The 71,480-nt window shown below is 37.9% G+C and overlaps 5 protein-coding genes across 7 annotated transcripts; 3 read left to right on the plus strand and 2 right to left on the minus strand.

Moving 5' to 3' along the window:
- Window positions 1-4,965: 4,965 nt before the first annotated feature.
- Window positions 4,966-9,142, minus strand: LOC131968597 (EEF1A lysine methyltransferase 3-like). Its single transcript, XM_059329549.1, has 3 exons — window positions 8,595-9,142; window positions 8,392-8,503; window positions 4,966-6,924 (listed from the first exon to the last, which is right to left on the minus strand). Exons 1-3 carry the CDS (start codon window positions 8,757-8,759, stop codon window positions 6,530-6,532), a joined length of 672 nt encoding a protein of 223 aa, XP_059185532.1. The 5' UTR covers window positions 8,760-9,142; the 3' UTR covers window positions 4,966-6,529.
- A 1,488-nt stretch (window positions 9,143-10,630) lies between these two features.
- stx16 (syntaxin 16) lies at window positions 10,631-17,736 on the minus strand. Of its 3 annotated transcripts, none has more exons than XM_059329994.1 (8): window positions 17,343-17,736; window positions 14,575-14,682; window positions 14,281-14,421; window positions 13,601-13,763; window positions 13,356-13,444; window positions 12,712-12,855; window positions 12,465-12,545; window positions 10,631-12,235 (listed from the first exon to the last, which is right to left on the minus strand). In XM_059329994.1, the coding sequence occupies exons 1-8, from the start codon at window positions 17,421-17,423 to the stop codon at window positions 12,134-12,136; spliced, it is 909 nt and encodes a 302-aa protein (XP_059185977.1). In that variant the 5' UTR covers window positions 17,424-17,736; the 3' UTR covers window positions 10,631-12,133. The 3 variants fall into 3 exon arrangements, with proteins under 3 accessions (XP_059185977.1, XP_059185976.1, XP_059185978.1); XM_059329993.1 differs by having other exon boundaries at window positions 17,298-17,736; XM_059329995.1 differs by lacking the exon at window positions 17,343-17,736 and adding an exon at window positions 14,790-16,662.
- Window positions 17,737-22,050: 4,314 nt separating this feature from the next.
- dgkab (diacylglycerol kinase, alpha b) lies at window positions 22,051-41,285 on the plus strand. Its single transcript, XM_059329255.1, has 24 exons — window positions 22,051-22,179; window positions 24,375-24,460; window positions 27,137-27,213; window positions 28,139-28,283; window positions 28,697-28,771; window positions 28,920-28,969; window positions 29,825-29,899; window positions 30,121-30,237; window positions 30,399-30,516; window positions 30,726-30,814; window positions 33,686-33,796; window positions 33,924-34,022; window positions 34,135-34,185; window positions 35,277-35,350; window positions 35,480-35,554; window positions 35,630-35,715; window positions 36,490-36,579; window positions 36,687-36,847; window positions 36,986-37,050; window positions 37,165-37,255; window positions 37,578-37,758; window positions 37,898-38,018; window positions 38,448-38,508; window positions 39,733-41,285. Exons 2-24 carry the CDS (start codon window positions 24,388-24,390, stop codon window positions 39,811-39,813), a joined length of 2,166 nt encoding a protein of 721 aa, XP_059185238.1. The 5' UTR covers window positions 22,051-22,179; window positions 24,375-24,387; the 3' UTR covers window positions 39,814-41,285.
- A 4,178-nt stretch (window positions 41,286-45,463) lies between these two features.
- On the plus strand, window positions 45,464-51,914 carry LOC131968485 (probable nuclear hormone receptor HR38). The gene is made up of 7 exons (XM_059329391.1): window positions 45,464-45,587; window positions 47,339-48,177; window positions 48,697-48,826; window positions 49,082-49,245; window positions 49,378-49,580; window positions 49,671-49,849; window positions 50,020-51,914. Exons 2-7 carry the CDS (start codon window positions 47,341-47,343, stop codon window positions 50,280-50,282), a joined length of 1,776 nt encoding a protein of 591 aa, XP_059185374.1. The 5' UTR covers window positions 45,464-45,587; window positions 47,339-47,340; the 3' UTR covers window positions 50,283-51,914.
- An 11,068-nt stretch (window positions 51,915-62,982) lies between these two features.
- Window positions 62,983-69,112, plus strand: zgc:113184 (uncharacterized protein LOC553745 homolog). The gene is made up of 5 exons (XM_059327817.1): window positions 62,983-63,114; window positions 65,219-65,302; window positions 66,698-66,832; window positions 66,919-67,283; window positions 67,379-69,112. Exons 3-5 carry the CDS (start codon window positions 66,721-66,723, stop codon window positions 67,553-67,555), a joined length of 654 nt encoding a protein of 217 aa, XP_059183800.1. The 5' UTR covers window positions 62,983-63,114; window positions 65,219-65,302; window positions 66,698-66,720; the 3' UTR covers window positions 67,556-69,112.
- Window positions 69,113-71,480: the final 2,368 nt, after the last annotated feature.

A 71,480-nucleotide genomic window follows, 5' to 3' on the forward strand; every position in this document is an offset into this window, starting at 1 on the left:
AGATTATCCTCAAGCATTTCACTTTCTACGCAGGTTGGCGCTTCCTTCTGTTTGTCATTTCTTTCATCAGAAATGTTTGACTGCTCTGTGAGTGTTGGTGCTCTGAAGTCTACCTCATCTGCAAGTTTGAGGGTTTTATTAATGCCACTGCTTTCCCTTAGACTTGTAGAAACATCTCCTAACTCTGTGTTTTGAATGTTTGTTTGCAGGGTACAAAGTGGCAAAGATTCGGTTTCTGTGGTCCCTGCTATTCGAGACACCAGGCAGAATATGGTCAACCCACCTCTCTTTTTGTTTAATCTAAACTTCCTTCCTTCAATGACTTTAGAGGATGGTTCCTCGTTTATCTTTTTATTCTCCACTGCTTGTAGCACTTGTGGCTGCTGCAGAGACAGCACACCTTCAGGCTGTGTGTGTGTTTGCTGGTTACTAAAAGAACTGCTTGCCTGTAAAGCATCTGTTTCCTGTCGTTGGTGCTTAAGTCCTTCAAACTCTTGGAAGCTTTTTTGAATTCCATCTTGTTTTGTAAACTCCTGTTTCTCTTCTTTATTGTGATCCTGCAGATCTACAGAGACATCCTGCTTTCTGAGTGTGGGCTGGGGCCAGTAGGTTTGTCTCTTACCTTCCTGCTCCCAACTGGCATCAGAGTGGTGCAATACAGGTGGACCTTTATGTGGGCTATCGTAGGGAGGAGGTGCAATATAGCCAGGAGGTTGGCTGAACACTCTCCGTTGGTAGCCAGTCTTTTCTTTTATGTCCAACATGTGGCTTGTGTCGATGGCAGGAGCTTGTAATGGATAAAAGGTCTGAGCTTGCTGTCGGCTGCCTCGGTCCCACAGTCCTGATTCTCTGATATTTGCAGATTGCCTGACTTGTTGCAGCGCTGCCAGTCGAGGATCCGTCCCACTCCTGCTGTCCCTTTCTGGAGCCCTGCTGCTCTCCAGCAGCCCCTGAGAGGCGCCCCTCAGCTCTGCCTCTATACGTCTCCTCCTGGGAAGTGAATGGCTGTATCGAGCTGCCCAGGCCTCCAGCTCTCGATAGCTGCTGTCGCTCCTCTTAGCAGAAACTTCCCTGTTGTAGCGGACAGGACCACAGGGCTCCCACCTCCTCTGCCACCCCTCCCTCAGAAACCCTCGCTCGTATTCCCTCGCTGCCCGTTGAGCCGCTGTCCACTCTCTGTCTCTGGTGTCATGCGGCTGATAGTCTCCCAGGTCCTGGTGCTGCTGGATGTGACAATCCAGCATGAAGGGGAAGTGAGAGGAAGCAGCGGTGGTCAGATCTTGGTCCGTCCAGTTAGTGTACTCCTGTGGAGCCCCTCCTGTTCTGGATCCTGGTACGGTCCAGTAACTGGACTCCCTGCCTTGATCCTGCTGCTCACCATAGTACAGTGGAAAATGGGGTGCCTGGTGTCTGTCATGGTAGCTGTGGGTAATGTTGGATGTGTAAGTAAATTCAGATCATTTCAACATAGCCATCTTCCACATAACATTTAATTTCTTCATGTGTTTCAGAAAGTCTCCCCATGGCAAGTGCCTACTTTAATATCACTTTACTGTGTATATATATATATATGATCCAATAAGATAAGATCAACTTTATGGATCCCACATTGAGGAAATTTACTTGTTACAGCAGTTTAAGAGTCAAAAAAGCAAAGGGAAATATGGGCTGAGTGATAGATAAAAACGAAACAAGATAAAGACAAAAATACAAATAAAATTAAGATTTTAAAAAATTGCCATATAGTACACTATAAGATAAAAAAAAAACAAGAATAATATAAATATGAATGAATAAAAAGTTATCTACACTTTACACCTTTCACTTATACATATATTGCTCAAACTTGTGCAGGTTTTCATGATTATAACAGCAGTCTATAGATATCAATAATATAGTGAAGTGACTCATCAGTGTTTAAGTTAGTCAACTAAAGTTGAAATCCAGTTTGAGCCAACTGGATTTTTTTTATTTTTAAAAAAGGTAATTATAGCACTGAACTCACTTGTGTGAACAATTTCTCCCAGGAACGGTACCAAATTTGGAGTATAGAGGCGACTGCCCCTGATTCTCAGGCCAGAACTCCATCTTTTGGGCTGATACACAGGTCTGAAACATGGAAGAACAGGTTCATATAATGAACTGTTTAAGTATATATTTTTTAAATACATAAAATCTAAAGATATATAAAAACAGACTCAGATTGATATTTACATTTTTTAAAAGCCTTGCCTGTAATTTAGATAATGATAGGTACACAGAGAGAACACGTACCTTTAATTACTGTTTTCCAATGATTGTCCTCGCTGCTCATGGGGTGATCTGAGGTCTAATGAAGTCCAAACAGGACAACTTGTTTTAAAAGGATGGTGGTTTCCAGTTCCCCTCCCACTCTTTACACACACACACACACACACACACACACACACACACACACTCCCTTGTCACCGCAGCCCGTCCTCCTCTCATCCAGCCAACACAACCAGTTCAAAAAGCACTGAGGATTTTTTAAAATTAGGTTTTTAGAATGACCATCTTTAGCGCCATAATTTCTCTTTAATGTCCTGCAAAACTACTGTTTCGGAGTCTGAATGGACAACATGTATAAAACTAACATGGGTTTAGTTGAGAAAGAGACACAAAAATGCAGATTAAAAACAACTTTCATGTGGCTACCACTAGAGTTTTATGCCTACAACAGCTTCAGGTGAAAAGGTATTTTTGACACTGAATTGGGATTAATGGTAACTTTGCAGTCAGGCTGATTATTAGAATATTACACATCATAATTACATGTCACTGCTCATACAGCTACACACCTTTCATAAAAAAAATTTGAATTTAAACACAAAAACTCTTTCAGAGGTTATTTTTATGTTTCATGTAGCATATTCTGATTGGATGGTTTCCTCTCGGCTCAAATGGCACTCTGGTCACGTTAATCACTTCCTTAATGCACAGTTTTCATTAACTCAAATAATCATGAATGACAACAGAATCGGTAATCTGCACTTTGCATGACACTCGTGTGGGAGGTGCTCGGCGTGATGGCAGCAGACTCTGCATGGAGATAGGGATCTGTTGTTTTGTCGGCTGAATTGTAGCGGAGGGAGAGACGGGCAGCGGACGTGTTGTCTCCCTTTCTTTGAAACTCTCCAGCGTAACAAACAGGCTTTCCTTCTCTGAACAGAAAGTCTGTACATCAGCAGAGAGCAGGAGAGAGGGGATGAAGTACGTACAGACAGCAGGCTGCAGCCGGGGCAATCTGTTGATGTTGACAGAATAGCTGGGGATCGGATGAACTTTGTTTTGGCATTTATATACACATATCTCATTAAAACAATATTGTGTGAGATATTTATAATCCATACACCAAAAGGTAGATGTTTCCATACCTTGTATATAAGTCCTGCTTTAATATTACTGGGATTTCAGGTGTGAAGAACATACAGGTTTTTTTAAAACTACCCATGATCTGTAATTATCACAAATAAATTGCCATAATGGAAACATCTCTATACTTGTACATGATGAAATTCAATACAACCAAAAAATAAATAAAAAGTAAAAAAAAAAAATCAAATATATTTAAGTGTTTTATCAAAAAACAAACCAAATTTAGTTTGAGAGTTATGAGTGTAAAAGCTTACATTTCAAAATAATTCATTATATGGCATTCAATTTGACATTAAAAAAGGAATTTGTCATTTGACACTGAAATGTGTAAAATGATTGACTCACTTTGCTTAAAATGTTTTATGCAATTAAAGTAAATTTTAAGAAATATCTAAGAATTTATTTTCACAGGCTGGTTGCATTTTTTTTTGTAATTTAAGTTTTTATTCATAAACATGGTACATAGTTCATTGGGTACAGTTTACATAACAAAGGTCAGACTACAAAATAACAAATTGGTTAGGTGTTCCTGGTTAAAAGACAATAAACAAATAAACAAATACAGACGTACAGGGTCACAAACAAACAGCCTTTTAGTTAGTTCCTAGAACCACAGGGCCCCTGCTCCTTATTCTTGACAACATAATCTCACATGGTGCTGTTGCACTCATCAAAGCTTTCCATTCATTAAATGTTGGGATAGTGGGTGCTTCCAAATGTCTCAGAATAATTCTCGCAGCTGAGGTTGCCCCAACCATCAAAATCGAATGAGCGTTTTTGGTCAATTTTGAAATTTCTGTCCCATAAGGCATAAACGTGGGGAGAGTGGCAAAGATATTCCTACCCACTCCTCTAGGAATTTCAATACACATCGCCAAAATGGGTTGACTGTAAAACATCCCCATATGAGATGTATGAATGCACCCATCTCTGTCTTGCAATTCCAGCACGTGTTGGTACTTTGGCTGCATTTTCAAAAGCTAATCTTCAATTAAAAATGTCTAGTCCATAGTCCATGGAGAGGAACTGCAAACATCATGCAACAAAATCACACGTAGATTGTTTTTATTTATTTATTTTTCACCATAAACATTGTGGTGTTTTATAATGCTTTTATCCAAAGCGACTTACAGGAAGAATAAAAGCAAACAATCAAGGTATAGTGCAATAAGAGCTATTAGTGCATCAATAAGTGCTAGTGACAATTCTTTAAGGAGTAGAATTATCGTGTGGTGCTAGGAGAGAAGATGCTCTCTGAAGAGCTGGGTCTTCGGGAGTTTTTTGAAGGTAGAGAGGGACGCCCTGCTCTGGTTGGAACTGGTAGTGTGTTCCACCAGCGGAGAACAAGAGATGCAAAGAGTCTGGATTGCCTTGGACCAACGGGGGGCAGAGCCAGGCGCCGCTCATTGGAAGAGCGCAACGGTCGTGAGGTAGCATATGTCTGAATCAGGGCGTTCCGGTAGGTAGGAGCAGTACCGGAGACAACTTTGTAGGCCAGCATTAGAGATTTGAATTTGATGCGGGCTGCAACATGTAGCCAGTGGAGCTCAGTGAGCAGCGGTGTGACATGTGACCTTTTTGGCTGGTTATAGACCAGACGCGCCGCCGCGTTCTGGATCATCTGAAGCGGTTTTATTGTGCAGGCCTGTCAGGAGGGCGTTACAGTAGTCAAGTTTTGAGATGACGACAGCTTGTGTCAAGAGTTGAGTGGCATGTTGAGTTAGGTAAGGTCTGATTTTTCTGATGTTGTAAAGTGCAAAGCGGCATGACCGGGTAACTGAGGCGACATGACTGGAAAAGGTGGGTTGGTCATCAATCATCACCCCTATGTTTCTCACCACCCTGGTGGAGGCAAGACACAGGGAGTCAAGTTTGATGTCGATATTGTGGTGTATTGTGGGTTTAGCAGGGAGGGCTAGCAGTTCAGTTTTTGAAAGGTTCAGCTGGAGGTGATGTGCCTTCATCCAAGTGGCTATGTCTGAGAGGCAGTCAGAGACCCGTGCAGAGACCGATGGGTCATCAGGAGGAAATGACAGATAGAGCTGAGTGTCATCTGCATAGCAAGTTGCCTGAGAAGAACAGTTGATCCTTTTCAAGCCTCTGAAACTACATGTACAGGAACAAAAAATGAAGACATTTGGTGAGGAAAAAAAAAGGTGAACTCTCCTTTCAGGTCCCAAAACTGTATTCAACGTGTGCTCACAACAAATGCTTCCATACAAGTTGGAAATAACAAAAAAAAAGGTACCATAGCTAATCCCTTCCTTTCAAATTCTATTTTTCCCCAAAGTATTTATTTATTTGGAGAAGAGTAAGGTTACTAGCTACTAAAGGTGGCAGCCATGAAACAAACTAGTTGGTAAGAGGACACATGAAGCGCAAAAATACACAAAATAAGATAGAAAATAGGTTTAGTTCGGATGGACAAATATCACACAGACACATTTTAAAGAGAAAACTGTCAAATCATCACAATACTTAATTGAGGATTACTTATATCAACCCCGGAAAGATTAGTTTCTACCTTCATAATGGCTAATGGGCAGCCAAATAAACAAATAAACTTAACTGAGGAAAAATAACATATTGTTTTATTTCCAATTGTAACATGTAATGTAAAAACATAATCTCACAAGTGAAATATTAAAGGATATAACGGATTTCACAAGTGACTGAAGTCAATAAAATAGCCATGTAAATATACAAATAAATGTACTGCTGTTTTTGGACCGAACCAATAGTCAACTAAGTAAACATGGGGTAGTTATTCAACAATATTCCAAAACTTGGTGCATCTTAAAGGACCAAATTAATCTGACCTCACTTCTGGGATTTAACCTACACAACAAACATTATGATTTTGGACTTTATATTGATTGACTGAAACATTTTTCAATACAGGGGAAACTCACTAAGAGCAGGGTAATTGTAACAAGTTGTCCTTGTATTATAAAACACAAAATTACAGCTTAATGTAAAAGCTTAATTGTTAATTAAAGAATGAAATTAACAGCTATGTATTTTGTATAATAAAGGTTTCACATTTGTTTTTTTATTTTGTTTTTTAAAAGGCACCAAAAAACAGAGTCATAACTGGTCTCAGTGCAGTAACTGGTCCATGTCCATGCTGTCACTAATCCTTCCTCAGAGACGCCCTGTAGATATTAATGTTTTGATTGTCATCACGATGCACAAGCTCCACGTTAAATCTGCTCAGCAGACATTCTTCATAGAAACGTGGAGTCTGGTGCTCTTTTCGTATTTTGGACGACAGATACACCACAGCTCCACTCTTACACAGGTGAGCCAGTGTCTCCACGAGCAGTGGGTAAGTCTCTGGGAGGTAAATGATATCTGCACAGAGCACCAGATCCCAGTCAGAGGGGAAGTTCATGTGGTCCTCACCCCAGGACAGAGGGAGGACGCTGGGAGGAGAGCTGGGCCAACCACTGGACGGCATGTTAGCAGAGACGTTGGCCTGAAGTTGTGGGAGAGCCAGAGGAAGGTCTGTGAGGGTCACAACTGCACCTGGAAAGATGAGAAAACCCGATTCCAATGTGTTGTTGATGAAACTCAACTCAAGATAGACAAGTGTGCATGCAGCCCGCTGCAGTTACTCCTCCTTGTTTCTGTATTTTCTAACTATTTAGATTATATCCTTTGTCTTTTCTTTCAATAGTTCTGTAGTAACTTGTTGAACCTGTGCCCTCACTAAAGTTGTTGGTGGAGAGTTTTATTCATTATTTACTGAATTTACATTTGGGGATCAATAAAGTATTTCTGATTCTGAAGATGCTTAACACACTGCACTTATATCTTATTTACAGGCGGATGCACAATATAAACACATTCAGGGGCTGTAAACACTCAACGATGTTTCGACAATGTGACCAGGGGTCGGTAGTAACAGATTATATGTAATCGATATTATGTAATGAAATCACAAATGACAAGTAATTAATCAGGCCAGATTATATTTGGAAGAAAAAAAAACAGTAAGATTATACAGTCATGGAAAAATGATTAGACCACCATTTAAGCTTGATAATAACCATGATCGTTATCAAGAAAACCATGGAAAATAGCTTAACATCAGCTCTTAAATTAAACTCTTATGAGCTATCTTTGTTATTATCATTATATTTGTCCAAACAAATGTACCTTTAGTTGTACCAGGCATTAAAATGAACAAGAAATTGAAGAAAACAATTTTTTCCATGACTGTAGATCTACTTTTGTACTTTTACTTAAGTTTTGCCTGCAGGACTTTTACTTGTAGTGGAGTAATTTCAGTGTGCTATTAGTACTTTTACTTGAGTAAGGGATCTGAATACTTTTTCCACCACTGGTCAAGTTACAGGAGCAACAGCTGGTGTGGCAGCTGCTGCATGTTAGCAGTGTGTAGTGGAGTAACTATGAGCTGCATATCTTCAGACTGAAGTGTGGCTGAACCATAGGGCTGAAGACGACTGAGCCTAATGAAGACGCTCACTAATGCACAATCAAAGAGCTGGAAATAAAACAAACAAACATACAGGTGCATTTCAATGAATTAGAATATCATAGAAAAGTTTATTTATGTCAGTAATTCAATTCAAAAAGTGGAAATAACGTATTATATAGGCCCATTACACACAGAATGAAACTTTTAATGTCTTCATTTATTTAATTTATTCTAATTATAATGATTATGGCTTATATTTAATGAAGTCCTAAAAGCCAGTGTCTCAAAAATGTTATATTACAAAAGACCAATTTTAAAAAGTATGTTTAATATGGAAATGTTGGCCTCATCTGAAAAGTATGTCCATCTATCTGCACTCAATACTTGATGGTTGGGGCTATTTGACTTGAACTACTTGAAATGGACTTTTCCATCATATTCTAATTTATTGAGACGCACCTGTATACATTCCGTATAATGTCACTCATAATCATGGGCGTGGAAATATTCCTCCTTTTACATAACTAAAGGGTACAACAACAACAACATACCGAGGCGTGCAGCCAAGATACCGACCAGTCCGGTCCCTGCTCCCAGCTCGATGACGCGCTGCCCCCTCACCTCCACCGACTGCTGCTCCAAGTAACCACACAGCTGTAACGCCTGTGCAGACACAAAATTACACACCCCTCATAGTAGACAAAGCTCACACTGGTTAAAATGGTATATGTTGTGACACAAACCAGACTCTTACAGCTTCCCAGACCGGAGCAGCCACGCCGAGGTTCGCACCAAACACCTGCCTGATCTTCAGCTCCTGACCCATCAAAGAGTACACGGTGTCCTGAGAAAATGTGTCCGCAAACAGGCCGTCGTCAACGGGGAATGGGTCGTCTTCATCTCCCGCTGCACAAGTCATGCTTGGTAAATAAAACCGGTTCACTTAACATAAAGTCATTAAACAACACGAGCACTGACAGCAGCCACACGGTTTCTCGCTTCTCAGGCCTTGTAACATTAGCGTTAGCTGGGTAATAGTAGTTGAGTTACTAATGCTGCTAATGCTAGTGTTTATTAGCTAAGTGACGTTAAGTTATATGAGGGGTGTTAAAAGCCTATTTACAAGTTTATTCGCATTTCCGCCACTGTTAGTGTTACCAATCCCGGTGGTTAGCTTTAAAACTGCCTTTAAGTTAGCTTGTTAGCTAACACGCTTAGAGATTAGAGATTTATTTGGGCCCTTTTTTTAGCCTGAACAACCACAGAGACAAATGAAGTTGTTAATACTGCCTATGACTTTAATCTTAATGCATTATAAACTCTCTAAACTGGGTGTTTAGTCACGGCTGGTTATTCAAGGCTTTTATTTTGAAATACAACATAAGCATACGTAGGTTCCGGGTCAGAGGAAATTATTCAGTAAAATACTTTAATTAATAAAATCTATGGTAAAATATAATATAATATAGTATAATATAATATAATATAATATAATATAATATAGTATAGTATCAGTACAATTACTTGTAAGGAAGCACTTCCTCACAAAGCTATAAATTATATATTTGATATATATAGCAAACCACTTTATAAAACATATATATACTAATTACTAAGTCCTTGGTGTTCTGTAATACTGACAAAAAAACAATTATTTATTTTTATGAACGCATTTATGTTAAATTCTTCTCGATTGATTTGTTGTGGTACTTAGAAAAGACTAGAAAACTAAGATGTTTTTTCATGGGAAAAATGTTTGGGCAGAAATGATGTCTTCATTTGAAATCTTCTTGTTATGTAAGAAGTAAGTTTGAAGAAGACTGACAAATCAGAAAGCCATCAGAACTTTGATTATCTACAATGCCTTAAAACCACTTAAAATGAGTATTTACCCATATGTATGTATGTATATATATATATATATATATATATATATACACACACACACACACATCTGTATATATATATATTATGTGTATATATATATATCATATATATATATATATGATATATATATTGATATTTATATATGTATATCATATATAAAAACATACATACATGTGTACATATTATAGATTGCAGTTATGTATATGCACACCTTGCTCAGGCTAAATATGACACTTTTCTATGTGTATATTATTATTATTATATACTGTCACTACCATTACTATTGTTACTGCACCTTATTTACCTATTTATTTATCTTGTGTTTTTTAAGTGTCCTTGTCTTATTCTTATTTTTGTTTTTTTGTACCTCAAGTATTTTATTTCATTGTATTTGTTTTATTATTCAGATACCGGGTTGCTATGACAACCCAATTTCCTTTCAGGGAAGAATAAAGTAATCTTCAACCAATCAATCAATCTTTATCAGTCGGCAATGCAGTTTTTAATTTATAACCTTTAAATTCTTTTATATGGTGGAGAGTAATATAATACTCACGCTGTGAACGTCAAAACAGTGAGTCAGTTTAACAGTAAGACCTCTTGATCTTTATTTTCATAACCAGCATTTTAATGAGACAAGGGTCTGCTCTCAAAAGAATAAATTATTTGATGTTTACTCACTGATGAGTAGACCTGCAACTGCCAATCATTTTTTTGATTGTTTGGCGGTTGTTTTATTGTCCAACCAAAATATTTAACAATATTTAAGTTACAATGCTAATAAACAGGGACAAGCTGCAAATCCTCACATTTGAGATGCAGAAACAAACACTCCATTATTTGATAAATTGTTTCAGCTGTATCTATGCATCTGTGCTGCAATTTAAGACACACAAAACACCATCATGTTCCAGGTTTATTTAAAAAAACAAACAAACAAAAAAAAACAACAAGTTGCTGTCTCCTCACCCGTTTTGTTTGGATAACAAAACTTAAGTAGAGTACCACTAAGACATAACCATTTTTCACACATAACTTCACATCAATGACAAAGATGATTTAACGTGTATAAAGTGTAGAGTCGAGTACAGATATGTTGAATAAAGCTCTTCATCATTTTCGCTCATCAGTCTTTAAAGAACACAAGAACATGAAAAGAAATTCCAACACAGCCAACTAAAGCAACGTGTTCAATCTGAAATGAAAAAAAATTAAATTAAATCATAAATCTGTCTTCATTCATCTGCTTGTGTTGGACTACATCACAGTTTTCTCAGTGGAGTGGACAATAACTGTTGGGTTTAGACTACAGATACACTTTACTCAATATATAGTCATTCTGCCAGGGACAGAACACTTTCTGAACGTCTTGATTATTTAGAAGTTATTAAAAAATAAATAATTATTTTCATCATACAGATGACAGTAGTATTACATCCATAACACAACCACCCTCCCCATCAGGCCTCAATATGTGCAAACTGCAAGAGTTTAAAAAAGGTAGCACTTTAAGCAAGGACCATAAAACATAAACAATAAAGTATTTTAAAATGAGCACTTGATGAAAAGTGCAGCAGGTGTAACGCAGGTATGATTTTTAAATTACAGGATGAATTGGAGGAAGTTGTCTGCACCCTCCTCAGGGCTGACAGTGGACTAACAATGATCTCAGTATTATTTTTAAATTGCAGCATAAATGGGTAAATAAAAAAAATAGGTGGTCCTGAAACCAAAGGAATATTTTTGGTACTGAACGACTATTCTAATCATATCTGGTACTGTCCTAAAACAAAACATTTTCTTTTAGTCTTTCAAGGTTAAATACTGAGCCAGGACATAAGTGTAATGTTGGAATGAAGATGAATTTGCAGTGAAATAAGATTTACTGCACAAGCTTCTTTCACAAAAAGTCATTCTTGTCAAGTCTTCCTCAACAAAGCGAAATGTTTGCGATGACACTGGACAGACATAATGCATTGTCACACAACAAACGTCACAATTCGTGCTTTGAGTTCAAGCAGAAAATGCTCTGCTTTAGCATTTAAACATTTGTAGTCCATTTCTATACACCACAAAGTGTTTTACTTTTTTTTTTTAAGACACATATGTCAACATAGTTGGGTTTGACGAACCTCCGTTGCGAGTCTTGGTGATTTGGGTGCGAGTCACTTGATAATGAAGCCACGGCTCAGACAGATTGCTGATTGTTTCTTTCATTAAAAATCAACCACAAAACATCTCCATACAGCCAAAAGTGCACCTGCAAAAGGGACGAGGAATTCTTCTTGACGTTTCCTGGTGAAAGGCAGTCAGCTTTGTTTTGAGTAGAACTGAGACCAAGTCCAAGTCCACACAGATGCACAACAAACACCCACACAGAAAACAAAAGCCAGAGGAATGCATTAATTAAAACTTTGTTCCAAAAAGAATAATAATTAGAACGATGACTATGACAAAGAGGATCAAAATGATCAGCATCTTTCTGTTTTTCTTCTGATACTGTTCCGCCTGCAAAGAAAATGAAAAGAAATGTCAAAAACTTTAAGTCACTTGCTTTGAATTCAATGAATAAAAGCATTCAGTGTCTCTTAAATATTTCAAACAGATTTGATTACTGTATAACGGTTTGTGGATCCTGTGTGTATGGTTATAAATTATATAATAAACGTGTCTTCAGCCTGCTGAAAGTCGTTAAAAGCTGGTGATAGTCAAGTAGACAAAGATATTTTCCATTTACCTTTTGTAACTGTTTCAGTCCATCTTCTGTTTTCACACAAGCCTGCTCCACATTGAAGTCAATTCTGTCAAGAACGGTACCCTGAAGAGAGAAGAGGAAAAAAAAATTTTTAGTTGTAGAATCTTTATTTTAAACCGTGTGGAGGCGATCTCAGCTCGGACTGAATTTCGTTCTGAAAGTCATGTACAGCTCTTTTAAGTCTGTTAATTAAATCTGTGTTTAAGTGTGTCAGGACTGCTTCAAATACCTGTTCCACCACCATTCCAGCCAAGTCCCGGAAGATCTCATTCAGATCTGAGATGGACTGCACTATTTGTCGTATCTCCCGCTCTCGTTCTTCAACCATTACTGTGTTCTGTTCAACCAGCATCAGCTGGTCGTCTGTGAACCCCTGAAACAGAAGAAATTAAAAAAGGTGACTTTATAGTTACACAATAATTACTCCAAACACAAAAACACAGGCAGCTACCACCTCAGTAGACATACAAAATTTAAAATATATAAGTTATAAAAGTTTAATAGCATTTAAAATGGCTTCAATATATTTGGAAAAATTGGTCAGCTAATTTAGTCTTTCTTTTCAGTTATACTGAGTTGGACAGTAGAGAGTAGAGTTTTATTCCACCAGACATATACTGTATTTGTGCCATTTGTTGTTGTCGTCTTCAAGTAGGGATTAATTTAAAAACTAATTAAAAAAAAAATAGAAAAACTGATGGGAAAAATGTGATGTATATAAATAACACATTTTAATTTGAATCCGTAACTGAGTTTAGACTTTTAATGGATGTTTTTCCCAACTTGTAAGTTAAGCATCTGTTTTTTTTTTTTTTACATAAGCAGGACACCTGAGTTTAAGAAAATGGTGGTGACGTTTAAAAAGCAGCTCACCTTGTCATAAACAGCTAAATCTTCATCCTCTTCCATTAAAGGTCCAGAGTCAAAAAAGTGCTTTGATCTCTCCTCACGATTCTTCATGCCTGGAATATAAACCAATGATTGCATGAAAATACAACTATAAGATAAAAGAGATACAGCATGAGATATAACTTTGTTAAAGGTTACAAATACATAAGAAGCAACAGTGGGGAGTGAGAATTCAGGAAGACCAATCCCAGCTCTCCTGCAGTCCTTACGTTTTAGGTAGCCTGACTGTGTGTGCCTGAAATTGGTGGAAAGCTCCTGCAGGCTCTGCGCCAGAGACGAGACCACGTTTCTCAATAGCCTCTCCTCCTGCTCGGTACAGTGGCCACAGCGAGACTGCAGACCTGTCACGGCTCGCTGGCACCGATGAAACATCTGCAAAAAACACAAAAACAGTGAATAAGCAGAAACAAACTAAAATATGAACATATATAAAATATTGACAAATTAGTTCATATCTCTTCCCTCAAACACTCGGGATAAACAGCCAATAAATTATCGTAAATGTACTAACAAATGGATTGCAAAACATAGTGTAAGATTTATTTTCCTTCAGCAAACTACTCTTTTTAATTCAATTCATGTCCACCAATCAGTGTTTAAATTATGTTAAATTTCTGCTGTTCACATCTGGATGAAATAAGTATGTTATATAGTTATTAAGCCGACAAACAACTGCATAGTATCTTAATTACTCAAAATGTAAAGTAAGGCCTTACTATGGTTACAATTTTTAGCATCCAGAAGCTGGTAAGTGGCTGGCAACAACTTTTAAAAGTTGCTTTTGAGTAATTCTTTACATCTCTGCATATGGATTTGGCCTGGTCCAGCTGTTCCGTTTACATGCTAAATAAAAACAGCTGAAATAAAACACACTGGCAAGAAATGGTACCTGTGTAATCTCCTGAGTAGTGATTTCTATGGCGTGCTCTTCCTCACTACTGTCGTCAAGTGTGGGTCGGTTCATGTGCTTGTCATGAAGTAAGGCCAGATCCTTCATCTTCTGCCGAACCCGTGTGATTTCATACTGGATCTGAAAGGAAATATGTGATGGTTAAAACCCACAGAACTTTACCTTTTAGACACATTATTGGGCTCATACTGAAGAATTCACCAGTCCACTAAGAATAGAGGATTCCAAACAGATGCATTTGTAAGTCTTTTTTATTTCTGTGGTTTGTTTCACCTCATCGACCCCCTCTATCCATTTGGGGGGCAGTTTCTTGGTGACTCCAATGGCCGCTTCAGGATCCAGACTAATTCCTGACACCAGGGCCATCCGATCATCAGCCAACTTGAAAACACAAAACAAATTAATCTGTTAAAATATTTCATATAATGATTCATCATGATGATGGTGTGCCATTTCATAAGACTTTAGTAATTCTACCACGACAGTACCTCATCAAGCTCCTAATGTGATTGCAGATTGGTCCCATCCAATAGAGAACAAGGAAAAGGAGAGAAAGACAGAAGTAACAGAAAGTGAGCCCCAGAAAAATCAGCAGTGACAAAGTGATTTTGCATCCACTCCCCCTCAACAATTATTTAATTTGAAATGAGAATGATGATTATTGTACAGCAGAGGTACAAAAGGTCTGACTGTTGAAATAAAGTCTCATCATATGTCTTGAGTTTATGTGGAAAAATGTAAAATTGGAGTGTGAATGCAAAATGAAATCATATGTATCCAGAAACTAGTTGCATAATATATCTGCTTTAAACAAATCGTTAGATGTAAGAAACAGTGAGAATGAAGAGAAAAAATGGTTAAGCCTCAATATCAAAATATTCTGAAATTTCTGAGATTCTAACAAAAAGAAATTACATTGCTAAAACACTTTTAAATAAGTGGGAAGTTAATATCTAATAGGAAATGCAAAAGACACAATCTTGTTTTTAATATATGCCTCTCATGTGTCGTGCCTTGTTTGATCTGACAAATGCCCTGCTGCCTTCTGGCAAAGTCGGTTATTTTAAAACAGCTTTCGTGAGCTGAATGTGTGTCATCTAATGGCAAACAAAGCAATTTTAGTTAAGTCACTGACTTTTAATCAGGGTAAATATTTTTCAGGATATGTGTGCATATCATAATTGCACCACTGTAAAATGAAATGAAAGTGGCATAATACTTGATAACCAAAAAAAACATGTTGTTCAAAGTAGTAATTATTTTCCATTTCAGACACCAATTAATGTACCAACATCTTTGTGACAATGTGAGTGCAGATACATTTAAATCAACACATTTTTACAACATATGTGGATGAAGTGTGACTCAGGGACAACGGGAACAAAACAAACACTGAACAGACAGTACAAGACATGTAAGATATAAGACTATACACATAGATTTTCATATAAACTATACTACTTTCCATTTGAGCTACATGAAACTCAATGTAATGTGTCTAGTAAGGAGTCGAAGGAGGTCAAGTTAAAGAGTGTGAGCAGATCTTGGAAAGAAGATTGCAGGAGATAGTCTGTAAATACAAATGCTGATAAAAATGACAGCTCTGTTTCAGGATCTGTAGAGATCTTTCTCCATTTACTCTTAATAATTTATTTCTAAGCAGGCCACTGACAGCTAAGGAGCTACTCAGCAAAATAATGGAGACCTGCTAGGCAAAAAACAATGAAGCCACTCATAACAAAGTTGCTGGGCTGTTCCATGATAACTGCATCACCTATTGATGAAGCTCTAGTAAAGAGGCAAGTGACTGACTGATTAATGACTAAGTAATGTATTTTTGTTCCTAGCAGGAGAAATGGATCTGCTGAACACGGCAGCTGCATGGTCAGGCATGAATCACAAGGCCACAGCACCACTGTTGGTTCTCCCTACACTGAGCCTACTTGCTGATGGTCCTGAGGTAAACCTCAGCACACCACTCTACACTGAGTCACACACAGACAGTGTCCATTTAAACATCTCCACTCTCAAGGTTTGGTTGTGCTGATAAGTGTGTGTCATTGAAAGATTCGCCTCTCCAAGCCATCAGGAGCAGTAGATAAAAGACACTTTATCACAGCAGCAAATATTGAAGGTTAGGAGTGTGCACCCTGTTAATTTGTCAAAATTCAGCAGCAAATTTAAGGAACTCAACTGATGGAATATCCTTGTCAATCAGGGCCTCTGGGGCTGGCAAATATAAGACTATCTCAGCAGTTAACTGGTTAAAATGATCGCAAGTGAGTGTAAATAGTCACACACACACCCTAAACCTGCATGCTGTGCTGCTGTGTACCTGCACCTGGCCTCCTCTACTGGGGACAATGGGTGAAGTCAAATATAATGATAACAAAAAAAGCTCATAAGAGTTTAAGAGCTGATACCTAGACATGGTTTTCTTGATAATAACCAAAATCATTATCAAGAAAACCATGGAAAATGGCTAGATATCAACTCTTAAATCAAACTCTTATGAGCTATTTTTGTTATTATCATTATATTTGTCCAAACAAATGTACATTTAGTTGTACCAGGCATTAAAATTAACAAGAAATTGAAGAAAACAAGGATGGTCTAATAATTGTTTCCATGACTGTAGAGTAACAGTATGTGGACATAAAAAACATGCTTTAACTTTCACAAAAAAACACCGAATTTACAATAATTGTACCTTAACATGAATAAATGGTAACTGATATTTAGCTATTCTATCCCCATCGATTGTGTTTACTCTTGACATTTAGCTATTAGGAGCTGAAAAACATGCCTGCAGTGCCCCTCTTCATCCTCCTCCTCCTCACATAAAACAATCAGTCCTGAGGCTAAATGCTTCTCAAATCTTCCTCATGTAATGACTAGCAGCTACTAACACACACTTGTATCTAGCTAACACAGCTCAGTGACTGGCTATATGCAAACACACACAGTAAAATGTCAAAACGATGCAGACCACTCACCGCAGCATTGCTACGTGTACTCAGACGGGGGTCGTATGTACTCACTTGCTCAGCCAATATCTGCCGGTTTTGGATCGCATTGTTCCGCATTAACAAGAAGGCATCGGTCAGACGCCTAGTGGCCATGACTGCCTTGTTAGCTATCTAAATTAATTTACTGGACAAAATGCGGGTCAGGTTTATTAAATTGTGTCCACTGCCGCTGACCCGCTGCTAACTCACCGCTAGCTTTAGCTTTAGCTTCGACTGCGATGGAAGAAGAGGAAAACTCGCGATACAACGGCTGTAGCGGACAGCAAACGAACTTAATTATATTTATCTGTCAGGCATCTCAAATACTTGAGGTAAAGACGGGGAACATGACCGAGGGTTTCTTCTGTAGTTTTTGGAGTAAACGTTAGATTAGTTACGTTATCCCACTCAGGCAGCTACGGAAGTAGGAAAACGTAAACACCTGCGTAAAAACTGCTTCTTCTTCTTCTTTGGTGTTTATTGGCAGTTGGCATCCTTTTCGTTGCATTTACCGCCATCTGCTGGATTTAACTTCTTTCATACTTTCCTTCTGTTATATTCTTTGAATTAGTCCAGTTGTGGCAAGAAGTCTCAGAAAGATTTTCCTCCCTTCTCTAGATTTCCCACCTTCTATTATATTTTTCAAATTTTTTTCCTCTTATACCTGCTTTCTGCACCTCTACCTTCATCCTTTCCATCTCCCTCTAATACTCAGGATATGCCGTTACCACATGTTCTCCTGTCTCCCTCTCCCCACAGTTACACTGACCAGTTGCATGTTTTCCTATTTTATGAAGTGTGTTATTAGGAAGCCCCGAGCACTATTTTTATACTGTGGATTTTTTCTTCTTCCTCTTCCGGACACAATTTCATCCTGCTACTTTTTGCGACGTAAATTGCGAAAAACTGCGCAAAATTTTGCATTGAAGTGAATAGGACAGCCGAAAAAAATGAGCAAAAAAGAACAATAATTGAAGATTTTTAAACGTCTACTTCTCCGGCATAATTTCACCTAGAGACTCTATTTAAACTTTAAACAGTGGACACAAGTCTTGTGTATTGGTGTATTAATCCACCTTTCGATAGGTCGTATAGTTTTTTATCAATCCCTGTTCAATGACCATGATAATTTTTGGAGAAATTCTGAGATTATAATGGGTGTGTATTGCATAGAATGTTCGTGTCACAGTGTGTGACATCATCGCGCAGTGATGAGGGTAGAGGTGTAGAGGGAGAGAAAAAAATGTCAAAAAATACATTTGAAAACTGCTCCAGGCTGCAAATTCCACTCTACAGAAATAATTTATACATAGAAACGTAGGAAAATTTGTCTTCTCACTCACAATCCTCTGGTAAAGCTGTCAGAGTTATAGTTTGGGCGTAGGATGCACAGATGCGCTACCAACACGCACCAACAGCCCCATTGACTCCCATATTAAAACGCAGGAAGATTTCTGTAGCAAAGCATATTTAGCAGTTTTTCAGATCGCTCTTACAAAGCCATTTCTTCATTTTTCTTCACAAAAATCACATGTAGCTGTTCAGGAAGAACTCAGGACGCTCAAAGTGAAGTCGGATCAATGATAGGTATTATGGTTTTGCCAAAAATGCTTTCTGTTCGAGGCCAGAAATTCCAGTCTGTCCACCTCTGGCTGCTGTCACTGTGCCGGGACATTCTACAGCCGCAGTTAATTCCGTTGATTGCTCTGCTCTGATTGGTTGACCCCAAAATTTACTGGAGTCTGTTATTGCCTCCAACTGCCTCAGCAGAGATTTCTTTATTTTTTATTTTATTTTATTAAACATCTTCAAATAACAAACAGCATTATCATTGTTCAACACACCTTACAAAAATTCAAAAGATATATATAAGATAAAAATAAATGCAATCTTAATGCAATCTTAATGCAATCGTGGGTTTAAAAATAGTTTTTCAAGTTATTTTTAATGGCACAAAATTGGGAGTAACTTAAAAAAAAACATTTGTGTATTGGGGCTGTACAATTAATAATGTTTTGGAAAAATTGCATTATGGACTAGCGCAATATCAAAATCACAGAAGTTGTGATATTATAGCAGCCATGTAAGTATTTATGTCAGGTGAGTATTTTATGTATATAATGTATTTCCGTTTCTGTATGTAAATAATATCTAATTTTTAATCTTATGTTTATGTATTTGTAACCTATATCTTAAGCAAACCTATTCTAAAAAGTTTTTAAAAAAATACGACCCAAGTGCGGTTAAGCGGTTTAGGAGAATGAATGAATAGATATATTTTTTCCAAATTGCACAGCCTTAAATGTGTATATAAAATGTACCCATAATCAAAATATTATGACACAAATGTCTTACATCGTTGTTTTACATGAAAAACAACAAAATGCATTATGCACCATTTGGAGCATACCTACAGTATCACTACCACCAGGGCAGGAATTTCATGAGAGCCACGAGGCCACGCTGGCCTTGATGCCCCGCCCGCACTGCCCCAGTTTGTTTTGCGGTTTTCTAGTCTGCCCCTTTCCTGTCAACACAGCTTTGACACCTGCAACTTTTGAGAAAAAAAGCATCTTTTGATGACATTCATCATCAGTGGTGGGTTTGATTCGAGCCTGACATGAACCGCTCGGACAGGCTATAATAAGAGTTCGACACAAATCTATCACCGGCTAAGCAAGGAGACCTCATGTGCTGCGCTAATGTCACACTTCAAGCTACTCAAAGTTTTTTTTACATGATCTATAATATAAAGTTATTTTGCGTTGTGTTGCCATCGTTTAGCAGAGTGTCTGTCACCCCGTCAGTCAGTCAAACCTGACATGCGAGCATTCACATACTGCTTGCTGTTCGGTAGCCGCAAGCTAACGTTAGCTAACAGTTAAAGTTGTTTTAATCACGCTAAACTGTGACTTACTGTTTTGAATAACTTCCTGTTGCTAAACGCATGCAGCTTGCAAAATAAGAGCGCAGTGTGTTAACAGAATCGACCACAGAATTTACAAGAAGACTGTCAAAGTAAGATGCCTTAAATAAAATATACAAGAACCTTTATTCTACTTTAAAATAATTCTGAAAATATGCAAATGATTAAGATGAGTGTATATGATGGAATAGTTGCATTACAATATGTGAGAGGCACCAAATTTTGGGATTTTATGGAAAAAAATTCTAGCCCACTATTTTTTCCACACTGGCTGGCTACTCCATGTCCTAGTGAAAAGCATGTTGACAGCAATTAAAAATGACACAGTAGGATAACAAAGATTCTATAATACGTTATCTCCCGACTGTGAAAAATTTTATGTGAGGTGTTTGCATTCATTTATATCTCAAAGAGCATGAGACTGATGCATTTTACTTTACAAGGAGATGTTTCTTTATTTGCTTGACAGTTTCAACCGAGACTCCAATCTTCCTCAGAAGCGCCATTACTAGACCTTAAATTAGTTTCAATTGGCCTTGCCCCCTAAAATGAAGAAATTCCAGGCCTGACTACCACACTAAGAAACCTTTGACCTGCCAACCAGTCCTCCGCTTTCAGTTTGTAGTATTTTATCTTCAGTACATTTACACTTACTGCCTCAGCTAATCTTATCTGTGATTCATGGACTCCCTTAAGAATGAAGTCATGGTTTGATTGTATGCCTCTTTCTACACTGTAAAAAAAAACAGTAAAAAGTCTGGCAGAAAAATTTGCCATCTGTATCCATATTTAAAAATAAATACATATCTGTAGAATAATTATTTATATGTATTCTTTTTTTTAACTTTAATGTCATAAGTGTTTGTTTATCTCTATTCTTACATTTTTGTTTACTTTAAATTTTATGTTTTACTTTAGGAAAACAGAAACTTGCCCTAATTTTATATTCAGCAATATGATGTGTATTTTCGTAAGAGTACAAAGTCAAAGTCAAATGTATTTCTATAGCGCATTTACAGACAGCTGAGCCGCACCAAAGTGATTCACATAAAAGTGCATAAAGTGAAACAAAAAACAAAACAAAAAGGGTTATAAGACATTGCCTGCAAGGGTTAAAATAAATTAAAATAAGAAGGGATCATTTTAAAGGCACTGAGGGATTACAAGGGGACACTATTCCCTAGTACTTGCTGGAGGAAAACTTTAATTGAAGGTAAGAGAAAAGAAGTTTAAGTGAGACTTAAAAACATTTAGGGATTGCGCTGTACAGATGTAATTTAACGTTCAATACAGTAAAAAATAATGTCCCATTGTATTAATTTACAGATTTAAATGCCCATTGTATGGTTAATATTGGTAATCAAAGTAATTTTTCTTTTCTTTTTCTTTTTTCTTTTCATTTTTAGTGTAGGGTTGTTCCGGTAGCTTCTAGTGTGTCAGACATGTCCTCAAATAACTTCTGGACAAATTGATAAATACTGTCTCTTGTAGTTCAAAATTAAATAATGGCTTTTGGCAAAAATACACTTTATTTTAAGTTTTTCTGCAAAGACAACATCATGATGCATGTGAGTTGACTTTAATTCATCCACATCTGCTCATTCACCCCCTCGCTCCTCGCTGGGACCCAGAGGGACTGAACCTCTCTGGTTTTGAGGCTTAAAGCTGCTGAATTTAGAAAATCTGTTGTTGACTTGTTGGCAGAGTACAAACAAGTGCGCGAGCCCGTGCGCGCGGCTGTTGCGTTCGTGCGAGGTGGTGCAACTAACTGTAATTATGTCGCTAAAAGCTCCACCCCCGCCCATTTCTTAATCCCTTATATCCGCTAATACCGCGACGGACATTTACCCACAAGCACCAGCTGCCTCACAGTTCCGTGTCGTGGAGCTCCGAGTCCGGGACACTTTTTTGTTTACGTCTGCTGAAGTGTGAGGAGAGAGAAAGGTAAGAAGTCCTCTTCCTGTGTGGATGACTGAACACCTGTGCTGCACTAAAGTAAAAAAAACAACAACTGTCCTTTCACTCCATCTGGGAGTCTGACTTCAGGTTATAATCTTGTTTTAGATTTTTAAAAGCTTGTTTTTATGTTGCTTCACTAGTTATACAGTATGCACTGCTGATTAAATAGATGGGATATTATCAGTGGTGGAATGTCACAAAGTACATTTACTGAAGTTTACATTTAACATTTAAGGTACACTTTACTTGAGTATTTCAATTTTCTGCATTTTATACTTCTACTACAACTCTATATCTGTACTATATATGTCTGACAGCTTCATTCATTCCTGTCCAGTGAAACTATTTATCTCCAGATGTGTTGATTCTGAATGTGATGAACTGAAGGGTGAAGTCTCCCTTTAGGTGTTAAGCTTAATAAACTTTTTTTTAAAAACGTTCTTTGAATAGAACATCTCAAAGCTGAAAACAGGGCTGTGAAAAGGTGACTTCTTAGAGATGTGAGGTTTTCACAGGACAGTGATGCTTCTAACAAATGATCATCTTATTTAATATGATTCTTGCTGTAGGTTTTATCGTGTTAAGGGCCCCTGAATTGATACCAGTGGTGGAATGTAACTTAGTGCATTTACTAATGCAAATATTGTACTTTTTACTCCACTACATTGGAGCTATCAACGTGGAGAGTCAAGTTGATAGCTTTAGTTACTTTCCAGATCAATACTTAACATAAAAAACATGATCAATGTAAAGTGATTAGACATTAAAAAACAAACAAACCTAATAACAGTATGTAAAGATGAGCCCTTTCTTGAGAAAATGAAAATGCTGCTTCCACAAATGCATGAATACAAATAATCTAATAATATATTTAGAATATATAAAACAATCTGAGTGGGCCCATTCTGCATAATGAGTATTTTACTTTTGATACTTTAAGTACATTTTGATGCTGATCAATACTTTTGTACTTTTACTTCAGTAAGTTTTGAATGCAGGACTTTTGCTTGTAGTGGACTCATTTCACAGTGTGGTATTTGTGCTTTTACTGAAGAAAAGGATCTGAATGTTTCTTCCACCACTGACTGATACACATTAGGTCACAGGCACCGATTTGATATGGTTTCGCTTCAGAGACTTAATACTCAGACTGAACTAATGTCTCAAGTGAATTAAGTAGTGGAAATAAACCCCCCCTCTATCCTGAATCTCCATCAAAAACCCTGGTTGAGCGCCACTGGAATGACTACCCAACAGCAAATGAGGGAGTTAAAAATGGCACTATCAACATCTACAACTGTAAAAATGCAACATTTACACATTAATGTAGCTGTACCTTTAATCCAAAAACAACACATATAATAGCAAAACATTTTACTGCACAATCAATACTTTTACTTTGAAAAGCTTTAAGTACAATCTACTTACATACTACTACTACTACTACTACTACTACTACTTACATACTCTTTAGTGAGTTTTTTAATTCAGGACCTTTACTTGTATTGTAGTTCTTTCACATAGTGGTATTAATAGTTTAAATCAAGTAAATTATCTGAATACTTCCTCCACCTTTGGATACTTAACACTTTATGAGATAGGAGACTTGTGCAGAGAATATAGATGCATGCAAACATGAACAGTAAACATCCTTGCAGGCCGCTGTTAAACCTATTTTTCTTTTCAGCAAAGTACACATCACTGGAGCCTCCCACAGGGAGTCACATATGTTGTAACTAATAACTCCTTGTGGGCAAATCCTCATCCTGTCAGATCTTGTAATAAAGATTTGAGTCCACTTTATGTTTTCAAAAGTTCCAGCTGCACAATATCAATTTATAGAATGTGGTAGAGTGGATGTAATTCTGAATGTCTGTGATTCCTGGGATTCCTCAGCGAGTCAGAAGCTTCTGTCTGTATGCATACAGTATCTGAAACCAGACACCATGGTTGATCCGTGTCAGTAGGCTAGGGAGTGTTTCCCACCGCTGTTATTTGCAAAAATGGGAATGAAGGCAAACCTGTTTATGTGAGTCACTGCAAGAACAGTGCATGGCCTTAGACATACTGTGTCACAGGAGAGACTGTCTCCTTGTTTCTGCAGCCTCTCTTGAGGTTAAAATGTGGGTCTCCTCCCTGTTAACTCTGTGACGCCCGCTCATTGTTCTCTCTTTGCTCAGTCAGCTGTTTGACATGGCCTCGCCTGACGATACAGAAGGCTCTCTGACTCCTGTGGACTTTATCCAGCTGCAGCATTACATGGAATGTAAGTTTCACCTTCTCACTTCACATTATTTCAACAACTATATATTTTACCATCATGCAAATAAGTCACCATAACAGACTGACTGAATTTGTATGTAAAGTAAGTAGTGGTTAGCACTCACTGCAAGAGGTTCACAGGTTCGAATCTGGCCTGCAGCTCTTCTGTGTGGAGTTTGCATGTTCTCACCGGGTCCTCCGGCTTCCTCCCGCAGGCCAAAAACATGCACTTAGGTTTAATTGGTGACTCTAAATTGCCCCTAGGAGTGAATGAGAGCGTGATTGTCTGTCTCTATGTGTCAGCCCTGTGATAGTCCTGTCCAGGGTGCACCACACCTCTCGCCCAATGTCAGTGAATGAATGAATGAATCAATCAATCAATCAATCAATGCAGGCTAAAAACTAAAGTCGATCGATCTTTTGCAGTGGCTGCCCCTAAGCTGTGGAACAGTTTATCGCAGCTTATCAAGTCGTCAGAGACTTTGGACATTTTTAAATCTTCTCTTAAAACTATTTTTTTCTCCCAGGCTTTAGAACCTGTGTGAGAAGAAAGTTGTTTCTGTGTGTTGTATTGTACATCTCATATCATATATTACTAGATGAAATTGTATTTTTTAATTTTATCATTGAGTTTATTGTTATTCATTTATGTATCTTTTGGATTTTTTGTAGTTATTCATCTATGTAAAGGTGCTCTAGAAATAAACGTGACCTTGACCTTGACCTTGATTGAATGAACAAATGAATGATTGAATGATTTGCATTGGTTGAATCTAACTAAGTGTTTCCATTTTTACTGCACTACATTTACCTGACAGCCAAAAGTTACTTTGCTGATTAAGTTTTTAAATGCAAAACATGTGATAAGCTCATAAAATGTGACACATTGTTACAGATTAAACCGACCGACTGTGTATAATGTAATTGAAATGAGTTCCAGCTGGACCAGCTACAACGTAACAAGACTAGTAGAGCCCGATCGATACTGGATTTTTGCGGCCGATATATTAGGAAATTAAAAAATTCTGATAGCAATATTTGGGACATGTATACGGAAGACGTATACATGGGGTCAGGTAGGAGAAAAAAATAATGAGAGGAGGATTTTTTTTTTCATTATGCAGTTTGAGAAAAAAGTTGAAATAACAAGAAAAAAGTGACAGGTGTATTCAGTGAAGTTAGAAAAGATATTCACAGATTCGTGTCAATAAGTGATCAAAGTAACATTTTTTTCAGAGAAATGGCACATCTATCCAAACAGTTAGGTAGACTGCAAGCTACAACTGGATTTTTATAAATTTTATAAAATTAGCAATAACTGCAATATTGAAAGGTGTAGTAGAACTAAAATACCCCTACACATAAATTAGCTATTTTTGGTAGTAGGCTAGTGTAATGATTGTTTTGGGCAAAATCTGCTTTTATGTAATTTATGAGAATGTTTTAGACATATATTGTATTATATTATATACATATTTTCTCAACATTGTCTTTGTCAATCATTATTAATTTTGACTATTTTCTCGAAATTAATAATGATTTATTTTTTTCCTCCTACCTGGCCCTAATCCTCTTCCATACATGTAACATTGCAATTATACTCCTATTTATTTTATAACGTTCAGGCAGATGGACTTCTTATTTGATTAAGTTTGCTGTTTCATATTCCAGAATGCAAATATTACATTTCTTGATGCCTGCTGTGTTTTGCGAACACGTAGTTAACAGTAAGTATATCCAGGCATTCTGATTGACTCTGTTGTGCAGACTTTTTGTAATACCTGATGGACTTATTTTATTGTGTTTCCAGCTCCTTGCAAACTTGAGCATCTCTCCTTCGGGAGATCAATCTGTGTTCACAGAAAGTGAATGCAGCTTTAATCACTTAGTATCAAACCTTATAAATGCAACAACAACAACAACAACTCCAAACTGTAAGTCTGCGCTTCTGCATCAGATTGTGGGGGAATACATAATTAGATAAACCTGTTGACAGGAAACAAAAAGTGGTACAGGGCTAAAAATATTTCCTCTGTACACTCAGAGGCTTTGAAAGAAATGAAATGGGTGTGTAGGCTTTTAGTGTCGGGGGGGGGGGGGGGGGTATTTGCATCGTTGGATAATGGATGAAAGGATAATTACACCCGCTCCTCTCTGGACCTGAGAAAAGAACATCTGACAGCACGACCCAGATGTAACGGAGGGTACACACAGTGCGTCCACGTCCATCGATGAGATCACATTTAGAACTGACGTGCTGTGTAATTAATTAATTGTGTGGGACAAATGAGAAATAGACAAAAAACTGCATTCTCTGCTTCTATCCTTCTCTATTTTCAGTTTTTGTATAATAGTTTGGAACAGACTTTTCCATCTTATTTTATTTTATTATTTTCTTGTGTCCTGTTTGCAATTTGTTAATTCACTTCGTTTCAAATAATTTTATTGTGATGACTCAGATATCATTGAACATGGCGTCCAGATAAGCATGCTTTATTTTATTTATTTATTTTTAAGCAAACAAACATGTGACAAGGAACGAAACATTACAGTATACGATATGAATGAAGTACACTTTATATCAGATTAGAGATCGATTCAGATCATATTTGAATAGTGTGATTTATACAAGGCCTGAAACTCACTCATTTTGTGACCTGTCTGATGTGTGTTCTGGCAGACAGCACTTTGAGGGTGAAAGATGTGATTAAGGAGTTTCACCCCGGGGGTCGTCTGGCCCAGCACAGCGTCGGAGAGGTAAGTCATGCAGCAGATCCATGGGGAGTCTTTATTTTACAAGCTAGTCATTTCCGATTTGTTCTTATACATTTTGCAGGAAGGTTTCTGAAAATACGTATTTAATTTGGTATTAACTATAGAGAAAAACATATATATAATTATTTATTATTTATTAAATATCAGAACTTTATTCTGCATCTATGTTGAATTATATGGGGGACGGAAGCTGCTAAAATTAAAATAATTAAATAAATGACACTTTGAATGACAGCCCCCTCTATGAAACAATTTATGAATAAAATAACACAGAAATAAATACATTTTTGGAAATAAATAGGGCAAAAAAGGGAAGGGAAAAGAATACATAAGCAAATAATAAAATAAATACACAAAAAATATATATAAAAGCAAAAATTATTATAAAAATAATTTATTAACCATAAAATAATTTTAAAATTACTTAATTAATTTCAAAGTAACTAAATAACTAACTAACTGTATATATATATATATATATATATATATATATATATATATATATATATATATACAGTTAGTTAGTTATTCCCCCTCTTTATTGACTCTCATACTTTAATTACCATTTATATATATATATATATATATATATATATATATATATATGGTAATTAAAGTATGAGAGTCAATAAAGAGGGGGAAGCATATTAATTAATTAAAATATTTTTTTGTGGGTTTGGTTTATTATTGCTGTAATGTGAAACTTATTAATTTGAAGTGAATCAATTCAACATTGTCTCTTTTTTCCTGTAATAAGTCCCAAATTACATGTTTTACCTATTACTTTGTAAGGGCATTATCTATGAATGACAGTAGTGGTAAAATAAAGCAATATGATGAATATAACGTAACACAAACTCATGTTTGTTTTGACCTTGAGTGACTTGAGTCTCATTTCTCTCCACAGTGCGTGGATGCAGTGGGTTTCTGTCTCTTTCTCAAGACCTACCTAGAAGTGGACGACTTCCCTGCAGATTTCTGCCAACGCCTTTTTCGCTATTTTCAACATGCGGAGCAGGATGGGTGCACAAAGAGTCCTCTGCCCAAAGGAGGTAAATCATTCTGAAAGCCTGATCATCTTTTACGTAACCGCATGAAGCAGGCGTTAAGAGGAAAAGCTTTCTGTTAGTGTGGCTGGAATTCACCACAGACCTTCCTGAAAATAATCAAAGAAAGAAAGGATGCTACAAAGAGTATTTTCTGTTGGATACTTTGTTCCTCGCCCACCTGTTTGTCTGTTTTTTTATCTTGTAGTGCTGCGTCACAGGACTGAAGCCGTAGGCGTAGAGAGAGTAGCTTTGGAGATTAGTGCACCTGTTCCAATAACCAACCTTTGATATAATATTTGCTTTTATCACTGCAGCTCAACATTTTTTTATCCAGAACTGAAAAAAACATACTGCTTTAAACCTCTAGGTCTGCAGTTTGGTTTAAAAGGTTCTTTACTGTGTTTCTTTCTCTTCAGGTGGGGTCTTTCTTCGGGATGTGTCCTGTTACTTCTCAGTGCTGGAAGAAGGACAGCCCAGAGAGAAGCTTGAGTGTTCGTTTAATCTTCCTTTTAAACATTTTGTTACATATTTATTATAGTGCAACTGCATTTAATGTATATTTCATCACTGATAAATAGAGATTGATGATTTAGAAGGTCTGACAAAATGACAAAACAAGACTTTGTTTTTCTCTTTTAGTTACTTTCAAGCTTTACGATAAAGACTGCAACCAACTCCTGGACAGCTCTGTAAGTTACTCAGAAACATTGACAAGTTGATCAAACTGCTCCATGTCTTAATTAACAAAATACTTGTGATGCATTTTTTTTGTGTATGTGTATTATTTAGACGTGAACCTGAAAAGTCAAATTACCCTGAAATGGCCTTGTTTACACAAAACAAATAAAAAAAATCAATACACTTCTTCAGCCAACCTAAAAAATGACAAAACAAGCAATTATTGCTATCAAAACTAATGCCCAGCTGTACATTGATTACACTTAACTTTAACAGGAATTTGAATGTATATATGTTATATGTATATATCAACTTAGATAAGATAAGATAAGAAACTTATTTTTGGATAAATGGCAAATATGAGTTAAGAGCATTTTGCACATTGTTTGGGATGATTGTGTTCACTGTGGATGTTGAGGCTGTAGTTTGAATTCTGAAGGTTTTTTTTTATTTTTGCACAATAATAAGACAAAAAGAAAAAGATAAATGGTAAATGGAGTGCACTTATATAGCGCTTTTATCCAAAGCGCTTCACACACATTCATACTGGTGGTCGAGGCTACCAGGGCACACTGGTGCCACCATTGGGAATTCATTCACACACTGATGAATGCAGCATCTATCAACTGAGGCACAGCCAAAATAAATGACAACAAAAGAAAGGTGTAAGGTAGCGGCAAGAAACCCCAAAGGGCTTATATAGGGCCTCTACCTATATGATAATTCAGTTAAGTTAAATTAAAAACAAGTAACTATGAAATAGAACAAATAATATTTACCATAAAAATAAAGCAAAATTATAATATTAAAAATAAAACAAACCAAAAAGATTTTTTTCGATGTTGAAGCTGTTCTCTCTTCATCAGGAGGTGGATCGTATAATCACCCAGATGGTGCGAGCGGCTGATTACCTGGGCTGGGACGTGACTGAACTTAGACCAGTAAGAGTCTCATTTTGACGCCTTTATTGTTTTTAAGCTTGTAGGATTTTTAATTCTATAACTAAATCATTCACACATTTTTCAGAAGCGTCTGCATGAGGTGAGAGGTGATAACTTAATGTTTTAAGTAGGAGGGTGAAAGTTTGCTTTGCATCATAAAGAGAGCGTAATAACAGCAGTCAGTCGATAGATAATGAGCAGATGTTTTTGTAATCGAACAGGTGCTCAAAGACATGATGAAAGCGATCGACGTGGACAACAGTGGGACTGTCACTCTGGATGAATGGGTGAAGGGAGGCATGAACAATGTGCCTCTGCTTGTTCTGCTTGGACTGAAGGTGAGAGAGCATTTGAAATTTCCCCTCAACACCCCCGTTTCATTATGTTTCTCAGAATAAACCAACTCACGATGATAAACCTCTTGCTCTGTTTTAGGTGTGATCACTCGTGGTTGCTGTTTTCTTTATTAAGTCCTTTTGTTCTCCCCTCTCACCCACAGATGACAGAGAGGGACGGGCAGCATATTTGGAGGATGAAGCACTTTAACAAGCCGACCTACTGCGGCGTGTGTCAGAATATGCTGCTCGGCCTCGGGAAGCAGGGACTCAGCTGCACCTGTAAGAGCTCACAGCCGCCATCAGGGGGCAGCGGCGCACCTCAAACGCAGTAGAAATGAAGCGGAGGAGTCACATCTTTTCATCACTTGTGCTATTTATTATTTGTCCGTTATTACACATTTATTATGTTGTAGAATCATATATAGTGGAGAGTTAGTCATCTTGAACTCACTCCCCTCTGTAACTGTTTTGCTTCATCTGTTCCTCAGGTTGCAAGTACACTGTCCACAATCAGTGCGCCAACCAGAACCCTGAACCCTGTGCTCGGACCTTTGTCAAGTCGAAAAAGGAGATTGGGGTAAGGACACATAGAATTGTGCATTTCTCTGTGGATTGAGCATTTTTATATTGCCCCTAGAGCTGCTTTATAACCAAACAATATAGGAAAATCACACTTTTTACACTATAGAACCCTTTAAGATGGTAGTTTTAGGAAATGCTTTACAAAATCTAGTAATTAGGCCATTTGGTGGAGACTGTTTTTATCTGCGGATTAATACACATTTGTTGTTTTTGGTGAATATTTCCTGCAGCAGGTTGGTGCATGCAGTGCAATGCGTACGAAAATTTCCAGTGAAGCTTCATGATAACCATTTGTCTCATTGACATATTTTAAAAAATCAGGTTGTGGACATTCAGAAAGTACCAGTTAGTGATCAGATCATGTTGGTTTTAGTGATTTCATTGGATTTGCTGACGATAAGAAAATGTATTATTGTCATGAACCGGCTCATAGATCACAACAAAACAAGGGAGACCACACATGTATTCAAGTTATAAGAAAATAATGTTTATTTAATCAATTGAAAACAACACAAAGAAACTTAATTATGAGTCAGTATATCAGTGGTGAGGTGTGTGCATGCATGCGATGTGGTGAAATGCAGGTGTATAAACTGAAAGTAACTAACAAACTAAACAAAACCAACTAAACCAGACCAACTAAAACACGCCAAGGTGGTGGCTGTAAAAGAGAGAGAGCGAGACAGAACTGAGGCCTCAGCTCCTCCATATAGCCTCAGTGATTGAGACTGGATTCAGGTGTGCTTCTCCAGCCTCCTCCTCCTCTGCAGACTGGAGGAGTGGCCTGACCTGTGGCTCCTCCTACAAAGGAAGACAAATACAACATGCCACAACACACAGAGGGGGAGGGGATCATCACAATATCCTATATTTTATGTCTTTCTTAAGTCCTGTTGTCACATTTAAACAGTGGTGGAAATAGTATTTAGATCCCTTACCTCAGTAAACATACTAATACCACTCTGTGAAATGACTCCACTATAAGTAAAAGTCCTGCATTCAAAACTTACTTCAGTAAAGCTACAAAACTATCGGCATCAAAAGTAAAAGTACTTATGCAGAATGTATTCTACTATTGTCCAGGTAAGGCTCATTTGAACTACTTAATATACTTTTATCTGGTTTAATCTTTAAACATGTAATCATTTTAAATGGATCGTGTTTCATGTTAAATCTCAACCTGAAAAGTAACTAAAGCTGTCTAAAGCTAAATGTAGTGGAGTAAAAAGTACAATATTTGCCTCAAAATGTAGAGAAGTAGAAGTATACAGTTACATATGTGGAAATACTCAAGTAAAATTGTAAAAATTGTACTTAAGTAAAGTACTTGAGTAAATGTACTTAGTTACATTCCACCACTGCATTTAAACTAAATCTGTGCAGGGGGAAGCCACGTGGACCTTAAATTATTTATTCATTTTTCTGTCCATTTTTTTTGTTGCTGACCCAAAGGCTCATTTTTTCATGTGAATGTATCCATGTCTGTTTTCTTTTTACTGACCCAAAACCAAACAGCAGCAGCAGTGAACACATTCGTGACAGAGAGAGAACATCACAGTGCATTAGTCAGTAATAAGTGCGGCCCATCAGTGTTTTTTAAGTGCAGATTACAGCTGGCACAGTCTGTTTTATGCATCTGCTAAATGGTCTGATTTCGCACACGTAGACAGCGTAGACTACGTCTTGTTCTGGTCTAGTGACACAAACAAAACTCATAACCTGAACAGGAGCACAACAGTGAACTTGCCAAGTTTAATCAGCTTCCGGAGGTTTGATGTGCCAGTATGCTTCAGGGATATCTGATCTGTTGATGCATGTCTGCCTGTCAATGGTTATCCAAATAGTCATAAATCCAATGATGTCAATAATTTCCACAGCTGGTCTAAGGAGGGTGTGACTTGTGCTCATTCTTTTAAAGTCAACAGAGCATTATTTTTTTCTTAAGTCATTCAGGGCTGGGTTGTGGTTTGGCACTGCTGTTAACATGAATGTTAATCCTACAGCGTAAGTTGGAAATCATCTTAAGACTTGCCCAGACACTGTGAGAAGAACAAGTGAAAATTATTCTGGGTTATGGGGTGTGCTACTGCAGTTTCTCCCACCGACCAATAATGTTAAATCAATCTTAAAACAAGAAAAACAAACTTTCATTTTGTGTTGATTTTGGCGGCCCCTGTGGACAAAAGTGGTAGTGTTTTTTTCCATGAGCACCACCACCTCCTGTCATAAACATTTGGATCTGGCCAGCGTATGAATTTGTTTTGGAAGTTGTTTTTTATTTTCCTCCTTGAACGAATGTATTTGAATGATGCATAACAATGAAGATAATGTTTCTATTTGTGGTGATGTAGGATAAATAACTCTAATATGACGATGGTCAAACAAAGTAAAATTAATTTTAGCCAAAAAACATAAATGCATATATTGATGTAAAACATGTCTTGCAATGTATTTAATCAATTCTCTTTATCTGCTGAATGAAGAAAAACTTTTTTTAAAAGGCTTTTACCTGGTTTTATATATTTATTTTACCTGGATACACACATATATATATATATATATATATATATATGATATAAGTATCAGCAATAGTGAGGATAAATCTCCTCCTGCTTCCTTTTGACTGACTAACATACTTCTCACTGCCAAACTTTGCCTGGGAATTTTTTTAACATGGACTCTTCTTGTCTATGTGCCGTAAACGTTTACATCTGATTTTGTGGGGAATCAGACCCAGGAACTGGCATTAAAAAATAACTATATGGAAATGGCCAATCTTCTCACTGATCGTCTTTTTTGTTTTATAAAGACATCTGTATTAAACTGAGACTGTTTCATAAGTTAAAACTCCTTGTCTGTGTCTCAGGTAGCTGCTCACGACTGGATCAGAACTGACTGTAAATCCAGCAAGTGTCAGGTCTGCCACAAGAGGATCAAAACTTTAGCGGGGAGGCGCTGTGTGTGGTGCCTGGAGATGGTGAGGCATTTGTGTGTGTGTGTGTGTGTGTGTGTGTGTGTGTGTGTGTGTTTGTGTGTTGGGACATTAATAAATGAATTTCAGAGGGATATTTGTCTTTGTTCACTGAGTTTTGTTTCTTTTTAAGCGTCATGATGAGTGTCTGTTCACTGGCTCATCCACTTGTGATTGTGGGCCACTGAAAGATCACATACTGCCTCCGTGGGCCATATACGCTGTCTCAAAGGTAAAATAAGCAGATCTGTAAATTTGGCTGCAGCAGATTTTAGATTTTTAGGATGTCAGTGTGTTTTTACAGTCGGTGTGTTTGTTGGATAATTGTCCTGTGTTTCCTGCAGGAGGAGGACACCAGCTTGTTAAACGTCACCCCGGATGGCCACATCCTGCAGGTCTGCTGTTATCAAATCTTCCTACACACTTTTACTCCTTTACCAACTGTACACCCATGTGTTTTCTCTGTGAGGTCCTTTTCAAGTTGTCTGCTCAAATTACCATCTGCATATCGCTGCTTTTGGGAGAAGCTCCAATCTTCGTGATTTCTTTGAAGAATTTTATGTTGAAAAGGAGTGTGCCAGTGTCTTTGTAGTCAGTTTCAGTTCAGTATTTTGGATGAAATCCTGGAAACATCAACTGTCATGTCCGCTTCAGCTGGGACGAGCACACTGAGCCAGTCTTTAAATTTAAAGTATCACATACGCACCTCCTATAGCATTACCCACTTATAAAAATATGGCTAAATAAACAGTTTCTGTTTGTAATTCTGCTCACTTTGCTCTGTGTCATTATGTGTGTACATTAAAGTACATTTTTGAACATCTACTGTCAACATTGTTCAGTTGAAAATTCTACAAACATATATTTGGCAGTTACAATACATCATCATCATTTTTAAATATTCAAGAAATCAAGCTTGTTTTTAGTGCAAAAAATGTATACAAAGAAGTCATGGTGCATAGTGGTTATCTACATGTTAAGGCTATTTGCTTAAAAAAATGGATGGATTACTTTATTAAATTGATAATGGAAATTAAAAATAATTAAAATCTAACTCCACAATTTCATTATAATTTCCCACTTGACTAGTAAAGTCTTTGGAAATTAAATTTCACATTCTATTTTACTTTTAATTTTCAAATGGTAAAATAGATATTTTGGAAAATCACCACTGTATAGCGGAATACAACTTTAAAAAGTGAATGTATAAAACTTGTTCCATTTAATTTCTTATAGAATGCCAATACAAGCATTTTGCATTTTCATTTTCATTTTCATTTTCATTTTCATTTTCATTTTTACTCAAATAAAACATGCATATGTATGAAAATTATAATGCTATTGTTAAATTACATTTTCATTTTTAAGTTTTACATTAATATTTTTACAAAGTCCTCCATAGGCCTTCATACAAAATCTTCTTTATTCATAGCAACATAAGTCACATTATTGATCAGATCTGAATCTCTAACGTTTCCTTCTTCAGATTGTTTCAATTCCAGACACACACCCTCTGCTTGTGTTTGTCAACCCAAAAAGTGGAGGAAAGCAGGGTGAACGGTGAGCAGCTTAGAGTCTTGATAACTTTCTTTTTTACTCCTTTACTCCATTTTATGTAATTTTTAAAATATGAATCCCGTCCCTCTCACTCTAAGGATGTGTTAATTTGTGTGTGTGTGTTTTTCACAGAGTGCTCAGAAAGTTTCAGTACCTGCTGAACCCGCGTCAAGTGTACAACCTTTCCAACGGAGGTCCTGCACCAGGGTACAGGACACTTTCACCACTGTAACTCTACAACTTAGCTATTTTTTTCTATTAATCTTGTCTTTGTGTCCTCAGACTACACTTCTTTCGCAATCTGCGTGAGTACAGGATCTTGGTGTGTGGAGGAGACGGCACTGTCGGCTGGCTCCTGGATGCTATAGGTACCGTGGGTCTCTTTGGGTTTCAGAGAGGCAATTAAAGGGATTTATTGAAGTGGGGTTGTATGAGGTACTTATCCATAGTCAGTGTATTACCTACTGTAGATAGCAGTTTGGCGAAGCAGGCAGGAGTACCGGCACAGAAGCTAAGTAATGTACAGCTGTGGACAGGGGCAACAGCAAAATGTATTTTAAACACCTTAAAAAAGTCAATAATCGTAAAAGTGTATACTATATAATATTTTCACTGCTTCACCTTGTTGTCATACAGCCCCTTCTGACGCTATTATATTAATCTATACTCTTCAGAGACACCAGACTCCAATGAAAAAACAGTAATTTTACTTTGCAGAACACAGTAGTTGCTGGTCTACCGCTGCCTTGATCGGTTAGTTTCTGTGTGTCATTGTGTGACGTTGATTAATCTGAACTAACCCTTTAAAACATCAAAGTCACATACTAACAGAAATAAACTAACTGATCCATGCAACTGTAGACCAGCAACTCTCGTGTTCTGTGAAGTGAAATAATAGTTTTTTCAAAGGAGTCTGGTGGCTTTGAAGAGAACAAAGAACGGCTTCAGTCCCCAGTGGTAAAGAGTGTTTGTGCCAGTACTCCTGCCTGCTTCTCCAAACTGGGGGCATACCAGCCGCCATCTCCAGTAGGTGATACACTGACTATGGATGAGTACCTCATACAACACAACTTCAAACAAGCCAGACTATCCATTTAAGATAACTATCTCTAAGGCTAAATATTTATATTCTGGGATTTCAGACAAAGAAAACCTGCCGGTGCGTCCTCCAATAGCTGTCCTGCCTCTGGGCACCGGGAATGACCTTGCCCGCTGTCTACGCTGGGGAGGAGGTAAAGCCATCAGCTGATTGACTCTAAACCATCACAGGGGTGTTGTTGGCACTGACAATGAAGCCGTGTGTTTACTTGTTATGCCTCTTCTGTAATCCCTGTGAAAGGCTACGAGGGGTCAGACCTGAGAGAGACCCTGAAGGAGATTGAAGCCAGCGAGTTGGTAGACATGGACCGCTGGAGCATCCAGGTGATACCAGAGGACCCCCAAGACACAGGAGACCCAGTGCCCTATGAGATCATTAACAACTACTTCTCTATAGGAGTGGTGAGTCACTGCCTCAGCAGAAAGGAATGATGACATCACACATAATTATCAATTGGTTTCATCCCCCCCAAAAAAAACAAAAAACACCAAAAACTGAAAGTACAAAACATTTCTTCCTCTAAAATATACCTTTAACAGGATGCTTCTATTGCTCATCGTTTCCACTCGATGAGAGAGAAACACCCCCAGAGATTCAACAGCAGGTGAGCTTCCACACTAAACTGTATGAACAGGAGTGTCATTTAATGAAAAGTATAACAGATATTAGTTTCTTTTAATCAATACGGATAAAGTTTTTGTCATTCTCTGTTTTTAAGAATGAAGAACAAACTTTGGTATTTTGAGTTTGCCACTTCTGAGACAATCTCTGCATCTTGCAAGAAGCTGAAGGAGTGTCTCATGATTGAGGTTAGAATATGCAACACATGTTGAGCCAAAAGTAATTTTTGTAATTTACATAATCACCTCTGGCATGGAAGTCAGGCTTTCGCTGTTTGAATTTCAGCAGGATTAAAGACAAAGTACTTTTATAAAACACGCTAAGACACAAAACCACAATTTAAAATTGTATATTTTAATGAATTCTGTTGTTGTGCATGGTCAGAGGGTGGGAGAGGTACTAAATGAACAGTTTGGGCTCGAGGGCACAGCCTTGTTGGAGGGCTTGAGTTCATGTCTGAACTCTTTCTTTACTTCAGTTGCATAAACAGCTTTTTTTTTTTACCTCCAGTGCTGTGGGAAGTATATAGACCTGAGCAACATATCTCTGGAGGGCATAGCTGTCCTCAACATACCCAGCATGCACGGAGGCTCCAACCTCTGGGGCGAGTCCAGGAAGCCTGACGGTGTGCCAGAGGTGGAGCACAGTGAGGTTATCACTGACCCTGAACTTCTTAAAACAGTCTCTCAAGGTCTGTACTCTCCTTCATCACCATGTTTATAGTGTCCAGATATCGTCAGCAAGCCATCAACCTGGTTGTTTGCAATGCTGATTTAATGCTTTACAAACTCTTTGAACTTGATCGGTGTGTGTGTTTTGTTGCTCCGCAGATATAACTGATGAACGTTTGGAGGTGGTGGGGCTGGAAGGAGCCATAGAGATGGGACAGATCTACACTGGACTGAAGAGCGCCGGGCACAGACTGGCACAGACCTCCCAGATTACCATCAGGTGGTTTATTTGAACCTACAGGTGGATGACAACAACAACAAGGATGTTTGTGGTTATATTGCATTTTATTATCAGGGTTTCCTGGTATTTAACCCCTTTCTATGCAGTCTGTACAATAAAAATGAGAGAGATGCACTGTCAAGATGTCAAGATGTTCGAGGCCATCTTGAAATACCCTGATCATCCGCTACACAAAACCTTTATGGACCAAAAAAACAGCAGTGCATGGCTCCTCTCTCTCTGTTGCAGGACGGAGAGATACAAAAGATCCTTTGCTCCTACAGCCATCAGGCTATCTCATTCTTCCAGAGTTACCAGACTAACTGAATTTCCCCTCGGGGATAAATAAAGTAATTTTGATTTGACTGATTGATTGACTGAAAAATAGACAATATAATTAAACTCACTTTCTGTCCTCTCTGTGTGCAGGACAGTCAAAGCTCTGCCTATGCAAATCGACGGGGAGCCCTGGATGCAGCCGCCATGTACTGTAAGTGTCGTTAAACAAACTTAATCAGTGCCAACAGCCAATAGTTACCACATCATATTATTCAATCGAATTAAATGTATTCATAATTAATTGGAAGGGCTACACAGTCCACAGTCGTGGTTAGCACTTCACAGTCAGGGGTCTCAGGTTCTAAAACGGCCCTGCGGCTCTTCTGTGTGGAGTTTGCATGTTCTCCCCGTGTCATCGTGGGTTCTCTCCAGGTCCTCAAGCTTCCTCCCACAGTCCAAAGACATGCAGCTTAGGTTTAATTGATGACCCTAAATTGCCCGTAGGAGTGAATGAGAGTGTGAAAGGTTGTCTGTCTCTATGTATCAGCCCTGTGATAGTCTGGCAACCTGTCCAGGGTGTACCCCACCTCTCGCCTAATTTCAACTGTGATAATAGAATGATATATAATGAATGAATGAATGAATCAGTAAATGAAGGAATGAATGAATACTTTGGCACGAGACATGCTTCTGCTGAAGTGCAGATAAGAGCAACACAATTTGACAACACCGCAAACTGCAGCCTCAAAAATGATCATACATTTGAATTATCACATCCTTAATAAAGTTTAAACATAAGTGCATCTCAATACATTAGAATATGATGGGAAAAGTCCATTTCCAGTAGTTCAAGTCAAAGAGCCCCAACCAAGTATTGAGTCATATAGATGGACATGCTTTTCAGAGGCCAACATTTCCATATTAAACAAACTTTTTAAAATTGGTCTTTTGTAATATTCAAATTTTTTTGAGATACTGAATTTTAGGTCTTCATTAAATGTAAATCATAATCATTATAATTAGAAGAAATGAAATGTTTAATTCTATGTGTAATAGACCTATATAATGTGTTATTTCCACTATTTGAATTTAATTACTGACATAAATAAACTTTCTATGATATTCAGATTTATTGAGATGCACCTGTAAACATTCTGTATTAGTTTAAGTGAGGTGAACTGTACATAATAAACTGGAAACTGAGGGTCTGCTTGTCATGCACTCACTTATCACACATGGGACATTATTAAAGTCAGGTAGGACTCAGTGCAGAGGGTCAGCTGAAATAACACAGGAAGTGATGTGAAAAAAGTATACATTTTGTATATATTTTGCCAGACAATTTTATATGTATTTTCTCTGGGCATCTTAAAGGTATTTTAACACAAATAATTACACTTCCATTTACCTAAATGTTTTTATTTATTTATTATAGATCCACATAACTCACAAGAACAAAGCTAATATGCTGATGGCTGCACCAGCAAAACCAACTGGCTTCTTCCACCTCAAGTAGATCTCACGACGTCCTCCAGTCCACCGAGGGTCATAGCAGAACACCTGTATTATTGTGAATGATGCAGGATGAGTATTCAAAAGACAACATCCATCGCTGAATGTGTAACTGTGTGTTTCCTTTGTTAAGTATTACTGTGTATGTATCCCTGATATAATTCTAATATAGTACAGACAGCTTGCACTGAGGCAGAGACCACACCGACAAATGTTTCAAAAGTGCAAATTTCAGTCTGATTGCTGCTATTGTGTGCCAACTTAAATGTAATGCATCCATTATTGTTGTGTATCTACAGTGTACGGATAAGGAGTATTTGTTTATTTTTATTATTTAGTTGTGGTTCGTCAAACTCAACAGTCGTGTCATGTGAGTTTCATCTCCACTTCCTAATGCAGTGGATGATGATGTGGTTTTGTTCCTTCCTCAGCAGCTCGACAACTCTGTTCTCACGTCTTTCTCTGTCTGTGTTCATCCCACTAAGTCAGAAAATTATACCATGTTATTGTTTTTTACCGTTTCCTAGAGAAATTATGTGAGAAACACGCGCTTTAATGTGGCTTTATAAAGATTTGATCTACAGGTACATCTCAATCAATTAAGATATCATAGAAAGTTTATTTATGTCAGTAATTCAATACAAAAAGTGGAAATAACACATTATATAGATCCATTACACACAGAATGAAACATTTCCTGTCTTAATTTATTTAATTTCTTAATTTCATAAGTATAATGAATATGGCTTAAATTTAATGAAGAAAAATTCAGTGTTTCAAAAATGTTTTAATATTACAAAAGACCAATTTAAAAACAAGTATGTTTAATATGGAAATGTTGGCCTCTGAAAAGTATGCCCATCTATATGCACTCAATACTTGGTTGGGGCTATTTGACTTGAACTACTGTAAATTGACTTTTCTATGATATTCTAATGTATTGAGATGCACCTGTACAGTTTAAAAACAGTCAGTGCACATTAATGTTTCTAATACATGAACGTGCACTGGACAAGAGTAATGTCAGTAATCTTAGTTTCCTGCATGATGTCGCCCTGTGACTTTGCTGCCAGTTTATGTCTTTGCATCATCTCTGTAATCAGTCACAAAATACACAAAAACCCTCAGAATTGTAATGAAATTAGGATATTTATCACACAATAATCTACTTTGAGACTGGAGAAATGTTGGAAAACTTGCCAATGTTAGATTTTGTTTAATTGATGTGCATGATGTGTCTTTAACTTTCAGTGTTTTGGAATTCAGTGTCCTGGTTTACATGTAACAAGCTCTCATGTTCATTAATTGTCTTGTCTTAATGTCAGATTGTGTAGTTGTCCTTTGCTTGTGTGTCTGAAAAAAATGCATACTCAGTTCCCCTGAGACTCATACAGCATTGAATTCTCCTTATAAACAATTACAATCTGTCGCCCCACTACAAGTCTCTCTGTAATATGTGACCTGTTTATATTTCTGGAGATTTCAGTGCCTGTTGCAGCTGAATATGAAGCTCTTGGACGTTTGCTTACACTGACGTGAGACAGACTTACCACAAGATGCTGCAGTATTTGATGATATAAAAACACAATATTCATCCTAAACTCCTATAAAGGACAATTGCCAGCCAAATGTTTAAATGGCCATTTAAATAAAAAAGCATAGATCTTAAAGATGCTTTCAAAGTAGAAAAAACTGAAATTTGCCTATAAAAAGATAAAAACACATATAAAACTATGAGTGCGCTCCTGTGCACATTTGCCATAAAGAATGTTTATCAGTGTATTTCTGTGAAGTATTATGTGTTTGCAGTATTGCTCTGTATGCAGCCCACTAAAATTCTAAATCTAAGTTGCTTAAATCTCCATAAATCCAAAAAGAGTGGCGGCATACAGTGAGACAGGCTTTGCATCAGTGTGGGAGGAAAAACAGGACGACTAATCCCGTATTGGCTGAAGAGAAGTGGCCACAGCAACCATTTGTGTGGTGTGTGTGTGTGTGTGTGTGTGTGTGTGTGTGTTTGTGACACACACTTGAACTCCTCTTCAACTCTTCAACTCAGACATCACTAAGGAGTGACTGACACTGGGGGGTAGAGATAATGGAGGAAGGAGGAGAGAGGATGGAGGAAATGAAAGATTAAACAAATGTATGTTCGTACACTGCAAATTACAACATAAATGCAAATCACAAAATAAAAGTGAGTATATATATATATATATATACACACACACATATGTATACACACATATATATATACATATATATTTTAATATATATATCATTTTTATTTTATATCAATAATATATAACATATTTTAGGAAATCTAGTTGCATTTGCTTTGGGTATAAAAGAATTACGCAGTGCTGGCAAAGCATGGCTGGTAAAAATGACAATTTATTCCCAACAGTTGTCAAACTTCATTTGTATAGAGACCTAAATCGCAAAATGAGGCTGCAGAGCATTTCACCTTTCCTCTACAGAAACAATATGCAGGGGAAAACAATAAGTCATTTTTAAATGCATTCAGAATTTTACTTATAAAATATACTTCAAAGTACCAAAAGTAAAAAGTACTCATTACGCATAATATCAGTTTCAGAATACTATACATTTTATTTAAATATTTTTCAAATTATAGTTTAATTATACTGCTGGGTATCTAAAGCTAGAAGTAACTAAAGCTGCAAAATAAATGTAGACATGGACATAAACATAGTAGATCTAATAATAGCACAAAATGTAAATACTGACTTACAAATATCTCAAAATGTACTAACAGTACTTTAATTTATGTATTTTGTTGTTGTTGTTTTTTCAAAATCATTATAGAAACCGCATAGATTTTAAAAATAAATTTGTGTCTGTCTCTATGTGTCAGCCCTGTGATAGTCCAGGGTGAACCGCTCACCCCCCATGACCCTGAATAGGATAACCAGATACAAATAATGAAATTCTTTACCATATTTGGACTATATAAACTGCCATATCAGCCAGCCCTATGTGTTAATACTAAACATGCCAGCATTTGTGTGTTCTTGCACAAACGAATGAAAGTGACACAAAGAATATGTCCGATCTAGCCCGTAACTTTATATCAATACTGTAAAAAACACAGCAGCACGCTCAAACCCCTGAAATTAGCCCCATTAGCAGGACACATTAGCTGCAGGTTTGTCCCTCTTCATATAGACTCTTCTCACCCTGAATGATCCCTCTCACTTTCTCCACACTTAAAAGAGAAACTAGATCACCCTCAAGGATCCCCTGAGAAGGTTCAAATGTTAGTGTGTGTTGTTTTTTTGTCTGGTTGTTGTGGAGAAGTTACGACATTGAGGGTATTAGGTGATGCTTAAATTGATGATGACAAATGGACATTTGCAGCTGTGGCTGTGATATCCACAGTGCAAATTGTCTGATGATTACATTATGATTTGAAAAAGGTTTGTGATTTCATATCTCTTGAATTCAAAGTGTAAATAGTTGTAATTGACATACTTTGTGAGTCAGAAAATAAACATCCCAAGTGGTCAGAGGATTTATTCTGCTGAAAGATAGAAATGAGATAGAATTGTTGGTATTCGACCCCGACATCCAATGTCTCTGTTTCATTACTATCATGGTGTCGCTATGCTCTCGTGGGAGAGGAAGAGTAGCTGGAACTTTGTTTGCTTTCCCTGAACAGAGCCAGTGCTGTGTACGAACACATAGAACAGACAGCCAGTGGAGATATTGAATTGAAGTGATTGCTATAATATAATTTAATCTTGAGTCAAAAGTCTCAAAGTACCTACATCAATCAGTTTATTTGTCTCTATGGTGTTATTGGCAGTACAGCAGTCTGTTTTTTAAGTAAAGATTATTTATTAATACATGAATAACCAATAATAACTGACAATTAGAGAGCCTTGACAACCAATACCATGATCTTCCATTTAAAATAAGTTGCACTGTCATTGTTTTTGCTGTTTTTACTGGACTGATTGATCATGTGATATGGGGGAAAGCTCCACGGGAGTATCTAAATGTAACTTTTAAGGTCACGTGGTTGAGAAGTCCTTACTTTGTTTACTAATCCATGCTGATGGGGGAAAGCAAGCTTTATAGCCATAAAATAGCTATTAATGCACCTTGAGTTAAGATTGTTTTGTCAGATGGAAAACTATAAGCTACAGTAAGATAAGAGATGAGATACGACTTTATTTATCTTGCAGTGGGGAAATTAGTTTGCCATAGCAGCTGAGTTGCAAAGATATAACAATAAAAAAATAAAAGTTTGATAAGATATTATATACATACATACATAAATATACATACATTATAAACACATCATATAGTCCTACATAAGATACATACATGGCTGCTAAACTTTATGATTAATATAGGCTAACACTTTTTTTGTTGTAGAGATATTACACATGGGTGAAAATATTTTTTTATGCCTTTATATGTGGTAATATGGACAATGAATAATAGAAATGTGTATATATAGCCTATGTAAAGGATATATGCTGTATAGTTTAAAAAACAGTGAAGTGACATGGTGATATGGGCAGAGCTACATTTATGCTGGTGTTAAACATTATTAAGGAAATATATGATATATCAAGTGTTTGATATTAAACAAATAATAAAACATTATAATATAAAGTAGAATAACACCATGACATTTGAATGCTGGTCATACAGTCATGGAAAAAATTATAAGACCACTTTTTTTCCTTCAATTTCTTGTTCATTTTAATGCCTGGTACAACTAAATGTACTAATAATAACTACAAAATAGCTCTAAAGAGTTTAATTTAAGAACTGATATCTAGCCATTTTCCATGGTTTTCTTGATGATAACCTATTTTTGTTGTTATCATTATATTTGTCCAAACAAATGTACCTTTAGTTGTACCAGGCATTAAAATTGTAACCCTTATTTCTTGTCGGGGTAGAGTTCTAATAAATACTAATTCTAATAACCCAAAACATATTTTTTCCATTAAGCAAGGTTACAAAATGAACAAGAAAGAAGAAGAAAAGTGGTCTAATGTTTTTTTCCATTGCTGTATGTATATAATCAGAGCAGTTTTTATTTCAGAATGTCATTTGAAATAGAAACTGAAAACTTTTAAAGTATGTGTTTACAGTTCAGATGGTGAACAAACGTGTCTGCTCTTGGAACCTTTTCCCCCTCCGTGATATTATTAGAAAGATGGCAGTAGGAAGGGGGTTTCTAACCATTCTTTGAAAACAAAAGCCCTATTTTATGAAGAAAAAAAACATAGAGGTGTTTCCTGGTCTGTCATATTAACACACCTCCCTGTTGTAAACGTGTATAACATCTAAATTTCCAGTCATAAACCGTCTGCACCTCCAAACTGCAACTATTTTTAGCCTTTTTATCCAGTAATAGCCCCACGTGAGCCCCGCTGTCGTTGTCAGTTATATTTAGAACGCACGCTCCCCCGGCTCTTGCGTCAATGGAATCCCGTGTGTGCGTCACACGGAAGAACGTCTGTGTCGAACACCGGCTCTGATTGGCTGGCGATCCGGAACGTTCCGACGCCCTGCGCACCATGTTTGGGCATACCCCGCCCTTTTGTCGACGTCGACGCAAAATAAAACAAGAGTGTATGGAGCCTCCTGTGTTGGTCTGACCCAGTATGTGTGTGTGAGAGTGTGTTTGAATGAGTGTGTGTGCTGACAGCAGCTGGCCGAGGTGACATTTATCAGTTTCATTCGTTTGACATAAATGAAAAGCTTGAAAATCCGGATAATTACATGAACCAGGTGAGTGGAACTGTTTGTTTGCATGTGTTTATTTATTTATTTATTTATTTATTTATTCAGGTGACCACATTTATTCTGATGCTAGATTCATATGCTTGCTTTTATGCTTCAAGTATTTAACTAATAATATAAGCTCATAAGACAAGGCTGAGTGGACTGCTGATACAACAATTAAACATATGCACCTCTATACTCAAATAAGTTTGATGGAAAATAATGTTGAAAGATGTCATATATGCTTGGATAGTTACCCTATGGGTAGCAGTCAGAGCTATACACTCAGTTACAAGTTTGTTAGGCACACCAAGTGAAAACGAATGCAGTCTAATACAATATCCCTGCAACAAATCATTACTTCACTGTTATAATGTTCAGTTTTGATGCTATTTAAGAGTGGTGTCAACAAGACCACCCACTTATATACAGTAAATAGGGTGCACAACATTTTACAAACAACACCACAGCAGCAGAACAAACTACAGCCTCCAAAATGACAATAAAAAAGATTAATTAACGTTACTCAACCAAAACTAAACATTCATTTTAGTAGGCAGCCTGTTAAACTTGGTCAACTGAGTGATATGTTATTATTATGGATTCTTGTTATATGATAAATAGTTGCTAAAATAGGGTAATCTTTGTCATTTGTGACTCCTGCTAATAGTAACACTACTGCTGCTGCAACTGTACCATCCAGTACATTCCTAAAAGTTTTATCTGCTGTCTGGTCTACATCGACTTAATAGTTTACAGCTTGTGCCAGTATGCTATTATTTTAATGACATTACATGCTTTTACATGTATGGTTTACGAGTGGGTCTATGGCTGTCACTATAAGAGAAGTTGTATAGAGTAGGAGGTATTTATAGGGCATCAAACACACGTTGGACACTTGAGCTGTGTGGTCTCACCTTAAGTCAGGCTCAACAAGGATATAAGTTAACAATGAAGTTTAAATGATTTTTAAAGAGTGTTGAGGTGTGCTTCGCATCTGCATTGAAAAACTTACAGAGTGAAGTGGTTCGCACTTGTTGATACACGCCCATTCACCCAAGCACACACACACACACACACACACACACACACACACACACACACACACACACACACACACACACACACACACATAAACAGGCTTTGCCACCTTTCCCATTTGAGCTGGCATCAAGCCCACCCTGAAATACAATCTGCAACACTCCCTGGTATACAGTCCCTGTGAAAGAGGGTTGCCCTCCACTGAAGGAGGTTTTCAAAGCCTTAACAGCCGGTAACACAATATCTGACAATATCTGATTGCTCCGCTGGACCTCCCTCTGCATTTTTTAAAGAAGACTGAACGGCCCTGAAGCTAGAGAAATGGCATGCAGGGGAAATCAGACCGTGTGCATTCAAGGTGTTAATGTAGGCTACTGTTTGGACTAAAAAATGCTGACCAGTATGATTTTTGCAGCAAATAATGTACTGGGATGCCCTCATTTAATTGAATGCATTACCATATGCATGTTTAGACAGAAAACACCTTGTCAGCCCTTGCTATCCCCCTGATATTTAAAAAAAAAGTCACATTCACATTTGCTTTTATTTTGAAAAAGTCACATTTTTAAGTACAACTTTGGAATTTCAGTGTCTTTTATTAAGGCTTTTGCTTCGATTTAATGGCACATATTTAGTATGTTTGGTAGTTTTGTAAGTATCTTACATTGGGGTTGTTTGTTTTCATCCATTGTAATTGTTGCTGTTCTCTGTCCTAGCGATGCCCTGTGTACAAACCCAGTATGCATCCCTGCCCCATGACACCTACTTCAGCTCTGAGTTCTTGAATCCTGACCTCAGTGCCAAACTGGTGATGGACATCAATGGCCAAAAGGACCAGCTGTCTACATCTTCGTTGCCTAGCATCAACACCTTGGTGGGAAATGGCTATGTGGGGGAGTTTGATGCTTATTCCTGCAAGATTACCACCTCTCCTCCCGCCTCTACAGTTTCATTCGGCCACGCCACAGTAGCTGAAAACTCCTGCCCTCAGATGCAGAGCCAAGCCTTCAAGCTGGATGATCTCCAGGTGTATGGCTGTTACCCAGGTTCCTTTGCACTCAGCTGCCTTGATGAAACGCTCTCATCATGTGGCTCTGACTACTACGGCAGCCCAGTTTATGCTGCTGCTTCCCCTCCAACATCGGGCTTTCAGGCCCAGTCCGCACCTGTCTGGGATTCCCCTTTCAGCCCCTACCCCTCAGCCGCCTCGTCCTCTGCGGCTGATAAGGCGGCCATGGCCCAGCAGTTCTCTTTTTTCACCTTCAGCCCCACACCAGAGCAGCACTCGCCCCTGGGGCAGCATCAGGACGCTCAGCCCGGCCACGACGACCCATTCTTCCTGCCCCCTCAGCAGCATGTCTCTCCACTTCACTGTCCCTCCATGTCTCTGGAGCACGGAGCCCTGGAAAGCCCCAATATAGTGGAGGGGGGCATGACGTCCCCTAAAACCCACAACCCAGGGTCCAGTGAGGGCCGCTGTGCAGTTTGTGGTGACAATGCATCATGCCAGCACTATGGAGTTCGCACCTGTGAGGGATGCAAAGGTTTCTTCAAGGTAAATAGCTGAGCAGCATGTGGCAGGTTTATTCTACCGAGTAGAGCCCAACTGATAAACTGACAGGGATGACACATGGCTGATTATAGTCTAGATATATGCATTTGAATGCAGAATCTCCAGGCAACAGGACCTTATGCATATATACCTGTATCGGTGTATATGTCAGCAGAAGTAAAAGCAGTTGTGGCAGATGGGCCCAAGATATTGTTACGGTTGTTGAGAAAAAGTGACACCATCGAAAGTTTTTCAACCGTACAATGTATCATTAAGTACAAATCTTGGTCAAAAGACACGTTTTTGACCACTTTCTTAAAAGTGTTTCTCTATGTTATTATATATTTGTGTAAAAAAAGTTTAAATTTTCCCCCTCAGATATTAATATCGATATCAGCCTTAAAAAGGCAGAACTGGTTGAACCGACTACAAAGATAGTATGCATATTTATTGTTGCATTTATGTACTTTACATTACAGCATTACAAACCTTACTAATGTCATTTTTTGCTCTATTTGACAGCGAACTGTACAGAAAAATGCAAAGTATGTGTGCCTCGCCAATAAAGACTGTCCTGTGGACAAGAGGAGGAGAAACCGCTGCCAGTTCTGTCGCTTCCAAAAATGTCTCGCAGTGGGAATGGTCAAAGAAGGTAATGCAAAGTCAGACCTGCTTACAGTGACTTATGTATGATGATGAGAAACTGGGGTTTGTAATGACAGTCTTCTGAAACCAAAGCTAGGAATGACAGACATATGTAACCAGAGCCTTATAGTGCCAGCTGCCGAAAAAGAGAAACTGAAACTGATACAGCAGTTGTTTCTTGAATTGCGGGGAGCAGCGATGGCCATGTGAGAGTCACAAACATGTGCTTCAAGTGTCCCTCTTTTCTGTCCCTCTCTCCTAGTTGTCCGCACAGATAGCCTCAAAGGTCGCCGGGGTCGTCTGCCCTCCAAACCCAAGACTGTGGCCGAGGCTTCATCCACAACCCCCAGTGTCAACATCATAGCCTGTCTTGTCAGGGCTCATTTAGACTCAAACCCAACCATTGGAAAGCTCGACTACTCCAAGGTTAATCTCAAGATTGCAGCTTGTTCAGATCACGGACAGTTACATCAACTCAGAATGTAGAAACAAAAGTGTAGACAGTCGTATTTGCAGTTATTTTCAGTAGCACTGACTCTTCCCTTTTTCCTTCCTCAGTACCAGGACACAGTCGGCAACCTGAAAGAAAAGGAGGATGCCGGTGATATCCAGCAGTTTTATGACCTGCTGACCGGAGCTCTGGATGTAATAAGGAACTGGGCTGAAACCATCCCAGGATTCACAGATTTCTGCACAGAGGACCAGGAGCTGCTCCTTGAATCAGCCTTTGTTGAGCTCTTCATTCTGCGACTTGCATACAGGTCGGCCTCTTTTACAGTGAAAAAAATTTTTTGTAAACTAATGTGCTCTTTTCAGTATGCTGATTGTACTGTTGGTTTGTAACTGTGCAGGTCAAATCCAGAGAAGAACAAGCTGATCTTCTGCAACGGTCTGGTCCTCCACCGGCTGCAGTGTGTTCGCAGTTTTGGCGACTGGATTGACTCCATTATGGATTTCTCCCAGAACCTTCAACGCATGAACTTAGACGTCTCCTTGTTCGCCTGCCTCGCAGCTTTAGTTATCATCACAGGTAAGAGCTTCTGTTTGCTTTTCATTACAGTGAATCTTACTGCAGTGGCATAGTATTTTTATATTCTGGACTGTGTTTAAACAGAACTAATCTCCCTTCAAGGGACTAATAAAGTGATTCTGATTCTGATTTCTCATAAGAATAATGCATCTATCCAATTTTGCATCTAGATCGTCATGGCCTCAAAGAGCCCAAACGGGTCGAGGACTTTCAGACTCATCTCATCACTTGTTTAAGGGAACATGTGAGTGGGAACGGATCAGATGCAAGCCGGACCCAGCCCAACTATCTTTCCCGCCTTCTGGGTAAACTCCCCGAACTGAGGACTCTGTGCACACAGGGCCTGCAGCGCATCTTCTACCTGAAACTGGAGGACCTGGTCCCCCCTCCTCCAATAGTGGAGAAAATCTTCATGGATACTCTGCCGTTCTGAAAAAACATGAACACAAATGTGTTCTTTGTAAAAAATAATAGACTCACAGCACCTAATGTGAGGTTTCATCCTTGAACTCTACTGGTGAACCTCCTTCTATCACTCTCACTTGTGTGCTGACAGATGTCTGACATTGTTCAAGAGACCATTATTTTTCTAACATTAAGTTTTGAATATGGTACCTGTGTGAGTACCACGTTAAGATTTATTTCAGTTCAATGAAACTCTCACAGACAGCTGAAATGGTATTAACAGTTCAGAATTCAGTTTTATATATGTTTTTGTGTGCATTTGTAAAATGACTTTATTGCTGTGCTGGATGTGTGAATATTGTCTTGCTATGCAGCTAATAAGACATGGATATTTGGGCCGATGCAATGCAGTGTTACATACTCAGCTGAAAACAACAGAAACACACTAATCTCTTACAAAGCATGTTTTAAAAGTTGCTTTATGATCCCATTTAGAAGCTGAGATCGTAGATCATTTTGGTAGAAAAAAGCGGGAGGAATCACTCGTCCTGTTTCTTTAAAGAACTGTGAAGTCCTGCTTTTCAAAAGGGAAATATTTACTATTTTCTTTGTTTCACAAAAGATAGTTTAAGTCCCAATCCTGCTCCTGTGGAAGGTCTTGGACCAAAGTTTACTCTTATTTTGATACTACCACTCATAAACCTTATTGCCTTAAGCTAAACAAAATGTTTTGCCATAAGTCCATGCTGCCATTGTGCAACACCTCGTAAAGGCTGATGCTGGGAGGGCTCCTGTTAAACATGTCCCTGTAACAACATACTTTGTTGGACAAAAATGGACTTGCTGGATAAAAAATATAAAGTGCCTTTATGAAGCCGCAGTCCTCGAACCATAATAAGTGACACTAAGTTAATTTTCATTCCAAATATCACGAAACATACACAGAGCCCTATTTAGTCTAGTGGAATAGTCAATTTCAAAATTAATTTCATATTTTAATATGACTTCCTGTGTGTGCCAGCTTTTGATATGAAGTGCCTGTGGCACTAGTCAGTACACTTGACAAAGAGCAGATAATACTTGAACACACTCTTCACACGACTAAACTGGGAGGACATCAAGTGATGACAGGTGGTTTAGGATCTACGAGAACTAAATCCTGTTCACATGTTCCTGAGCCAATGAAATTCATAGCTGCAGCAGAGCTGTCCCGTTTAAAATTATATTAAGTCGAAGCACATTTCAGGGTCCCCCTGTACCCACATTTACACCCAGCGAACTCTTTATATCATTTGTTTTTACCCAACAGTGCTTGAAAACCCTTGACTGGCTACAAATACATCAACCCTACATGTGTTCATAAAGCTCTCCTACTGTCTTCCACATTCTTCTGAGTTTTTATATGTTGCATTTATTTTGTATTTTCATCTCAAAATGAACTAAAGAAATATCTTAAGGAATCACAGTGAATTGTGATGATCTTCTCAGCTAAGAGCAGCTAAGAGCACTTCAAACAGTGTTCAAACAATATGAAGAACACTTCTTTCCCCTCCTGTATGTGTTTTGTTTGGGACATGTGTGTGTGGACTTTGAAAATACTGCCAGGGCTTTGGTAAAATGGTGCAGAAGTGTTAAAACACAAAGAATATTTGATATTAAATCTTTTTTGAAAATAAAAAAGTCTGCCTTTGTTTACATGAAAATGAAGTGATACATAACATATAAATATATTATATTATAATGTCTATGCTGTCTAGAACGATCTTATTATATAGTATAGTATGGTATCCTCTGGTTTCTATTGGAGAAGATGAGATCCACTAATCAGAGTGTTGGCGGTTTGATCCCTGGTCCTGCAGTCGACATGTCAATGTGTCCTTGGGCAAGATACTGAACCCCAAATTGAGTGTGTGTGTTTGTGTGTGTGTGTGTGTGAATGTTAATTGTTCCTCATGAGCAGGTGGTAGCTTCTACCACCAGTGTAGTAGATGAATGCTGGCTTGTTACAATTTCATTTAGCAGCTTTAGCTTTTATCCAAAGTGACGTACATCTGAGAGTACAACAAAGCAAAGATCTAGTCACACGACAACACACGAGTAAGTGCCATGGGGTTGTGTTTGGGTCCAATAGGATGTAGGTGCCAGTATAAGGACAATAGTGCATAGAAGGTTTTATTCTTATTAATTTCCATTTTATTTTCATTCTCCGTCATCCATGTCTTTTCTGTACTTAAATATTGAGAGGAACTCAGTAGATTTGAGTTGTCGGTGGTCACTAAGACCACCATGTACTGTCTTTGGAAGCAATGGCTTGCAAAAATGATTCAAGGATATTCTATGTTGTGTTGTCCACAAATTGCATGAAAAGACCAAAACCAAGTTCATCTCTCAATACTTTCAAACTGTGCCTACTGGTTCTTATTGAAGATACAAATCTTTAAAAACAGGTTACTCACAGCAAACAATGACCAATGCAGGGAGGAGGAAGTCTTGGCCTAGATAAGATACTGGCAAATCTGAACCCCTGAAATAGTAGCCCTTAATCCTGGAAGCTGAACCGCAGTAAGTGAGCTTCTCGAGGTCTGAGGCTCTCCCATCAATCAGCTGCTTCAGGCCGCCTCTGTCCAAAACTCACAAAGAATCTGTCATTCCCACCTAAATATCCAAAGCCAAATAGACTGTCACCATTGTCTTATGGAAGTTTTGTTTTTAATGTTGCTTTGGAGCCTCAAACTCAAGACATTTTTCTGTCTTTCTATGATGGACTATGTAGTTTTTCAATTTGAATTTGACTTTGCTGATGGGTGCTGAGATTTCGTGCAGTCTAATATCTCTGGTCTCTCCTTCTTTGTTCTTGAATGTACCGTAGCGAGCGCCAGAGAATGAGCTGTACCCAGTGGCCCAGTTAAATGGGGTCCCCTCTCAATACACTACACAGTGTGAACATAATGTACTACTAATCATTATGTCACGCAGATTTGAGGAGCTTGCACTCGACACTCAGCAATAGAGCTGCCAAGTGTGTCACTCAGTTGATTGGTTGTTGAGAAAAATCAAAGGATAGACAGATAGACAGAGAGAGATTTATGAAGAGTTGAGAAAAAGTCAGTTGGTGAATTGGATGAAACAAAGCTTAGGCTTTATTTAGCACATCACTCACTGTGCTGCATCTTCTTACATATTAATGATGTGATGAAAAGTGACCAAAAGTAGTCCTTCATCTCCTTTTCACTGAGTCCGTGTTGTTTTGTCACTCTTGGCGTTAACGTTGGCAACATCCCAGACCAAAGGGAAGACGACACCGTGCCACTCTCAGCCACAGCCGACTGCTGTACCGACTGCATTCAGCCGCCTGACACCCGATCCTACTGTACACCACGTTCCGGTCATCTGGATTTTGGTGTTGGCAGACAGAGTGGAAAAAAGGGACAAGGGGAGAAAAGAGGAGGAGGCAATATGAAAGCTAGCTTACTCTGAGGTGTTCATTATTTCACAAAATGGCAAGCATGCTGCCCAAGTCACATGTAATGGGAACAGTTTCATAAGAAGGATCTAGTTGAATGCTGCAGCTCGGAGAGTCACTTTGGTTCAACTTAAAACCTTAAAAAAAAAGAAAGAAAAAGAAATCAGAACTCATTGGTGTTTATCTCCTCTGGCTTTCAGAATGACTTTTCATTCTTTATGGTCACGTATCCATGACGGTCAGACATGTCGCCGCTTCCCAAACCCAAACTCAAAATACATCCTCTTGTCAATAAATCTCATCTTCAAACTCACGGTGTTTCTTGACACCATCTTTTTCCAAAAGTAGAGAGGTATGGTGGTGCCATCTGGAGCTGCCATTGGCCTCTTAACTTCTGACCTGTGCCCTGACACGCAACCCGCTGCGTTCAGGAACAAACTGTAGCCTTACACCCTGCACACAGGAGACATTATATTCTGAACAGTATTATGTGGCTCACTTGTCATAGTGATTTGTTGCACGAACATGCTGATCGTGAACACGAAGATCCTGACCAGGAAAGATGTCAGAACATAACACAAAGTGAAACATTTGCTGCATCAGTAAAGAACTTCACATACAGTAAGGTGAGAAAATGGGGTTGTATTTATTTTTTTAGTGCGTTTTGGGCAAAACATTACTTAAACCAAAAAAAAAGCTTAAAAGCCAGGTGCTTCTGCATTGCGGTGCATCTTATTATCTGAATAAAGAGCTCTTTTAAATAGCAGGAAAATACTGCGCCATTGACTTTAGTGCAGGTTCTGGTTGATCAGCGGCACAATCTCTTTCTGCTGCCTCAAGATAAAAATGCACTGATGCACAGATGGGTGCAAGTGTATATGCTACTTTCACAACAGGACGTGAGGCATGAAAATGACAACTGTGTCTGTGTTAAAACTAGTGCCAGGTCTAAGATAGGGCCACAAGAGTCTACAGACGTGCTAGCAACTTTTTTAGGCTATGTGCTAATATCAGCATGCTATCACGCGCACAGTGACTATGCTAACATGCTGATGTTAAGCATGCATAGAGCACCTGTTCACCAATGTAGCTTCATTTGTTAACCTGCTAAAATGTCAATAAAAAAAAATAAGCAATAAACAGAAAATATAGCTCAGGCTAATGGAAATATCATTCATTTTTCACTATTTTTTCAGAAATTAAAGTATTAAAAAAAGTCAAGGGGAAAAAAATCAAGGGATTTTCTTAATACAGTTCATGCAGTTCACACATGACTGTGTGTACTAGATTGCATCCAGTAGTTGTTCAGATATTTTGGCATGTGCCAAATTGGACAGACTGACCAATCATCATATCCATCTATGAAAGTGTGATGTTAACAAGGCTAAAAATAAACCAGTAAAATTCTTAACTGGTTATAGCATGCAGAGAGGATGCTTCTGCAAAATAAACTTTTACTATTGATACTTTAAGTTTGTTTTGCTGTTAACATACCTTGTTTTACCCAAGCAAAATTGTCGGAACTTTACTTGTTTTACGTAGACTGTTTACAACTGCTGACTTCTGTGATAAATGAGAAGCTTATTTAGGGAACCAACATAATTACTTTCATTCTTTTTCTTCAGCATCATTTCAAAGAGTTCAGCAATTAAGTCATCAAACATATTGGCCTGTCATTACGATGTTGTGTGTGTGTGTGTGTGTGTGTGTGTGTGTGTGTGTGTGTGTGTGTGTGTGTGTGCGTGTATGTGAGGGAGAGAGAGAGTGAGCAGCTGATTGCTGGAGAGGATATTGTTCCAGCTGGAGGAAAGCTAATAGGTTTGTTTGTGAGGATGTTGCACCTGTCATTTATTGATGGATTGAGCTGTAAATAACTATATGATGCTGTTTAGTGCTTGGTGGGGGCTTCTGTGTTTCCTTTTCCACTGTTGTTCGTCTTATGTATGTTTTATACTCACACCTACACACAGGTGCACATAACCGTCTGCAGATATTCTTTCTTTTTTTTTTTTTTCAAACTTTCCAGAGCATCTTAATGCTGAATCCCTCCCTATGCTTCGGAAAAAGACAAATATGAAGGTGTCTATGATCGTTTGATTCCAGGAAAGACCTTAGTTCATCCGAACACCACGCACACATTCGTTTATTCGTGTCCTTTATATTTGAACAACAGTTCTTGTACGTGCGTGGGTGTGCTGTTGAGTGTGGAAAACCCTCTGTGAGTGTATTTATAGCAGGCTATTGTTGAGCCCATAGAAACCTCTGTAATTGGATCTAGTCTCTCTCACTAAGAGAGTCCGGTGATAAATGAGATGGCAGACGTCATTGCTCATGCCATCTTTGTGATAACTGTACGCCCCACATCACCGTCCTAAGCCCTTAGTCTCCGCAGGATTAAATTCATAAGTGAATGGTGAGCCGGCTGAAATATCGTTCTGAAGTGTGCGAAAGGAAGGGACGCTGGTTTGGACATTTGTCCACTGGGCTGTCTTTGTCATGTCTTTGGGTGTTAAGTTTACTAAGTGGCCACTCAGTGCTGCACCTCAAAGACGGATAACATGCTTCGAAGCTAATACGGCAAAAATTATAATTACACTGTTTTAATATAACAGAGAAGTTGGAAAAAAGAACGGTAAACTCCAATTGTCTAAATTGCCTCGAAACAACCCATTTATGCGTTTTGTTATATTTCAGATACATGTATGTACAGGTGCATCTTAATAAATTAGAATATCATGGAAAGGTCCATTTCTAGATCAAGTCAAATAGCCCCAGCCGAGTACTGAGTGCATTTCGAAGGACATACTTCTCAGAGGCCAACATTTCCGTATTAAACATACTTTTTAAAATTGGTCTTTTGTAATATTCAAACATTTTTAAGACACTGAATTTTAGGTCTTCATTAAATGTAAGCCATAATCATTAGAATTAGAAGAAATTAAATAAATTAAGACATGAAATGTTTCATTCTGCGTCTAATGGATCTATATAATGTTTTATTTCCACTTTTTAAAATTGAATTACTGACGTAAATATACTTTCTATGATATTCTAATTTATTGAGATGCACCTGTACATGTGTAAGTTTTTTTTAAAGGTGCACTTTTTAGAGGAGCCACATGTTCCAAAAACATAGGGGGCAGTCATGCAAGTAATGCATGATTTACTCAATGCAGCGATGACACTCGTCGTCAAGACTGTGTACAGTTAGACACACAATAAACCTGAACTGAACTGATATTCTGTGATTAAGAGTCTGTTACAGAGACTTTGGAGGCAGCAAGTGGTATTACAAGACTTACTCATTTTTGCTAATTTGGCCAAATCTTACACATTGTACCTTTAAGTTCGCCTTCAGTCTCTCTTTAGTATTTAGTACAAAACAAGACAAGTGTTTGGAACAACATAGGTAAAAGAAAAAGATTGACACAGTGATTGCAAACTGACCATGTTTGATGGTCTGGACTGTTATGTTTTACAAACATAAACCTTACAACTTTACACCTTTTGAAATGTGACTAATAAGATGTGAAGATGCTGTGTGTGTGTGTGTGTGTGTGTGTGTGTGTGTGTGTGTGCGTGCAAGTGTGTCTCACTATGTTGGAAACTTCTCTCTGCTCAGCCGGAGAATATGAGAATGTTACAATTATAAAACAAGATTGACAGGATGGATAGTGTTGCACTAGCAGATGACAGTTCCTGGCACCATGCCTGGAAGTTATTCACAGAACCCCCCCCCGCCAACACACGCACACACACACACACACACACACACACACACACACACACACACACACACACATGTCCAACGGCCCTCTCGATCCCTGTCTTGGGGCTCTCTGAAGTGTGTGTGTGTGTGTGTGTGTGTGTGTGTGTGTGTAGAGGGAGGGGTTCAAGGTCAGAGCAAGCACATGGTGCAAACCAGCAACAAGTGCAGGCTGTTGGTTTAAGGTACAACATACAGATATGCATTATGGATTTGCAAGAAGACTTTTTAACAGTAATGTCTATTGTCATATACAACAATTGCAACATGTAAGACATTTTCTGAGCTGTTCTGGACGCTTGCATCTCATTAAGAGCTGTGGAAGTGATAAAGCATTGCACATGTCCTTAGAAAAACGAGGAGCTGTTAAAAATAGGAATTAACGTACAGGCTTCTACACAGAGTAAAGACAGAGTTTGAGGGTGATTCGTCTTGTGCGATACATATGGCTGCCTTTTACTGTTGTTACACTATTTTAATGTCTCTTCTGAAACTTTCTCGTCCTAGTTCTCACTGTGGACTTGTAGAATTATTCTACTTTCTTTTTGATAAAATCACATCCTTGTGTCTTAAATAGCATAAGGATGAATGAATAAAGCTAATAAATATGCTGTTACAGATAACAGTGCAACTATTGTTGGTCTTTTTTTTTAAATGGGTGTATTCAACATGAAGCTACATCCAGGAGCTGATTAGTTTGGGATAAAGACTGGAATTAGGGGGGAAACAGTGTGTCTAGGCTCTTGATTTCCCCAAAATGATAAACTCTTCCTTCATAGCAAGATATTTGATACCCATGATTGACAGGGTGATTTCATTGAATGACTCAGGCACCAATTAAATATTTACAGGTTCCTGTTGTGGAAGAAAACAAAACATTGGGGGACAAAGGAAGAAAGCAACAACTTCCAGAGCTGAAAATTCAATGCAGAAATGTCTTAAACCTGCATTCTTTCTCATGGCCAGCAGGGGGCGACTCCACTGGCTGCAAGAAGTCAGATTGTAAAGAAGTCTATGAGAAAATGATTATCATAGACTCACTTGTTACTTTCCAAATCTCTATTCTTGTCCCAAGGAAAGCTTTACAACTATAAAACCTGCATAGACAAAAGATTCATCAAGAGTCACAATAAACCTTGTTTGTAGTTTGAGGTGTCCTGTGATTTTACAGGACTTTTACTGTTGTTGTCTCTGGGGAAAATGCTTTTTGGGCTTTTTTTAAGCTGCAATACTGCAAGTGGCCACTGGGAAAAGGGGAAGTTGTACTGGCTATCCATAGCCTGGCTAACACCAGACTATTCTCAAATGAGGTCTAGTCTGGCAACGAGCAATGCATTTCTCCGTAGAGGAGGTGCGGTTTACGATCCTCCAGAGCCGTTTATTGGACGCTTAGAATGTCTATCAAAAGCGTCTGTAGCTCTTAGCCAATCAGATCAGTTATACCAGATGACGTAGTAGAGACAGAAATGGATGTTTGTTGTGTGTGTGTCTGTGAGAGAGTGTTGCTTGCTGCTTTGCTTCTCCAGTTCTCGCTTTCTGCAAGATTATTTATTTTCACGCTTTATTCCCCCTCATGTCATTCAGCCACACACATCCACTGATTTTATGGGCAATAAACAAGCTGCTGCGGGTCTCTCGGCGGCTCCGCTGTCCCCCGGCTCGTAGCGAGATCACCGACGGTGACCGGCGGTCTCGCCGGCTCGGCACTACGAGCCGGCGCTACCGGTGATCTGGCTACGAGCCGGGGGACAGCGGAGCCGCCGAGAGACCTTTCGCCTTTCAACTTTCGCTCTAAACTATTTAAAACACCATCTACAGCTAAAGAGAGTTTCGCGTCTGCAGCAGCCATGTTGGATCAGGAAAACTACAAGCTTCCAAGTGCCGAGTAGTACGCGTCATCGTCTTGCCGTCCCTCCCCGCTCTGTGATTGGATCCCTAAAACAGGGCTAAGAATGCTTCCTGGTTTCCAGACCCTTTCGCAGTTCGAAATTAAATTTGAGCGCGCAAGGCAGTCTGGGTATACCCAGGCTAGGTTATCCATGGGGTACAGAAACAAAACTGTAAAACTGCAAAAACAATGGTGTTGGCAGCACTGATATTCCAAAGAACCGACCAAGTAACGGTTAGAAACATGAGCATTATTGAAAAACCTACAAACACAATAGATATGTTCCCAAAAAAGACAAAATAGAAGAGAAGAGAAGAGAAGAGAAGAGAAGAGAAGAGAAGAGAAGAGAAGAGAAGAGAAGAGAAGAGAAGACTTCATTTATCCCATAGTGGGGAAATGTAATTGTCACAGCAGCTCAAGATACAGATACATAGATATGGAAAAACAGATAAAAGATATAAGACATATATACATTCAGTCTATACACCTTATATACATACATTTTTGGCATTTTGCATTTATTATTAATACATACTTTTTGTGTTTGTTCATTTTCCTGAAAGTAGTTTTGGGGTAGAAACCTCAAAGTAAAGAGGAACAAATCTTGGAATAATCAGGAACATATCAATTAAGACAGTACTGGACTCATAGGGGACTTAACATTAACATGCCGACTCACTGGAAAGTTGGGATTTACCTGGACGACAGTGTTTCTGTTATTCCATATTGTGATGGATGAAAACATATTATTTTATTTTTTCTTTAGTCATCAAATCTGTTGTCCATCTGACAAACCCTGCTGGAGAAATATTGTTGTCTGAGAGGAGTATTCTTCTTTTTGGTCACATAAAGCTATAATAAATTATTGTTTTACCCATTAACACATGATTTATATAACTGCCTTGTTCATGCTGTTTAATTAAAAAGGAGGCAACAATCCACACTATATATCAGCTGATATCCTGTGTTGCCCCCCCTTGTCTTGTTTTCTTTTGAAGAACTATGTATTTAGTGATTTTTCAGACATCGAAAATGTAAAAACCTGTTTTTATATTCGGTCACAATAAAACTACAAGTGCATCTCAATACATTAGAATATCATGGAAAAGTCCATTTCCAGTAGTTCAAGTCAAATAGCACCAACCAAGTATTGAGTGCATAATAGATGGACATACTTTTCAGAGGCCAACATTTCCTTAATAAACATACTTTTAACAATTGGTCTTTTGTAATAATAACATTTTTTGAGACACTGAATTTTGGGTCTTCATTAAATGTAAGCCATAATCATTATAATTAGAAGAAATTAAATGAATTAAAACCTGAAATGTTTTGTTCTGTGTGTAATGGATCTATATAATGTGTTATTTCCACGTTTTGAATTGAATTGCTGACATAAATATACTTTTCTATGATATTCTAATTTATTGAGATGCACCATATAGTAAGTTGTGTAATCAGTATTTTATATCACAGCCTGCATCGTTTGTTTATACTATGTTATTACAATAATTAAAAATAATTTCTTCTTAATGAAACATTAAAGACTAACTCTGTTTGATCCATCTATTTATGTACTACACCCAGTTAGGATCGTCCTTCTCTCTCTAGTCTCGTTACCATGCAGTTCTGATGTAGCTCTGACTTGGTGTTACACTGTACCCGGTCAGCAAGTAGATAATTAGACAACCCAATAAGATGACAATAAGAAAGCAAATACTTCATGTTAGCAGCTGTTTCCTTCAGCCAAAAATAAGGCAAAGATGGATCCTCTTGAAGAGAAGCGACGTGATAAAGACAGGACTTAGAGGCCAGAGGCTGACCATAACTCACACACTGAGTTACATAACCAGTGTGAAGCAAAGGGAGCTGGCACCCCTCAGAGATCACAAGGTGCAGACTGTGATCTCAGCTGTCAGGGGTTGACATTGAGGGCAAAAACTGCTGCTCCTCCTAAGTGGATGCACAACATTGAAGGCAGTCTGCCACCCACAGGACTCTGCTGACTTAATGTTGGCCTATTTTTAAATTGATATCAGCTACAGTCAACACATGACTGAACACCTAAAATGCCACACATCCACATACAGTGAATTCCCCCCTGGGCAATCGGGACTAAACATGACTAAACACTTTCATGGAGAGCTCTCGTCACAGTGGCTCCAGTGGCTTTGAGACAATTATCTCCAGTTGGTGGTTTCATTCATTTCTCTTTACTCTTTTTTTTTTACAGTAAAGATGGCGCAGTTGGAGCAGCCCAACAACAGCCGGCACACACACTGATATGCACCTCCAAAACCACATGACTGCAGCAAGAATCCTGAACCATAACGGTAGTCATGTCTTCACTAAACTATATTGTTCAGAGGTGTTTATTCAGCAGCAGTCACGACTCATTCAATGATTGTATTAATGATATAGGAATATTATAGGAATACTACTGGCAGCAGTGAATCTCTGTGATCCTCTCAAGTTGTCACTTGTCACCTTGATCATGAAGGTGATAGTACTGTACAGACAAGGTTGGGTAGTAATGGATTACAAGTAATTAGGATTATATAATCAGATATAATCAAAAATAAGTGACTGTAGTCAGTCCAGAATACACTTGAAAAAAAAGAAGCAAGTGAAGTTAGATTACAGTTTAAATCATGCAACTCTTTTCATGATAACCAATGCTATCAACTCATTGAAATTTTGTCTGACATATTTACAGTATATACACTCATCAGCAACTTTATCAGGTGAAGTGTGTACCTAATAAAGTGGCTGTGTGGTCTACTGCTTCAAGGTTGGACGTGTTGTTCGTCAGAGATGGTCATCTGCACCTTGGTTGTAACGAGTGGTTATTTGAGTTACTGTTGCCTTTCCATCATCTCTAACCAGTCTGGTCATTCACCTCTGACCTCTAGTATCAACGAAGCATTTTGGTCCAGAGAACTGCCGCTCACTGGATATTTCCTCTTTTTCAGACCATTTTCATCACCTTTCTTCCCGATTCTGATGCTTGCTTTGAACTTCAGCAGGTCGTCTTCGCCATGTCTACATACCTGAATGAATGAGTTGCTGCCATGTGATTGGGTGATTAGATATTTCCATTAAAAGTTGAACAGGTGTACCTAATAAAGTAGCCGGTAAGTTGTATATACATTACATTATTAATGACAACATTTGTCATGTAATACAACAACTACAGTATTCTGACCCAACCCTGTCTATAGAGTATGTAGGCTGAAATAAAGTATAGAATTGAGTATTTAAATATATATTAGAGAATATTATAGATCCAAGACAAAATTGACAGAAGGGTGTGAAAGTGGGATGTCAACCCATGTTACACCTTGCATCAAGATTTATGGAAATCGGGTTAAAACCACAAGAAAACATAACCTCTTTAACAACTGTCAAAGTGATACTATGGCGCCTGTTTCTGGTTATTATGGTTTATTATGATAATTTATCCAACAGCCCCTTCAACGCTTCAAAGCCTATTCATGAGGTAAACTTTCAACAGTCTTCACGAAATTATCCCTTTTATTTTGAAGGCAGTTAAACAGGAAGTTTTATTTTGGCAGGCTTGTTTATGTGTGTTTGACGCAGGTGAACTCGGTTTTTTTGGATCATTAGAAAGACGTCATCGTAGTAAAATGCGGATCTTGTCCAGTCCAGTCAGAGGAAGAAGTGTATCACCAGTAGCTGCGTCTGCACTTCCTGCTGGGAATTATCGATCACTCCAAATGAAGGTAAATTTCATTTTTTTTAATGAATGATTCACAGGGGAAACTAGCCTCACATGATTTAAGTCTCACTGCTGAGTAAAAAACGAATTTCGGTTTGAGTTCCGCATTTTTTCAGTGACACTGAGCCAACAAGTTAAAGAGTGACTTTTGATTTCCACATGGAAATTACACAATCATGATTCATGTAAGGTCAGACAAAGGCTAGAAAGTTTTTAAGCTGAAAAAAGTGAAGAACACATTTTGGACACTCTGTGAAACTTCAGTCAAAAGTTTGGACAAACATTCTCATTCAGTGATTTTTCTTTATTTTTATTGTATTTTCTACATTGTAGATTAATATCAGAATCACGATGGAACACATAAGGTATTATCTAGTAAACAAAAAAGTGTAAAAAAACAAAAAAAAAAAAAAACAAACTGAATATGTTTTAAATGTTAGATTATATCCTTTAAAATTTTGCTTTGATGGTCTCAAACACATTATGAAGGCAAGAAATTCCACAAATTAACTTTTGATAAGGCACACCTGTTAACTAATAAGCATTCCAGGTGATCATGAATCTGACTGAGAGAAAAACAGAAGTGAGCAACGCTGTCATCAAAACAAAAGGTGGTTACTTTGAAGAATCTTAAATTTAAAACATATTCTGGTTCCAGCCGTGTTAGTATTTTCCATTTAGTGTTTATTTAGTTTGAAGGGTTAATTTGATATACTTTTTTTTTTACTTTCTGTTTTTGGAAAGTAGTTTTGAGTTCAATTTGTGTAGTTTGTTAATTATTTCCTTGTACTAATAAATCATTATTTTGCTTATACTCTGTTAACCTGTTTTTTTCCATTTTACCCTGGGTTTATTTTAACATCAGAGGTTACTCTCTAGCCTTGGATCAACTGGGGACATAACATAACGTTTGTTTATTTACTACACAATTCCATATATCTTCTTTTAGAGTTTTGATGTCTTCAGTATTAATCTACAATTTTGAAAAAAAGAAGAAAGAAAAAACATTGAATGAGAAGTTGTGTCCAATCTTTTTACATGGTACTATATATATATATATATGTGTGTGTGTGTGTGTGTGTGTGTGTGTGTGTATAACTATGATGAAACATTTCTCGTGGTCTCTCTCTGGATGACAATGCCTCCATCCTTAGGGTATGGGGGTTAATGAATGGTTCAGTTAGTATGACAGTGATGTAAAGCATATGATCATCACAGTGTTATATCCAATATCAACCCGACTGAACATCTTTAGGAGAATTTGGACTGACAAAAATACCAAAACAGCAAATGAGGAAATGTCTTCTAGAGCAATGTTTTTTATACATTCTGGTGAAGCTGGAGCAGACCATAGAGGTGCTGTTTGCTAACAGGGGGTATGGAGTTGATCAAAAAACTAGCTTTACCACGCCGTTATTTCATGTAGGCTATTTATTTATTAAATTACCAGAAAACATGCTATATTGTGACATATATCGAGATATGAAATGACCTATATCAGGATAGAAGATTTTGGCCATATCCCCCTAACCCTAATGAATGCTTCATAAAATCCATGTGAAATCTTTAATATAAAAGTTAGCAGTGCTGACACATTGGCAAGCAGCAATGCCTGTAACACACACAGTAAATGGACAGCATTGCTGTTGATCTCCATTTTTTTAGTCTTCTGGTTCCTTCTGACACTCCTCATAAAACCATTTAAAACAAAGACGGAGCAACACTGTGGAACAACATGATAACAAAATAATCTCATTAAAACTAGCATAGCACAAAACTAGAGGCTGACTGTTTCCTCGTTGAGTCCATGCTAAAAAACTCTGTAGACTCTCACGTCTAGTGTGGTCACAAGGTTTTTATTTATAACAAATAAGTTTCACTTCCCTGTTTTCTAGAGCTACTTCCTTATGTTAACATTTTCCAAAGCACAAAGTGTTACATGCGCATACTTTCCACTCAGGGAGAAACAGGCTTGTCATACAGTCACTGTTGTTGGTAAGGCCTCATCTGGAGAATGGATTTCACTGTCACTTTTGGATTTGTTGCTGTGCTGCTCAGAAACTGGGCTGGATTTTCATGCTGAGAGTCTGATTTCTTGACAATAACAGGAGAAGGAGGAGGCTAAAGACTGCTGTCAGACACGATGAGGACTCCTGAATTGTTGGAGCAGCAATAGATGAGCTTAGAAGGGGGTAAGTAAATTAGTATTGATATACAAGACAGTGTAGTGTTTGATGTTGGAGTTTAAAATAGCCTCGCACATTCACACAGAGCCAGAAAAAAGGAAAACCAAGACCAGGGCATTAGGGTTTATTAATAGGCCTGATGAAAAGATGGATGAGTCTTGATTATATATACAAATAATTCAGGATCAAACTGCAAAAACTGCCATTTGTGTAAGACTTTGATGGACATATAATCTGTTAGAATTAAAGAAATTGTAATGTTTGGATATGGATTTATAACTTTTTTTTTTATTCCAACAACCTCATCTGCAGGGATGATCCTGACACTGAGTTTATGGCTGCATCCAAATATTCATAGTACATACAGTATGTAGTTTGTAAAGACAGCTGCAGTATGTACTCAAAGAAAATAAAAATAAAAAGTATGTAATTAAGAACTCAGCTTGCATGTACACGGTTGCTCATGAAATTAAAATGAATTATTGTTTTTGCCTCTTTCCATGAACTGATTGTGACAATGTGATTTATTCTTGACAGATAAAGTGTATATCTTTTCTTGTTTTTGACTCAATATGTTGACTTCCAAAGCCAATAAATAAATAAATAAAGGCTTTAGCATTGTCCATCCAGAATTGTATTTCCAGCAGTATGAATTAACAACATTAACTAGACCTGTAGGAAAACAAAAGTATGCACAAAGTAGTTTTGCACAATTAAATGAATAAATCAAATATTTAAAAAAAATCAACTAATTGAAATATATTTGGAAACCTTCTTTTTGGTTTCTTGTGTAAAAAAGCCCCAACCAAGTATTGAGTCATATAGATGGACATACTTTTCAGAGGCCACTACTACTACTACTTTTTAAAAGTGGTATTTTGTAATATTACATTTTTTTTGAGACACTGAATTTTAGGTCTTCATTAAATGTATATACATTAAATGTAGCCATAATCATTATAATTAGAAGAAATTAAATAAATTAAGAAATGAAATGTTTCATTATGTGTGTAACAGACCTATATATTGTGTTATTTCCACTTTTTGAATTGAATTGAATTGCTGACATAAATAAACTTTCTATGATATTCTAATTTATTGAGGTCTACCTGTAACTTCAGTGTTTCAAAAATCCTGGCTGTGGCCCTTTGTGTGAGCCACAGACTATAAAAGAAGTGGACGTAGCCTGCGGGTCTGAAAAGTGAAGCCAATTGCAAAAGTGCCTTAAACCTGCATTCTTTCTAATGACCACCAGGGGCGACTCCACTGGTTGCAAAAAGAAAGTCAGATTGTATAAAAGTCTATTTAAAAATTACCCTATTTCTCATTTGATTTATTTACTTGTTGTTTTGCCTATTACTGAGTGTTTATCAGATCAATTCAATTTTGTCTATTTTCTAGCTGCAGATCCCTGAACTGGTGTGATGGAGGAAGCGTACAATGAGCTGTACCAACAGTTTCTTCGCCTGAGGTCCCTTTGCCTGAAACAGGCGGCTCTGCTACAGGAACTCACAGCAGCTCTGCAGAAACAGCAAGGTCCACATGAAACCTGTTGCACTTCCAACACTTACCAACATGTCAGCCCTGCTTTACTGAACACATCTTAAACTTTCTGTCTGCAGCTGCCACTGCTGTGCCTAACGGAGAGTTGAGTGATATGACGTCCATCCCCGTCCAGTGTACCCAACAGATCGCTGCATGTCTCCATGAAAGACCTCAGCCACTAATGGCCACAGCCTGCAGCCCTTCACCACCGCAGGGCGGCAATCGCCTCTCTAGAAACGCAGGGACGTTTCCTGATCTCCTCGCTGAAGACATGTTTAAGCTCTGTGTGGATCAGAGAAAGGAAGACAGGACGTTGGAGCAAGTGATTGCACCCCTGCTAAGTGTTGACGTCACAAGGTGTCAGGGAGCCTCTTCTAATGTCTCAAATCATCCGGGTCGAGCAGGTCATCGTCATGGAAACTACACAATGCAAACAGTGGACGTAGGTGTCTTTACTGAGCCATGGTTTCTTGAATCTGTCAGTTTTACAATGTTCTTCCTCACAAAACTCCATGTCTTGTCCTCTGTCTGTGTCAGATGCCTACCACACACAATCCATCCCCGTCTGGAGACCTCCTGAGTCCGCCTGGAGGCGTGCTGATGTCAGACGTGGCGCTGCAGTCTCATGTCTGTGAGTTCTGCGAGGCGGTTTTTCCCGGAGACACAACCACCAGAGGAGATTTCTTAAGACATCTTTACACCCACGTCACTTAAACTGATGTGTGTTTCCCTCCTGACATACGAGTTATGTATTCATATGATGTGATGGAGCTGCTGTAACTCAGTTAACCTGATCTCTGGAAACAGTGTTGAAATGGACATGCTCTTCATGTGGTTAGCTGTTTGTCTTTGGATGAACGGTGCAGATGCTGATGCTGGCTTAATTGTCCGAGATGTAAGATGAAGGAGGGGAAACTTGCTATGGTTCAGTTATATGTCAAAGTATTGAGATATTGTTTTTATAAAGGCTCAAACTACAAAATCTCAATTCTGTCTATAGGACCGTGGTTTTACTTGTCCAGGTTTTGATATATCCATCCACAGACGTTGTTGTATCAGCTTGTATAGGAACTATTTCTTCTGTAGAAAGTAGTTTTAACCTAAACTCCAGACCAGGAAAGTTACAAGAAAACTATCTGCGTGGTCAGATGCCAATATAATATTTTTTCCCCCTTGAGCTCATTGTTTAAGCTACTTTATATATGTGGCTCACAGAGAGAAAGTCTATATTAGCATTAATTATTGTCAGTCTCTAATCCACTACATATTAGACAAAATCTTATAACTTATCTGTCATTTAAAAACATTCTTACTTCATGTACACTGACTATGATCCTCCACTGATGCTTTAATGTAGCACGTGATTGCACCAGAAAATGCAAACTTTGGTGAAAATACTTTTTTGCTAAATTATGATGTCGCTCTATAATAGAATATTACCAAATATTACATGTTTTTGAAATAAAAATACTAGAGCTCCTCTGGATGGCTTGTAACTAAAAGTTACATGTAGAGAATGAAATCATTGAAATAAATGGGCCCTTTACAAAATGACCAGCAGCTCCCCAGAAGAGAGGGGAATAGTTTATTTGTGTGAGCCCATTGCAAGTTTTAAGAGTTTTAAAAGCTGTTGTTGAAAATGATAGAATTCTGTTCTAAATCAGGTCAAAGAATTGAATCAGGTCTGTGACGTAACAGGTATCAAACAGGCGTCAACCTCCGTGTCTGAGCAGGGAGGCAAACCAGGAAGTGTCTTAAGCTGCATTCTACTGAAAATTCCAGCAGGGGGCACTACGTTTGGCTGCAAAAAAATCTGTCCATTCATTTCGATACAAAATGAGAAAACTTTTCACTTGATTTATTACCTCAGAATTTTTTTTTAGGACAACACTAAATTCTCATTTGCTAGTAAAATTTGTTGTTAATAGTTCAAAAAAGGGCCTCATTTAGAAGAAAATAGAAGAAAAAGAATCATATGATTTGGGGCGTGGTTACCTTTGATTGACAGGTGGCTAACAAGGCGAGCCGTCGTCAGGAGAGAAGCAGAACAATGCGTATCCACGGCACTGTGTCAGTAAAGTTAAATATAACGTCATATACATATAAACGGGTTTACAGACTTTGTCTCATAACTTTGACCCTTTCACACTGTATGTTCACTTAATGACAGTTTATTTGAACATTTTGTTCAGGAAAAAATGTCTTGTACAGCATTTGGTTGTACTAATAGACACTCCAAGGAGTCGCTGTTCATTTTTCTTAGGTAAGTAACATACATTTTGTTTTTTGCTAGCCAATATTAACATCCCAGTTAATGCTCTAATTAATGCTAACATGAATTAGCAGCGGCTTCGCTCAGTCAGGTTGAGGTGTAGAGAGGTGTGTAGTCAGTGTCGTCAGATCCCTCTCACTCCTCCACAGTCCAAATATGGTCTGCTCCCTGTATTGGAAACAAGATGGCGACGCAAGATGGCGACGAGTGTAACGCTGAACTCGATGCTTCCAACGGGCAGTCCACATACCAATGGGTGACGTCACGGTCACTACGTCCATTATTTATGTACAGTATATGGTATCAAATTAGGGGTTATTGACAGGGAAAAAAAGGTGGAGAACGACTGATGTAACTTCTACCTTTCAATCTGAAACTCTGTGTATGATGTGATTGTTCCTGGACAAACAGAAACAAAAGTCCAACACTGACAGAAAAGTTTCTTCTCTTTTATTATGTGGCAAAAACAAATGAATAAGAAGACTACTTATCTGTGAGGTTTGTTTCTATGTATCTTGCCTTTGCAGCAGTTCAAGCTTCTACTTTCCAGTATATTGTTCTTGGACAAAAATGTTGTCTAGTTAAGTGTGTTATTGATGAGTTAATGAGATGAGCGCAGTGAGACACAATGTAGTGTTTATGATCTTCAGTACCGGTTTGCTGTTATGAAATGGTTGAGATGATGTCAGTATTCACTTACCACTGAATATTACACCTTTATGTAACTGTAACTTTGTTTGCCTAGGTTTTAGATCCAAATGTAAACATTTTTATTACTATTTAATGTCTGTTCATTACAAGGAAAATCTTCTAAGCTATATCCAAAAATGTATACTTTATATAAATATTCACATCACGGCTTTATGGCTCTTGGCTGATCATTTTACTGTGACCAAAATGTACTGTTTAATGTGATAGGCTGGGATCGAAAAAATATTTAAAATAAATAATGAATGAATTAATTATTATTATGAAATCTTTTTGAAATATCCCCAAAATTTTTGAATAATGTGAAATGTGAACACTCATCCGCATCAACCTGACATTTAAACATTATTTGAGTGCAGATGATGAGACTTCCTTCCGGTCCCTTTTTTAAATGTTTGCTGTTAAACTGATCAGCTGTCTGCTGCTCAGAGGAAAGAGCAGGGGACAAGAATAGACTCAAAGATTTAACTCCCCAATTATTGGTGCTGACAGCTGATTGATGGGACGGCTCCCTTCATCTACTGCCAGACTGACTGTTGCTCTAATAATCACAGTGAAGAAAAACAACTTGGATGTATTCGCTCTGTAATCAAAAAGGTGATGGCAACTTTCTGAATAAATAACACCTTTAATATATGAAACAATGATGCAGCAAGTTAAACTGAATAACAAGACTTATGAAGAGTCTCCAGTGTAGCCTGTTAGCATGTTGGTATTTAACAGTTATGATGTTCACCATCTCAATTTAGCGTGTAAATTGAGATGGTGAAGTGTTAGCACTGATGGAATGTAACTAAGTACATTTACTCAAGTACTGTACTTAAGTACAATTTTGAGGTACTTGTACTTTACTTGAGTGTTTCCATTTTATGTAACTTTATATTCTCCTTCACTACATTTTAGAGGCAAATATTGTACTTCTTATTCCACTTTATTTAGCTGACACCTTGAGTTACTCTTCATGTCAAGATTTAACATAAAAAATATGATCAATTTAAAATGATTACACATTTTCATTAATTAAACCACATTCAAATTAGCCCTACCTTGACAACAGTAAAATGCTGCTGACATAAATGCATCAGAAATAATAATCCAGTAATATATTTAGAATATATAATACAATCTGAATGGGTCCATTCTGCATTACAAATTATTTTACTTTTGATACTTTAAGTACATTTTGATGCTGATAATTTTGCTTAAGTGAGTTTTGAATGCAGGACTTTCACTTGAAGTGGAATAATTTTACAGTGTTGTATTAGTAATTTTAATGAAGTAAATGACCTGAATATTTTTCCCACCACTGCATGTTAGCATGCTAACTACATAATTAAACACAAAGTTAAGCAGAGGCTCAACTGAATGCCATTAGCTTTGCAGGTATTTGGTCATAAACCAAAGGATTGAATGGTGGCGCTAGATTAAAAGTGAGGGGATCCAATTTTTCACAAATCATCCTCTGGAGACCACGAATGCCTGTACTTCTTTTAACAACAATCCATCCTACAGTTATCAAGCAAAAATATCAACCTCATGGTGGTGCTAGAGGGAAAGTCAGTGGATCAGAGCAGTCAGTAGCATTTATTTTGTAAGGAACATGAATAGCTTTTTTTTAAAATCATGCCAATCCTTCAAATGATCGCAGAAAAATTTCAT

The sequence above is a fragment of the Centropristis striata genome, chromosome 3 (assembly GCF_030273125.1).
Source record: "Centropristis striata isolate RG_2023a ecotype Rhode Island chromosome 3, C.striata_1.0, whole genome shotgun sequence".
NCBI classification, from domain to species: Eukaryota; Metazoa; Chordata; class Actinopteri; order Perciformes; family Serranidae; genus Centropristis; species Centropristis striata.

Excerpts from the sequence above, each read along its gene's own strand:
- LOC131968597 (XM_059329549.1), bottom strand. The coding sequence starts at position 8,759 with ATGACTTGTGCAGCGGGAGATGAAGACGACCCATTCCCCGTTGACGAC. Across the intron at positions 8,504-8,594 it reads CTGCTCCGGTCTGGGAAGCT|GCGTTACAGCTGTGTGGTTA; the intron begins GTAAGAGTCTGG and ends GTGTCTGCACAG. Across the intron at positions 6,925-8,391 it reads TATCTTGGCTGCACGCCTCG|GTGCAGTTGTGACCCTCACA; the intron begins GTATGTTGTTGT and ends TCATCTTTCCAG.
- stx16 (XM_059329993.1), bottom strand. The coding sequence starts at position 17,423 with ATGGCCACTAGGCGTCTGACCGATGCCTTCTTGTTAATGCGGAACAAT. Across the intron at positions 13,445-13,600 it reads ACAGTCAGGCTACCTAAAAC|GCATGAAGAATCGTGAGGAG; the intron begins GTAAGGACTGCA and ends TTTATATTCCAG. Across the intron at positions 12,546-12,711 it reads CTGGAATGGTGGTGGAACAG|GGTACCGTTCTTGACAGAAT; the intron begins GTATTTGAAGCA and ends TTCTCTCTTCAG.
- dgkab (XM_059329255.1), top strand. The coding sequence starts at position 24,388 with ATGGCCTCGCCTGACGATACAGAAGGCTCTCTGACTCCTGTGGACTTT. Across the intron at positions 24,461-27,136 it reads GCTGCAGCATTACATGGAAT|ACAGCACTTTGAGGGTGAAA; the intron begins GTAAGTTTCACC and ends GTGTTCTGGCAG. Across the intron at positions 33,797-33,923 it reads GTGTGTGGTGCCTGGAGATG|CGTCATGATGAGTGTCTGTT; the intron begins GTGAGGCATTTG and ends TTTCTTTTTAAG.
- LOC131968485 (XM_059329391.1), top strand. The coding sequence starts at position 47,341 with ATGCCCTGTGTACAAACCCAGTATGCATCCCTGCCCCATGACACCTAC. Across the intron at positions 49,246-49,377 it reads GAAAGCTCGACTACTCCAAG|TACCAGGACACAGTCGGCAA; the intron begins GTTAATCTCAAG and ends TTCCTTCCTCAG. Across the intron at positions 49,581-49,670 it reads ATTCTGCGACTTGCATACAG|GTCAAATCCAGAGAAGAACA; the intron begins GTCGGCCTCTTT and ends GTAACTGTGCAG.
- zgc:113184 (XM_059327817.1), top strand. The coding sequence starts at position 66,721 with ATGGAGGAAGCGTACAATGAGCTGTACCAACAGTTTCTTCGCCTGAGG. Across the intron at positions 66,833-66,918 it reads AGCTCTGCAGAAACAGCAAG|CTGCCACTGCTGTGCCTAAC; the intron begins GTCCACATGAAA and ends TTCTGTCTGCAG. Across the intron at positions 67,284-67,378 it reads ACACAATGCAAACAGTGGAC|ATGCCTACCACACACAATCC; the intron begins GTAGGTGTCTTT and ends TGTCTGTGTCAG.